The sequence below is a fragment of the Chlorocebus sabaeus genome, chromosome 13 (assembly GCF_047675955.1).
Source record: "Chlorocebus sabaeus isolate Y175 chromosome 13, mChlSab1.0.hap1, whole genome shotgun sequence".
NCBI lineage: Eukaryota > Metazoa > Chordata > Mammalia > Primates > Cercopithecidae > Chlorocebus > Chlorocebus sabaeus.
This window is the reverse complement of record NC_132916.1, coordinates 31224903-31296378: the sequence shown is the minus strand read 5'-3', so window position 1 is coordinate 31296378 and position 71476 is coordinate 31224903. Positions and strand designations below refer to the sequence as shown.

At 45.8% G+C, this 71476-nt stretch overlaps 2 protein-coding genes across 3 annotated transcripts in view; one reads left to right on the top strand and one right to left on the bottom strand.

Moving 5' to 3' along the window:
* MTRES1 (mitochondrial transcription rescue factor 1) overlaps positions 1-16076 on the bottom strand; it is a 20420-nt gene extending 4344 nt beyond the window's left edge. The window contains exons 1-3 of one of the 2 annotated variants that reach the window (XM_008007445.3): positions 16004-16076; positions 4417-4898; positions 1-49 (exon numbers count right to left, since the gene is read on the bottom strand). The exon at positions 1-49 is cut by the window's left edge and continues 24 nt beyond it. In XM_008007445.3, the coding sequence (XP_008005636.1) occupies positions 1-49; positions 4417-4886 (519 nt within the window). In that variant the 5' untranslated portion in view covers positions 4887-4898; positions 16004-16076. Of the gene's footprint in view, positions 50-4416; positions 4899-15471; positions 15812-16003 lie in introns of those variants that run through there. The other variant, XM_008007446.3, reaches the window with a different exon arrangement.
* Positions 16077-61417: 45341 nt separating this feature from the next.
* CD24 (CD24 molecule) lies at positions 61418-67049 on the top strand. The gene is made up of 3 exons (XM_008007449.3): positions 61418-61751; positions 62128-62301; positions 65051-67049. Exons 2-3 carry the CDS (start codon positions 62233-62235, stop codon positions 65216-65218), a joined length of 237 nt encoding a protein of 78 aa, XP_008005640.1. The 5' UTR covers positions 61418-61751; positions 62128-62232; the 3' UTR covers positions 65219-67049.
* The last annotated feature ends 4427 nt before the right edge of the window (positions 67050-71476 follow it).

Here is a 71476-nt window from a genome sequence, read left to right as displayed (position 1 = left end):
TTCCTCATTCAGTCTGAGTTGACCTTTGTAGAATGCATCTTCCACTTTGCTACAAAAGAAAAAAAAAAAGCAACAATGAACACAATTTGGGTGATGGGTAAAGCCCAGACTTCATCACCATGCAATATATCCATGTAACAAAATGGCACTTGTACTCTCAAATCTAATTTTTTGTTGTTTTTTGAGACAAAGTCTCACTTTGTTGCCCAAGCTGGAATGCGGTGGTGTGATGTTGGCTCACTGCAACCTCCACCTCCCCGTTTCAAGTGATTCTCCTGCCTCAGCCTCCCAGTAGCTGGGACTACAGGCACACGCCAACATGCCTGACTAACTTTTGTATTTTTAGGAGAGACGGGGTTTCACTGTTGGCCAGGCTGGTCTTGAACTCCTGACCTTGTGATCCACCCACCTTGGCCTCCCAAAGTGCTATGATTATAGGCATGAAACACTGCGCCCTGCCTTGTATCTTTTTTTTTTTTTTTTTTTTTAAGGTAAAGTGCTTTAAAATATAGAAATATACTCAAAACAATCGCAGTTGACCCTTGGCCAGCACGGGCCCAAACTGTGCAGATCCACTTATATGTGGATTTCCTTTAGCCTCTGCCACCCCTGAGGGCAAGTCCACACCTCCTCTTCCTCCTCCTCCTCAGCCAGGATGAAGACCTTCATGATGATCCACTTCCACTTAATAAATAGTATATATATTTTCACTTTCTTATGCTTTTCTTAGTAACATTTTCTTTTCTCGAGCTTACTTTATTGTAACTGTGTATCAGTAAGGCCTTTGGTCAACAGTAGGCTATATCAGTAGTTAAGTTTTCGGAGTGTCAAAATATTACGAGTTAAGTGTCAAAAGTTGTATGTGGCATTTCAACCGCATGGGGGTTGGCACCCCTAACCCCCACACTGTTCAAGCATCAACTATATACAAGTTTGAGAGAAACACTTGCCATTTTTATTATTAGTATTATTTTTTGAGACAGATTCTCACTCCATTGCCTAGGCTGGAGTGCAGTGGTGCGGTCTTGGCTCACTGCAAGCTCTGCCTAACAAGTTCACGCCATTCTCCTGCCTCAGCCTCCCAAGTAGCTGGGAATATAGGCGCCTGCCACCACGACAGGCTAATTTTTTTTTTTTTTGTATTTTTAGTAGAGACGGGGTTTCACCGTGTTAGTCAGGATGGTCTCGATCTCCTGACCTCGTGATCCGCCCGCCTCGGCCTCCCAAAGTGCTAGGATTACAGGTGTGAGCCACCACGCCCAGCCCTCCATTAATGTTTACTCTGACAGTGATTCTCCACAGTCTCCATTTTGAGTCCTGGGAAACTGAAAGTCACCTGCTCTGGTGTGTATCTAAAACAGGGAGACCAAAGGGCATTTCTAAATAGATGTCGAACTGCTGCAAAGATTTGGGCAGTTAATTGGATGGAGCCTTAAGAGAGGTTTTAGCATACATGTCAAGCTCCATTCTGGACAGGGGCCTGAGGTACTCCACCTGACTCCCAGTGCAGAGATTACACGGCCAGGCTGCAGCTCTGGTGATTCACGACAGCCAAAGTGAGTGGGCACTGCCTTTCCCTCAGATACCTGCTCTGTACACTGAGAGAAAAACCAGGCACCACGTGTATGGCAAGGCTATTAAGAAACCCTCTGCCAGTTATTCCAATCTGACAGCTGCTGTTCTCTCTGAACTTAAGTCACTGGGGCAACAAGACTAGGGGAGGAAGCAGCCAAAAATCAGTACACCCTTTCTTTTTGATGATCTGATTCCAGGTGACTGACATGTGGAGCTCGGCTTAATAATAACAGCAGCAGTTTCTACTCTGGGAGAGGAGAGGCCTCCTTATTAGTTTGCCAGAGTTTACAGAGTTTAGAGAACATTCTCTAATGGCACCCTAATCAGAATGCCAAGGGCAGGGCCTGTGGGCTGGCTCATTTTTATTAATCTCTTTTTTTTTTTTTTCTGAGACGAAGTCTCGCTCTGTCACCCAGGCTGGAGTGCAGTGGCGCGATCTTGGCTCCCTGCAAGCTCCGCCTCCCAGATTCACGTCATTCTCCTGCCTCAGCCTCCTGATTAGCTGGAACTACAGGCGCCGCCACCACGCCCAGCCAATTTTTTCTATTTTTAGTAGAGACGGGGTTTCACTGTGTTAGCCAGGATGGTATGGATCACCTGACCTCGTGATCCACCTGTCTCGGCCTCTCAAAATGCTGGGATTACAGGCGTCAGCCACCATGCCCAGCCCTTTTTATGAATCTCTTAAGCTTCAAGGATTAAAAAATTAAACTATGACATTACATTAGGTCATAAAGGAACTACCTACACAAGACATTTTTCTGCATTTATTCATATCACAATTCTTACATTGTATACAATATGCATGCAATCATTCCTAAGGGAATAAATGAACAATGAAGGCCACCTTTTTTTTTTTTTTTTTTTTTTTTTTTTGAGACAGAGTCTTGCTCTGTCACCCAGGCTGGAGCGCAATGGCCAGATCTCGGCTCACTGCAAGCTCCGCCTCCCGGGTTCACGCCATTCTCCTGCCTCAGCCTCCCGAGTAGCTGGGACTACAGGCACCCGCCACCTCGCCCGGCTAGTTTTTTGTATTTTTTAGTAGAGACGGGGTTTCACCGTGTTAGCCAGGATGGTCTCGATCTCCTGACCTCGTGATCCACCCGTCTCGGCCTCCCAAAGTGCTGGGATTACAGGCTTGAGCCACCACGCCCGGCCTAAAGTCCACTATTCTTACATAATTAATCTAGCAGAGAGGGAATCAGAATACTAAAGAAATCTTTGCTGGGCGTAGTGGCTCACGCCTGTAATCCCAGCACTTTGGGAGGTCGAGATGGGCGGATCATGAGGTCACAAAATTGAGACGATCCTGGCTGGCACAGTGAAACCCTGTCTCTACGAAAAAAAATACAAAAAAATTAGCTGGGCGTGGTGGCAGGCACCTGTAGTCCCAACTACTTGGGAGGCTGAGGCAGAAGAATGGCGTGAACCCAGGAGGTGGAGCTTGCAGTGAGCCGAGATCGCGCCACTGCACTCCAGCCTGGGGCCAGAGAGCGAGACTCCGTCTCAAAAAAAAAAAAAAAAAAAAGAAATCTGAAAAGTTAGACTCAATACCTCTATTATACATGAACATACGTAGTATTTTCTTCAAAACAGCCTGCATATATTGAGTACCTACTATGTGCCAGACACTGTTATAAGTGCTTGAGATAGATATATATGCACTCAATCCTAGCAACCACTCTCTAAACTAGGTTCTATCATCTTCATTTTACAGATGAGAAAACTGAGGCTCAGAAAGTTTAAGTAACTAACCCAAGGTCACACAGAACCAGGACTGAAACCGCAGTAATCTGGCTCCAAAGCCCACATTCTGGTTGTTTTTTTTTTTTTTTTTTGAGATGGAGTCTCGCTCTGTCGCCCAGGCTGGAGTGTAGTGGCGCCATCTCAGCTCACTGCAAGCTCTACCTCCAGGTTCATGCCATTCTCCTGTCTCAGCCTCCTGAGCAGCTGGGAGTACAGGTGCCTGTCACCACGCCTAGCTAATTTTTTGTATTTTTAGTAGAGACTGGGTTTCACCATACTAGCCAGAATGGTCTTGATCTCCTGACCTTGTGATCTGCCTGCCTCAGCCTCCCAAAGTGCTGGGATTACAGGCATGAACCACCACGCCTGGCCAAAGCCTGCATTCTTAACCATCATCTTATTATACATCATGCTGTTAATTCTAAGAGATACCTTTTTTTTTTTTCCAGATGGAGTCTTGCTCTGTTGCCCAGGCTGGAGTGCAGTGGCGCAACCTCGGCTCACTGCAACCTCTGCCTCCCAGGTTCAAGCAATTCTCCTGCCTCAGCCTCCCAAGTAGCTGGGACTACAGGCGCCTGCCACCTCGCCTGGCTAATTTTTGTATTTTCAGTAGAGACAGAGTTTCACCGTATTGGCCAGGCTGTCTTGAACTCTTGACCTTGTGATCCACGCAGCTCGGCCTCCCAAAGTGCTGGGATTACAGGCATGAGCCACCGTGCCCAGCCGAGGTACCGTTTCACATTATAGCATTTGTGAAATATCCCGGTGCATTTTATGCTTGCTACATACATCTAATATGGTGATTGATTCATTTTCTCCTCAAGAAGCTGTTATTAAATCAATGGTTCATCTTACAGTCAACTGTGTCTTAGATTCAAATTTTCTAATATGGCACATGGGATTTGCAGGCAGTCACTTGTCTTCTTTGGAAATCAGTTTGCTCATCTATAAAATGAAATAATTGAAACAGGTTACCTATAAAGGTCCTTTTATTGTGGTTATTCGTCACCATAATATGGGCCAAGTGATTTGGAATGCTACATTAAAATAACATGACTACGAGTGAGTTTATAATGAAACGTGTATCATACTCACTTTCTCCCAATATCTAGCCCCGTCTTCAAGACAACATCATACCGAAAAGACTGCACTGCTTTTTCCAGGTCTTTATAGTCTTTGACTACAGTAGGGTCATCCTCAAGCTCCTCTTCCTGCTCACTCATCTCGTCATGATCACTTTCTTCATCAGAATCCTCTTCATCTACTTTATGCAGAGACTTTTTAGTAGATTTTGTAGAGCTTATATTACTTTTGAGTCTTATGGAAAAAGGAAAAATATATTCTGGAGATAGTAAAAGTCCTGGGAGTCTCAGTGAGAAAATATTATAAAAAAGTGTTTTATAATTTGGTGCACGTAACTTGGTACTAGAAAAATACAAGTATCGATTCCAGGAAGTACAGAGTTTGTATGACGCAGGTGTCCCTCGGAGAACACCCCAGAGTCCAATCCAGGCATCTGGCTTTCTTAAAACACCAGCAAGCAATTTAACACTAGCCATAGCCATGGCGCTTATAATCTGAAACAGATAATAAATCAGTTTTATCTCACAAGTGCAGTGTCATGACGTTCTTACAACATAAACCATATGCACTATGAACACTTTGTCTAGTACTATACGTATGCGCCCCTAAAAAGTCCTATTGGGCCTGGCGCGGTGGCTCACGCCTGTAATCTCAGCATTTTGGGAGGCTGAGGTGGGCAGATCACCTGAGGTCAGGAGTACAAGACCAGCCTGGCCAACATGGCCAAAGCCCATCTCTACTAAAAATACAAAAATTAGCCAGGCATGGTGGCAGGCACCTGTAATCCCAGCTACTCAGGAGGCTGAGGCAGGAGAATCACTTGAACCTAGGAGGCAGAGGTTGCAGTGAGCCGAGATCACGCCATTACACTCCAGCCCAGGCAACAAGAAACCACATCTCAAAATTAAAAAAAAAAAAAAAAAAAGTCGTATCAATCTGCATGTACCAGGGGCCATATATCACAGCATAGTGAATCTTCTAGCTGCAACTAATGTGATTAGCTCATAGGATTGTCAGAAAGGTCCAATGTGATACTAGTATGTGTGAAAGCACTGGTTCTACTCTTCTCCCTCCCCCAAATTAGCTTTGGGTACTGACTGCTTCTAAAAAAATACTAACAATAGTTCTCAATGATTTTTGGTTTTTTTAATTTTCAATTTTTTTTTTCTTTTTTGAGATGGACTTTCGCTCTTGTTGCCCAGGCTGGAGTGCAATGGCACCATCTCGGCTCACCACAACCTCTGCTTCCCAGGTTCAAGCTATTCTCCTGCCTCAGCCTCCCCAGTAGCTGGAATTACAGGCATGCATCACCATGCCCGGCTAATTTTGTATTTTTAGTAGAAACAGGGTTTCTCCATGGTGGTCAAGGTGGTCTCAAACTCCCGACCTCAGGTGATCTGCCTGACTTGGCCTCCCAAAATGCTGGGATTATAGGCGTGAGCCACTGTGCCTGGCCGGTTTTTTTTTTTTTTTTTCTTAAGGAAAATTTGGAGAGAAAGACTGCTGACTGACACACATTACATCCTTACAACACTGACTTTGCCAAGGAAGGACACCAGATCATGACTTCATGAAATCGAGAGTGAATCTCTAAACCTTATTTCAACCTCCAGCCCTAGCAAATCAGAGGTAAGGGTGAGCAAACTGGACAGACCTGCATTTGAACTCCTTTTACATCTCCTTCCCAATGTTTAACAGAGGCATTAGCTAGCAGACAAGGAAGGGGTCTAGAGACCCACAAACTAGGGAATTGTGACAAGTGCTTGTGACATGTCAGAGGGCAATCAATTCCTACAGTTACTTCAAATGAAGGACAAACCATCTTATGATGGTGGCAGAGTCACACCCACCCCCTCCCCTGCAAGTATATCAAGAAGGTTTTAGAGACCATGATTTGGTAATGAGGGAAGCGTTTCCATATGATCAACATCCTTGTACTGTGAGTCTGCAAATGACTTTCCTTTGTGCCCTGACTGTACCTTAAGATTGATACCTCTGATTATGGCCCACTCAAAAACATGGAGCTAGCTACTTCCAAATTGTATTTAACATTTTGGGCCTTATTTTCCTGGCAGGGATGAGCATACAACAAAATCTCAACTCTATTAATCCACCACTCTTGGGACTCCAATCTAAGTCTTGAAAGAGAAATAAAGCAGACTGAATGTAAAGACTCTATTTCAACATAACTATAATTTGGAACAATTTTAAAATGCTAGGGTGGGCATGGTGGTTCACACCTGTAATCCCAGCACTTTGGGAGGCTGAGGCGGGTGGATCTCCTGAGGTCAGGAGTTCAAGACCAGCCTGGCCAACATGGTGAAACCCTATCTCTAATAAAATTACAAAAATTAGCCGGGCGTGGTGGCGTGCACCTATAATCCCAGCTACTTGGGAAGCTAAGGCAGGAGAATCGCTAGACCCTGGGAGGTAAAGGTTGCAGTGCGCTGAGATCGCACCACTGCACTCCAGCCTGGGCAATAGAGTGAGACTCTGTCTCAAAAATAAAATAAAATAAATAAAATGCTATATAATCCAGAGTACTCTAAAATAATGACTAGAAACTACCTGAAATACGTTCAAAAGAAATGTTGCCAATAATTACTTTTACACATATTCTAATATAATAAAGAATGAATAATACCCATTAATAGGAATGTCTTTAAATTTTTTAGATTTAATTTATTTAGTAGAGATGAGGTCTCGCTAATTTTAAATTTTACATAATCAGGCTGGGTACGGTGGCTCACGTCTGTAATCCAACCACTTTGGAGTCTAAGGAGGGAGGATCACTTGAGGTGAGGAGTTCAAGACCAACCTGGCCAACATGGCGAAACCCCATCTCTACTTTTAGTACAAAAATTAGCTGGAGCCGGGCATGGTGGCTCCGGCTGGTAATCTCAACACTTTGGGAGGCTGAGGCGGGCAGATCACTTGAGGTCAGGAGCTTGACACCATCCTGGCCAACACGGTGAAACCCCACCTCTACTAAAAATACAAAAAAATTAGCCGGGTGTGGTGGTGGGTGCTTGAACCTGGGAGGCAGAGGTTGCAGTGAGCCGAGATCGTGTCACAGTACTCCAGTCTGGGCAAGAGAGCGAGCCTCCATCTCAAAAAAAGAAAATAAATAAAATTTTACATAATCAGAAATAAAGGAAGAAAACACCAGATTTCAGCATTTCCCAGACTGTTTATTTCATTGATTAGTACAATTAAAAATTTTTTTAAAGGTAACTAGGCTAGGAGCAGTGGCTTACACCTGTATCCCAGCACTTTGGGAAGCTGAGGCAGGAGGACTGCTTGAGCCCAGGAGTTTGAGACCAGCCTGGGCAACAGTGAGATTCCATCTCTACAGAAAAAAACAAAATTGAGAAAGATACCTCATGGTGGACTCCAAGAAAGATTTCATGCCAGAAGAGTAGGAAGGACATCATCTCAGAATTATACATTTTTTGAGATGGCGTTTTGCTCTTGTTGCCCAGGTTGGAGTTAAATGGCTCGATCTCAGTTCACGGCAACCTCTGCCTCCTGGGTTCAAGCACTTCTCCTGCCTCAGCCTCCTGGGCAGCTGCAATTACAGGCATGCGCTACCACGCCCAGCTAATTTTGTATTTTTATTACAGACAGGGTTTCTCCATGTTGGTCAGGCTGGTCTCGAACTCCTGACCTCAGGTGATCTGCCCACCTCAGCCTCCCAAAGTGCTGGGATTATAGACGTGAGCCACAGCACCCGGCCCGAATTAAACTTCTTTAAGATGAATACATTCAGCATTATAAGAAATCAACTGTTGTCATTTATTTTTCTCACTGTGGGTCTAGGAAAACTTTGGCACAGGTTTGTATGGCCAGTGGCCCAGTGTTGGCAACAGCAGTATATTTGTTTTTTTTTTTTTTTTTTGAGGCGGAGTCTCGCTCTGTCGCCCAGGCTGGAGTGCAGTGGCCGGATCTCAGCTCACTGCAAGCTCCGCCTCCCGGGTTCCCGCCATTCTCCTGCCTCAGCCTCCCCAGTAGCTGGGACTACAGGCGCCCGCCACCTCGCCCGGCTAGATTTTTGTACTTTTTTTTTTTTAGTAGAGACGGGGTTTCACCGTGTTAGCCAGGATGGTCTTGATCTCCTGACCTCGTGATCCGCCCGTCTCGGCCTCCCAAAGTGCTGGGATTACAGGCTTGAGCCACCGCGCCCGGCAACAGCAGTATATTTGAATATCAGGGGCATTAACTTAAATTAGATGCCCCCCAATAGTCATAACTAGAAAAGGCTGAGTATACCCCCTATATGCAATAATTTTTTTTCATAAAATTTCTGATTATATGTATATAAAATAAATTTTCATGTAGAAAATTTGAAAAAATACGAGGAAAATTGGCCGGATGTGGTGGTTCACTACCTGTAATCCCAGCACTTTGGGAGGCCAAGGCTGGCAGATCACCTGAGGTCAGGAGTTTGAGACCAGCCTGGCCAACATGGTGAAACCCTGTCTCTACTAAGAATACAAAAATTAGCCAGGCATGGTGGTGGGCGCCTGTGATCTCAGCTACTTGGCAGGCTGAGGCAGGAGAATCGCTTGAACCCAGGAGGTGGAGGGTGCAGTGAGCCAAGACTGTGCCATTGCACTCCAGCCTAGGCGACAAGAGTGAAACTCCATCTCAAAAAAAGGAAATTAAAACCAGCCCTAGTCCAATCCATGTTAACCACTGTTAACAAGATTTTAGCATAGATCCTTCAAAATGGAAAATCTGAAGAAAAATAATTAACTCATAAGCACAGCCTCTCACACTCTCCCAACCACCCAAAACACACAGGAAGGTTTAGCCATAGGTGGCCAGAGCTCTCTAACATCATCCCCAGGAAGTCTGTGTTGGTCCTAAGTCCTAGAGTCATTAGTAAAAGTTTTACTTTGGCGGCTCATGCCTGTAATCCCAGCACTCTGGGAGGCCGAGGTGGGCGGATCACCTGAGTTTGGGAGTTTGAGACCAGCCTGGCTAATATGGAGAAACCCGGTCTCTACCAAAAATAAAAGATTAGCCAGGTATGGTGGCACATGCCTGTAATCCCAGCAATTTGGGAGGCTGCGGCAGGAGAACTGCTTGAACCTGGAAGGTGGAGGTTGTGGTGAGCCGAGACTGCGCCATTGCACTCCAGCTTGGGCAACAAGAGTGAAACTCCGTCTCAAAAACAAGAAAAAAAAAAAAAAAAGCAGCCTCTGAAGGATGACTTTGTGCTGTTCCCTCATTTTGCAGATGAGTACAAACAAAAGCTGAAGCAATTTAAGAATAAGCTAAGTGGCACAGCTAGTAAATGAGATGGAGTCTTACTCTGTTACCCAGGCTGGAGTGCAGAGGTTCAATCTTGGCTCACTGCAGCCTCCGCCTCCTGGGTTGAAGTGATTCTCGTGTCTCAGCCTCCCATGTAGCTGCAATTACAGGTATGTGCTGCTGTGCCTGGCTCATTTTTGTATTTTCGTAGTGACAGGGTTTCACCATGTGGCCCAGGGTGGTCTTGAACTCCTGACCTCAGGTGATCACCTGCCTCGGCCTCCCGAAGTGCTAGGATTACAGGCGTGAGCCACCACGCCTGGCTGGTCAAGTCTTCTTAAGGCTCATTGTTTTTACTGTGGGCCAGGCATTGCTCTACACATTAACTCATTTATTCCTTGCAACAAGCCCATCTCAGCTATAGGGTCACATAGACACTATTCAAATCTAGGCATCCAAGCTCCAAAGCCTAGACTCATTACTACCAAGCTGAACTGTCCATCAGTCTTCCAACTCCAAGTTAAGTGCTCTTTCTTCCACACCCTGACATCTATTTTCTTATTTTTTTTTTTCTGGAATAAAAACTCACCAACTAGTGCAATACCTGAAAGAACAGATAGTTTTCAGGGACAGAAGAGTGGGAGGAACTGTTGCCCCAACTTAGAAGAAATTCTAAGAGGAGACACCTAGGGGAGGGAAGTACCCATGGCTAGGGGTAGAAGTCCTGTTTCTGTGTCAGACCCTGGGTGCCCACATTCCCCATCTGTAAGTCCTATTTTTATTTTTATTTATTTTTAGTATCTTTTTTACACTCTTCCTGCCTTTGAAAAAAGTCCTAGTTTTTACCATACCATTGTTTACTTTGAGGAATGCCTAGATATGATGTGGTTCTCTGCTGGCGTCACAAGTAGAGTTACAACTACCTGCATTAGGAAACCTTTCCTAGCAGAAAATAACCATTTAGAATCAGATGCACCTGTAAACTCAACAAACATACCAAAATGTCAAGCCACGAATTCCCTTGTGTTTATTAGCTACTCACTACCTCTCACTGTGATCAGCTTAACTTTCTAGCAGGCAAACATTGGCAGATGATGGAAGCTTAGATAAAATTCATTAAAAACATAAAATTGAGGAAACATATTAACCTAATTCTTGCTGGAGATGACGACTATTTGTAGTTGTCAGCAGTGGGCACTCAGGGTCACAAGGGAGGACCCAGATTCTGCCTCAGAACTTTGTTACTATTTTTTTGAGACGGAGTCTCATTCTGTCGCCCAGGCTGGAGTGCAGTGGCGCAATCTCGGCTCACTGCAAGCTCCACCTCCCAGGTTCATGCCATTCTCCTGCCTCAGCTACCCAAGTAGCTGGAACTACAGGCACCCGCTACCACGCCGGGCTAATTTTTTGTATCTTTAGTAGAGACGGGGTTTCATCGTGTTAGTCAAGATGGTCTTGATCTCCTGACCTCGTGATCCACCCACCTTGGTTGCTCAAAGTGCTAGGATTACAGGCATGAGCCACCGCACCCGGCCCTGCCTCAGGACTTTGAAACTGTTCAAGGGAGCCCTGAGTTGGAAGTAGGGGTACCAGAGAAGAGAACTAAACAGGCACCCAGCTCCTCTCCAACCGAAGCAGCACTGGAGAATACCGGGTTCCTTACAGCTCATTTGGAAAAAAAAATATATCTACTACTGAAAAGTTCCTGTCCTTTTGTCATGGTCTTCTCTTCCTCCACACTCCACACAAGCCACATCCTCCTCTACCAAGCCATGCTCCACATGCCCTTTTCCATACTCTGGTTGCACCAATGCTATCCATCTTTTTGTTACTTTCAAATTAAGTCACAAATTATCTCCCAAACTCTAAGGGTAGTGATAGGGCCTACACAGTGCCCTGTTCTTCACTCCTCTGCTCAGGACATACCAAACCCAGTGAATGGTGGCAGATTCAATTTCTAGAAATGAAATGAGCATCCTGCCCATTACTACAGCCACCCCCACAATCACTTGTTTGCTCACATGTGCCAAGTGCCTGGGTAGGCCTTGGTATAAAACACACAGTCCTTGTCATCAGGGAACTGCTGTTTAAGTGGAATGTGGGCAAGTAAACTGCCTGCCATGGCACACATGTGAAAGCAGGTCCAGGGGAGGCTGAATCCTGCACCAGCTGGAGCGCAGAGCAAGGATGCCTACAGAGTTCTGTGAGCAAAGGGCAAAGGGGGCCTGAAACTGAGCCATGGGAAAACATCACGTTACAACAGTAATTTTTTTGCTTGATAATGGACTATTCCATTGGCATGCTGTTATTTTTCTCTCATTCAAGGATGAATGAGGATGAGCATTCAAGGATATTCAGGGTTTTTTTTTTTTTTTTTTGAGATAGAGTCTTGCACTGTCGTCTGGGCTGGAGTTCAGTGGCGTGATCTCAGCTCACTGCAACCTCTGCCTACTGTGTTCAAGCGATTCTCCTGCCTCAGCCTTCCCAGTAGCTGGGACTACAGGCACGGGCCACCATGCCCAGCTAATTTTTGTATATTTAGTAGAGATGGGTTTCACAATGTTGGCCAGCCTGGTCTTGAACTCCTAACCTTGTGATCTGCCTGCCTCAGTCTCCCAAAGTGCTGGAATTACAGGCATGATCCACCACACCCAGCTCAGGCATTCTTGCTCTGAGCTCCAGCTGGTGCAGGGTTCAGCCTCCCCTGGACCTACTTTCACATGTGTGCCCTGGCAGGCAGTTTACTTGCCCACATTCCACTTAAATGGCAGTTCCCTGACGACAAGGACTGCGTGTTTTATACCAGGGCCTAGCCAGGCACTTGGCATATGTGAGAAAATGAGTCAATGTGGGGGTGGCTATAGTAAAGGACAGGATGCTGTTACTTTTCTCTCATTCAAAAGCAATCAATTACACAAACCTCTTGCCTCCACACTCCCCAGCTACCAACTCTTTTCTTGCCCCTCTTTACCATAAAACTCCTCAAAATGGTTGTCTAACTCTCCTCAACTCCACTCCTTTCATTTTCTAAATCCAAAAGGTCATGTCAGTCCTCATCTTAATTGACTTCTCAGCAGCACTTGAAAAAACTGATTACGCCTCTCTTCTTCACTTGGTCTCCAAGACACCTCACTCCTGGTTTCCTTCCTATCTCTCCTGTGGCTTCTGCTTCTCAAGACTCCTTTGCTGGCCGGGCATGGTGGCTCACGCCTGTAATCCCAGCACTTTGGGAGGCCAAGGCGAGTGGATCACCTTAGGTTGGGAGTTCGAGATCAGCCTGACCAACATGGAGAAACCCTGTCTCTACGACTAATACAAAAATTAGCTGAGCGTGGTGGCACATGCCTGTAATGCCAGCTACTAAGGAGGATGAGGCACGAGAATCGCTTGAACCCGGGAGGGGGAGGTTGCAGTGAGCCAAGATTGCGCCACTGCACTCCAGCCTGGGCAACAAGAGAGAGACAATGTCTAAAAAAAAAAAAAAATTAGCCAGGCATGATGGTGGGCACCTGTAATCCCAGCTACTCAGGAGGTTGAGGCAAGAGAATCATTTGAATCTGGGAGGCGGAGGCTGCAGTGAGCCGAGGCCATTGCACTCCAGACTGGGCAACAAGTGCGAAACTCTATCTCCCCCCCCCCAAAAAAGGAGACTCCTTTGCTGCGTCCTTCTCTTCTCCCTGACATCTTTCTTTTCTTTTTGAGACAGGGTCTTCCTCTGTTGTCCAGGCTGGAGTGCAGTGGCGCGATCTTGGCTCACTGCAACCTCTGCCTCCTGGGTTCAGGCCATATTCTCCCACCTCAGCCTCCAAAGTAGCTGGGATTACGGGCACCTACCACCACACCGGGCTAATTTTTATATTTTTAGTAGAGACAGGGTTTCACCACGTTGGCCAGGCTGGTTTGGAAATCCTGACCTCAAGTGACCCGCCCACCTCAGCCTCCCAAAGTGCTAGGATTACAGGCCTGAGCCACTGTGCCTGGCCTTCCCTGATATCTTAAAGTAGGAGGGGCCCAGGGCTCTATCTTTGGTCCTCTTCTCTTATACGTTCACTTTATCCGGCTCACCTCTTAAATGTACCCAATTAATTCTTACAAATGCATTATCAAGACACCAATCATTTCTATGGCTTTAAATACCACCTATATGCCAACCACACCCTAATCTATATTCCCATTCCAGGACTTTCTCCCAAATTCCAGACTCGTACATCTGTGCAGAAAAGAATATAACAGGCCTGAGATTGCTATCCTTAGAATGCCTGCTTGCATAGCTGGCCCATGGCTAGTGTCTGGGAACTTGAACTTCATGACAGTTCCCAGAATTCCCACCTGGATAACAGCGGCTCACTGTGCTGAAACTGTACGATGTGATTCTGAACACCTGCGTTTTTCTGGGGTGGCTGAAATTTTGGCACACTTTAGGCAGACAGTGCCTATGTGACTTTTTATTGGAAAAATGAGCTCTATGAGCTTTCCTGATAGAGATCTCTCACGTCTTGTCATAATTTGATGCTGCAAGAATTAAGCATACCCCATGTGACTCCACTAGGAGAGGACTCAGAAGACTGCACCTGGTTTCCTCCAGACTTTGTCCCATGCATCTTTTCCCTTTGCTTATTTTGCTTTGTATCCTTTTGCTATAATAAATCACAGCTGTGAGTATGACTATGTGCTGAGTCTTTTGAGTCCTCTTAGTGAATCAATGAACCTGGGGACCTGCAACACAATATCTAACTGCCTATTTGACACCTCCATGTGGGTACATAATAAAGTCATTCATACGATGTCACTCCTTTCCTCAAATCCCTACAAAAGCACTCAGAGAAAAGCAAAGTCTCTACCATGGTCTAAAGGCTCTACAGGATCTGGTGCTCCCTCAGCCCCCATTTCCTCTCCAACCTCATCTGCAATCTGACTCTTGCAAATTCAGCTTCAGCAACACTGGCCTCCTTCCCTTAATTAAGCACTCACCATGTGCCACGCACTAATTTGGGCACTAGAAATTCAGCAGAGGAAAAACATATGGATGAAGATTCCTATTCTTGTAGAGTTTATACTCTAGTAGGGGAAACAGGTACACATACACAAAAAAAACACCGTGTAAATTACATGATAGCTAGTGGTTAATGCTCTAGGGGAAGAAAGTGGAGCAGGGTAGGGGGATTGAGAGGGCAAATGAGGTCAGGCAGGTGGCTCACGCCTATAATCCCAGCACTTTGGGAGGCCAAGGCAGGAGCATCGCTTGCGTCCAAGAGCTTGAGATCAGCCTGGGCAACACAGTGAGATCTAAAATAAAAATAGGCCAGACGCAGTGGCTCACGCCTGTAATTCCAGCACTTTGGGAGGCCGAGGCGGGCGGATCACTTGAGGCCAGGAGTTCGAGACCAGCTGGGCCAACATGGTGAAACCTCGTCTCTACTAAAAACACAAAAATTAGCCAGGCGTGGTGGTGCACACCTGTAGTCACAGCTACTCGGGAGGCTGAGGCGGAAGAATCGCTTGAACCTGGGAGGGGGAGGCTGCAATGAGCAGAGTTCACAGCACTGTATTCTAGGCTTGGCCACAGAGCTAGTGTCTTAAAAAACGACAAAACAACACCCCCCTGTGGAATAAAAATTGATCAGAACGGGTGCATTCGAATGAATCAGGAAAAGAACACGCAATGATGGGCCCTGGGAATTGACCTGATAGAAGTTCATTTTAAAAGATCTCTTTGGCTTTGGCGTAGGGTGAGTGGAAGAATGATCACGGCAGAAGCTCATAGGAGGTTCTGGGTGATATCTTCAGGAGAGGTATACAATCTGAACTAACCGAAGACTGGAAGAAAAGCAGTGTCTGTAAGAAAAGCAGCGCTGACTTTGACCCGCTTGACGCCAGGAAACGCTCCACATTCCTGAGCCCGTTCACCGCTCCGTAAGATGGAGAAACTGGTCTAAACGCTTTGAAGTCTAATACAGCTAAAGATCCTTCCCTTTACTTGGGGACCTCGGAGGCTGCAGGCTAATACAGGGTCGGGTTCCTCTAGCTCCCTCCCCGCCCCTGCGGGCAGTGCACCTTCCTGGGTCCCCAAGGTCAAAGGAAATGGACAACTGCGTTCCCGGGTTCGCAATCTGCATTCGGAGCCAGCAGGAGCGATCGGACGCAGAAACGGAAGTCCTCGCCGCGCTCAATTACCGCAGCCCCTGCGCAGCCCTGGGCTCGCGGGGCGTCCCGAGGCTGGCAGAGGCGTCCCGAGGGACACTCATGGGGAGACCCGGCTGGAGCGTGGGCGGGGCGGCAGGGCGAAGTGACAGGGGGCGCGGGCAGGGGGCCCGGCGCGGCGCACCAGCAGAGGCGCACTCACCTGTACGTCAGGCCCTCTCGTCCCTCCCCGTGGCCGCGCGGACTGCAGGCCTCCAGGCCACCCCTACCTGCGCCCCGCCCCTTCCGCCGGCGCCGGCGCCGGCGCGGTGAGAGCGGGTCGAGCGGGGCGCGAGACCTGGGCAGCAGCGAAGCAGCGACTCCTGCTGGAAGCCGCGTCTCGGAGGACTGAGCGGGAAGTAGGCTCGGGGCACAACCGCAGGCGAGCCCAGCGAAGAAGCCAGTGCCGCCTGATTCCATCTGACCGAAGAGAGCTCATCTTAATTCTTTTTTATTTTTCTTTTTTCCTTTTTTCTTTTCTTTTTTTTTGGTTGAAACCGAGACTCACTCTGTTGCCCAGGCTGGAGTGCGGTGGCGTAATCTCAGCTCACTGCAACCTCTGCCTCCTGGGTTCAAGCGATTCTCGTTCCTCTGTCTCACGAGTAGCTGGGACTACAGGCGTGAGCCACCACGACCGGTTAACCATCTTAGTTATTAATGAAGTGATCCTTTCTCTGGGGCCACTAACCCCTTTGAAAAAAAAAATTTTTTTTAGACGGGGTCTCACTCTGTTGCCTGGAGTGCAATGGTGCGATCTCGGCTCACTGCAACCTCTGCTACCCAGGCTCAAGCTATTCTCCCCACCTGAGTCTCCCCGGTAGATGGGACTCCAGGTGTGCGCCACCACGGCCTGCTAATTTTTGTTTTGTTTTGTTTGTAGAGATGGTGTTTCGCCATGTTGCCCAGGCTGGGACTCAAGTGAAGCGATCTTCCGGCCTCAGCCTCCTAAAGTGCTGGAATTACAGGTGTGAGCCACTGAGCCTGCCCCCTTTTAACATCTCCGAGAGATATAGGCATTGTTTCCAGAAAAATGTGCAAATACGTCAGAACTTGCAGTTTCAGGGAACATCTTTTCTTTTTTTTTTTTTTTTTTTTTTTTGAGAGGGAGTCTCGCGCTTTCGCCCAGGCTGGAGTGCAGTGGCCGGATCACAGCTCACTGCAAGCTCCGTCTCCCGGGTTTGTGCCATTCTCCTGCCTCAGCCTCCCTATAGCTGGGACTACAGGCGCCCGCCACCTCACCCGGCTATTTTTTTGTATTTTTTAGTAGAGACGGGGTTTCACTGTATTAGCCAGGATGGTCTCGATCTCCTGACCTCGTGATCCGCCCGTCTCGGCCTCCCAAAGTGCTGGGATTACAGGCTTGAGCCACCGCGCCCGGCCATCTTTTCAAGAATAATGCAATTTACACGCGAGCCAATTCCCCTTTCCTTCCCAACCAACCATCCATCCATCCATCCATCCATCCATCCATCCATCCATCCATCTATCCATCCCTCTCTTATTGGGTCTGTCTCTGGAGAACTCTGACTCATACAACAAACAAGACGTCACCCTGCAACATTCTAACAAAACTTCTAGTCAAAGTCACAGATGACCTCCACAATGTAAATCCAAAGGTCTGGTCTCATTCCTCAACTTACTTGAGTTATAGGATACCACATTGGTTTCACCTACCTCACTTGCCACTTAATCTTCTTCCCTGTTTTTACTTTTTTTGGTTTTGTTTTGTTTTGTTTTTGAGAATGAGTCTCGCTCTGGCCCCCAGGCTGGAGTGCAATGGCATGGTCTCTGCTCCCTGCAACCTCCACTCCCAGGTTCAAGTGATTCTCCTGCCTCAGCCTCCTTAGTAGTTGGGACTACAGGTACGCACCACCATGCCCGGCTAATTTTTTTTTTTTTTGAGACGGAGTCTCGCTCTGTCGCCCAGGCTGGAGTGCAGTGGCGTGATCTCGGCTCACTGCAAGCTCTGCCTCCCGGGTTCACACTGTTCTCCTGCCTCAGCCTCCCAAGTAGCTGGGACTACAGGCGCCGGCCACCACGCCTGGCTAAATTTTTTTTTTTTGTATTTTAGTAAAGACGGGGTTTCACCATATTGGCCAGGCTTGTCTCAAACTCCTGACCTTAAGTGATCCACTCGCCTCAAAGTGCTGGGATTACAGGTGTGAGCCACCGCTCCCAGCCTGCTGTTTTTTCATTACATCCTTAGAATGCCAAAGAGCAAGTGCCCCAGGCTTAGGCCTCTAATCTTTTTCCTTTTTATCTATCCTAGCTCCCCAGTTGATCTCCAACAATTTCGTGGCTTTACATATTATCTATATGTGGACAATCCTCAAATTTGTATTGCCAGCCGAGATCATTCTCTTGCATTCAAGACTCCAACTGCCTACTTAACATCTTCACTTGCATATCTAATGGAAATCTCAAACTTGATAGGACCAAAACCCAGATCCCAGTCTCATCACCACACCCAAATGCGTTCCTCCCACAGCATTCCTTATTTCAGTTAAGGAAATAACTGTTAAGGAAATTCCACCCTTCCTATTACTTAGGTCAGATATCTTAGAGATACCCTCAATTTCTCCCTTTCTGTCTCACCTGGGATTAGAAGTGCGCACTACCACACCTGGCTAATTTTTGTATTTTTAGTAGAGATGGGGTTTTACCATGTTGGTCAGGCTGGTCTTGAACTCCTGACGTCAGGTCATCCACCCGCCTCAGCCTCCCAAAGTTCTGGGATTACAGGTGTGAGCCACCACACCTGACCGCTTACCTTTCTTCAGGCTATCCTCAGGACAATAACCAGAGTGATCCTATTACATCACAAATCAAATCCTATCATTACTCTACTTAAAACCCTCCTGGGCTGGGCGCAGTGGCTCACACCTGTAACCCCAGCAACTTGGGAGGTTGAGGTGGGCAGATCATCAGGTCATGAGTTTGAGACCAGCCTGACTAACATAGCGAAACCCTATCTCTACTAAAAATACAAAAATTAGCCAGGCATGGTGGTGTGTGCCTGTAATCCCAGCTACTCAGGAGGCTGAGGCAGAAGAATAACTTGAACCTTGGAGGCGGAGGTTGCATTGAGCCGAGATAGTGCCTCTGCACTCCAGCCTGGCTGACAGAGTGAGACTCCGTCTCAGAAAAAACAAAAACAAAAAACAAAACCCAAAACCCTCCCAGGCTACCTACCTTATGTTACAGTTAAAGCCAAAATCCTTTCAATGACCTGTGAGGCCTTCTGCATCTGACCTCATCTACATTGCTGACCTCAGCTACACTGCTGACCTCATCTCCCACCACCTTCCTCCTCCCTCTCTGGGTCCAGCCATACTTGCCTCCTTGCCTTTCCTGAATGAGGTCCCTGGAAATCTCAGATGATGTCTTGCCTTAGGGCTTTTGCACACCTTCCTCCCTCCATCTGGAATCCTCTTCCCTCAGCTGACCACATAATTTGTTTCCATACTTCCTTCAGGTTTTCACACAAATGTCACTTTCTCAGTGAGGCATTCTCTTAATTATACTATTTTAAATTAACCCCCTACGTGATGGTATGTGCCTCTAGTCCCCGCTACTCAGAACTCTGAGGCAGGAGGATTGCTTGAACCCAGGAGTTTGAGACCAGACTGGGCAAGAGAATATTTTAGATCCAGCCTTAAAAAAATTATTAAATTAAATGTCCTAAAATGTTTCAATTTTTCTTCACAACACTAATCACCATCTAATATATTTTCCACGTATTTAACTCTTCTGTCTACTCCCACTAGAATGTGAGCCCTGTCAGGGTAAAAATCATGTTTAATGTACTGCTGTATCCAGTGCCTAGAACTGTGACTAGCACATAGGAGGTTCTGAATAAATAAGAGTTGAGAATAGAATAAATCTACATATACAGAGATATTCACTGCAGCTTTATTTGTATGATACTAAAAAATGAAAACAACCTGATTTTCCATCAGTGTAATTATTTATTTAATTATTTTTTTGAGACAGGGTCTCGCTCTCTCACCCAGGCTGGAATACAGTGGCGCTATCTTGGCTTACTGTAGCCTTGAAATCCCTGGCTTAAGCAATCCTCCCACCTCAGCCCTCTAATTGTTGTATTTTTTGTAGAGACGGGGTTTCACCATGTTAGCCAGGATGATCTCAAACTCCCACCCTCAGGTGATCCGCCCACCTTGACCTCCCAAAGTGCTGGAATTACAGGCATGAGCCACCAGACCTGGCCCCATCAATGTTCTTATTTATATTAGTTTCATTTTATTTTACTTTTTGAGATGGAGTCTCGCCCTGTTGCCAAGGCTGGAGTGTAGTGGCCCAATCTCAGCTCATTGCAACCTCTGCCTCCTAGGTTCAAGCAATTCTTCTGCCTCAGCCTCCTGAGTAGCTGGGATTACAGGTGCCCGCCACCATGTCCAGCTAATTTTTGTGTTTTTGGTAGAGACAGGGTTTCACCACGTTGGCCAGGCTATTCTCCAGTTTCTGACTTCAGGTGATCCGCCTGCCTCAGCTTCCCAAAGTGCTGGGATTACAGGCATGAGCCACCATGCCTGGCACCTATCAATGTTTTTTTTTTTTTTTTTTTTTTTTGAGACAGAGTCTCGCTCTGTCGCCCAGGCTGGAGTGCAGTGGCCAGATCTCAGCTCACTGCAAGCTCCGCCTCCCAGGTTTACGCCATTCTCCTGCCTCAGCCTCCCGAGTAGCTGGGACTACAGGTGCCCGCCACCTCGCCTGGCTAGTTTTTTATGTATTTTTAGTAGAGACGGGGTTTCACCGTGTTAGCCAGGATGGTCTCGATCTCCTGACCTCGTGATCCACCCGTCTCGGCCTCCCAAAGTGCTGGGATTACAGGCTTGAGCCACCGCGCCCGGCCACCTATCAATGTTTTAAAAATCTACAAAGTAATAATGATGTTTAACATTTCTTAGAACAGAAGAGCTGGGTATGGTGGCTCATACCTGTAGTTCCAGTACTTTAGGAGGCTGACGTAGGTAGGAGGATCACTTGAGCCCAGGAGTTTGAGACCAGTCTGAACATAGTGAGACCCTGTCTCTAAAAAAAAATAATAAAGTTAACCAGGCATGGTGGCATGCATCTGTAGTCCCAGCTACTTGGGAGGCTGAGGCAGGAGGATTGCTTGAGCCCAGGACGTCAAGGCTTCAGTGAGCTGTATGCAAGATCCTCCATTACAAAAAAAAGAAACGAGAAAACTATTTAAAGGATTGATTGAGCCACATCTGTTTGTCCAGCCTACCTGCATGCAATAGGTGATTAGATGGGGAAAAAACCAAAACCGAAACCAAAAAAGACCCGTGAAAGTAGCCCTTACAGTAGATCTGTGGAAACAGCCCTTTTGAGAAATAATAAAATGAACCAGACACTAAAGAAAGAATTTCCAACCAGGCACGGTGGCTTACGCCTGTAATCCCAGCACTTTGGGAGGCCGAGGTGGGCAGATCACTAAGTCAGGAGTTCGAGAACAGCCTGACCAACATGGTGAAACCCTGTCTCTACTAAAAATTCAAAAATCAGCCAGGCGTGGTGGCTCACACATGTAATCCCAGCACTTTGGGAGGCCGAGGCGGGTAGATCGCCTGAGGTCAGGAGTTCAAGACCAGCCTGGCCAACATAGTGAAACCCCCGTCTTTACTAAAAATACAAATATTAGCTGGGTGTAGTGACGGGCGCCTATAATCCCAGCTACTTGGGAGGCCGAGGCAGGAGAATCGCTTGAACCTGGGAGGTAAAGGTTTCAGTGAGTCAAGATGGCGCCATTGCACTCCAGCCTGGGCAACAAGAGGGAAAATACGTCTTTAAAAAAAAAAATGCTAAATATGGTGGCTCACGCCTGTAATCCCAGCACTTTGGGAGGCTGAGGCGGGCGGATCACGAGGTCAGGAGATCGAGACCATCCTGGCTAACACGGTGAGACCCTGTCTCTACTAAAAATACAAAAAAATTAGCCAGACTTGGTGGTGGATGCTTGTAGTCCCAGCTACTCAGGAGGCTGAGGCAGGAGAATGGCATGAACCCGGAAGGTGGAGGTTGCAGTGAGCCGAGATCGTGCCACTGCACTCCAACTTGGGCAACAGAGCAAGACTCTGTCTCAAAAAAAACAAACAAAAAAAACAAGTAAAAGAAAAAAAATTTCCAGGGGACAAACTTTCATAAAGTTTTATTCATGTTCACATTAATGTTCATGGGAATATATGCTGTATTAATTTAGAAATAAGGCCCAGTGCAGTGGCTCATGTCTGTAATTCCAGCTGTTTGGGAGGCCGAGGTGAGTGGATTACCTGAGATCAGGAGTTCGAGACCAGCCTGGCCAACATGGCAAAACCCCATCTCTACTAAAAATACAAAAATTAGCCAGGCATGGTGGTGCACACCTGTAGTCCCAGCTACTCTGGAGGCTGAGGCAGGAGAATCGCTTGAACCTGGGAGGCAGAGGTTTCAGTGAGCCGAGATTGTGCCAGTGCATTTCAGCCTGGGTGACAGAGCAAGACTCCATCTGATAATAAATAAATAAATAAATAAAAATAAACCCTCTGTGTATCCAGAGGAAAGGAACATCCTTATTTCTGAAGACACAGGGATACAGAGAAGATGCTGAACAAAGAGGCCTTGTGGCTGGGCTCAGTGGCTCTTGCCTGTAATTCCAGCCCTTTGGAAGGCCAAGGTGGATGGATCACTTGAGGTCAGGAGTTCAAGACCAGCCTGGCCAACATGGTGAAACCCTATCTCTACTAAAAATATATATATAAAAAATTAGCTGGGCATGGTGGCATGTGTCTGTAATCCCAGCTACTCTGGAGACTGAGGCAGGAGAACTGCTCAAACTTGGGAGGGAGAAGTTGCAGTGAGCTGAGAGCATGCCACTGCACTCTAGCCTGGGTGACAGAAGACTCCATCTTAAAAAAAACAAAAAACAAAAAACCACCACCACCAACAACCAAAAAAGAGGCCTTGCTAAATTTCCCCCCAGCATATTACCAGTATATCACACCCCCTTAGTCTATTCATTATGGTCGATTTCTTTATCAAATCTAGCATATAACCTACAGAGGTTGACTCGGCATGGGGGCTCATGCCTGTAATCTCAGCCCTTTGGGAGACCAAGGTGGGAGGGTCACTTGAGCCCAGGAGTTTGAGATCAGCCCGGGCAACCTAGCAAGACCCCGTCTCTATAAAAAGTTTAAAAATTAGTCAGGTCTGGTGGCACGTGCCTGTAGTCCCAGCTATTAGGGAAGCTAAGGCAGGAGGATTGTTTGAGCCCTGGAGGTCAAAGCTGTGGTGAGTTGAGATTGTGCCACTGCACTCCAGCCTATGTGGCAGAGTGAGACCCTGTCTCAAAAAACAATAATAACAACAAGAACAACAAAACCAAAAAAATAAAAAGTACACGGGTTTACCCTTTCCTTTTTTTTTTTTTTTTTGAGATGGAGTCTCGCTCTGTTGCCCAGGCTGGAGTGCAGTGGCAGGATCTCGGCTCACTGCAAGCTCTGCCTCCCGGGTTCACGCCATTCTCCTGCTTCAGCCTCCTGAGTAGCTGGGACTACAGGTGCCTGCCACCACGCCTGGCTAATTTTTTGTATTTTTAGTAGAGACTGGGTTTCACCGTGTTAGCCAGGATGGTCTCGATCTTGTGACCTCGTGATCCGCCCGCCTCGGCCTCCCAAAGTGCTGGGATTATAGGCATGATCCACCTTGCCCTGCGATTACCCTTTTCTTTTCTTCAGGTCTTAATTTTTTTTGTTTGTTTGTTTTGAGATGGAGCACTCTGTCGCCCAGGCTGGAGTGCAATGGCACGGATCTCAACTCACTGCAACCTCTGCCTCCCAGGTTCAAGGGATTCTCCTGCCTCAGCCTGCTGAGTAGCTGGAATTACAGGTGCCTGCCACCATGCCCGGCTAATTTTGTATTTTAGTAGAGATAGGGTTTCACTCTGTTGGCTAGGATGGTCTTAAAGTCCTGACTTCAAGTGATCTGCCTGCCTTGGCCTCCCAAAGTGCTGGGATTGCAGGTGTGAGCCACTGCGCTGGGCTAAGGTCTTAATTTTTTAATGAAGTCTCCTATGGGATGTAAAACTTATATTAAAGAAATCTGTGGCCAGGTGCAGATTTTTATATATATATAGTCAATATGAGGCTGCACGCAGATTGTAGTCATGAGCCACCACACCCAGCCTCTCATTTTACTGTCATTCAGTTTATTTTGTTGTGCTTTTCTAATTTCTTTAGCTGGATGCTGAGTTGATCAATTTTCTTATTTGTAATTTTTAAAATATATATTTTTATAAACAGAGTCATGCTCTGTCACCCAGGCGGGAGTGCAGTGGCTTGATTAAAAAAAAAAAAAAAAAAAAAAAAAAATATATATATATATATATAGACAAGGTTTTACTTTGTCACCCAGGCTGGAGTACAGTAGCACAATCTTGACTCACTGCAGCTTCAAGCTCCTGGGCTCAAACCATCCTCCCACCTCAGCTCCCCAAGTAGCAGGAACTACAGGTGAGTGCCACCATACCCAGCTAAATTTTTTTTGTATTTTTTGTAGAGACAGGTTCTTGCCATGTTGCCCAGGCTGGTCTCAAACTCCTGGGATCAAGCAATCCTCCTGCCTCGACCTCCCAAATTGCTAGGATTACAGGCATGAGCCACTGTGCCCGGCCTTGATTATATTTTTTATTAAAACATTTTGTTGTTTTTCTAAAGACGGGGTTTTGCCATATTGCCCAGGCTTGTCTCAAACTCCTGGCCTCAAGTGATCCTCCTGCCTCAGCCTTCCTAGTAGCTGGTATTATAGGCATGAGCCACAGCACCTGGCCTTATTTTTAATTTTTCAATACAAACACTGAAGACTAAATATTTCCCTCTAAGGACCGCTTAAACTGTACCTCACAAGTGTTTCCAATACTATTGTTTAGACCACAGTTGAGATTGCTGGTGTATATTGGTTTATGGCAAGTAAACTAAATTTGTTAGCACTTACTAACTATATGTGACTATGATAATCACTTTAGGAAGTGAAGAACCTGCAGGAGATGCTGCTCACATCCTTCCTCCTACCCATTAGGTAAAGTAAACCTATTGCATATTTTAGTTGTGGCTCATTTCCTCAAAGTTGTACAAACCTAATAATGTTCCCTGTTATAAGGATCTTAGAATCAATAAGGATAAGACAATGCCAATAATAAGTAGTGAAGCAAGTGACCCAAAACACGAACAATGAAGATAAACAGTCCCAGCTCCAAGATATTTACTTAAGTAGCAAGGAGTGTATCAAGGAAAACGGCAGTTTTCTTCATAAACGTACTTTTAACTTGTTCTCTACCCTCCCTTGAAGGATGAACTAAAAATTATAGCTTACTAGTAAAATGAGAAGGAAGAGCTCTTTGGCCAGAAGTATTTTTGGCTCTTTGAGCCATGTGATTTGGAATGTTGTCAAGGGCAGCTTTTCATGTTTTGTGCAATTATAGTCAAGGCTGGAATCTATAATTTGTTCTAATTTTCCATGAGTATTGCCCTTGCCACCATTCACTCTCTGCTATTCCACAATTTCTAAGATCCATATTTGGGTGTATATAGTACAGGTAACTAGGCAACTTGGGAGATTTTTCTTTTTGTCTGTTAGTGTTATGAAGATCCAGAAGAATGAGGAAGGATTGCATTCATTTATATATCATGTGTATTTATACTAGGTTGAACCACATGAAATTGCTGATCTTTGACCATTTTTATTTCACTGTATTATTTTATTTTTTATTTATGTATTTATTTTTGAGACAGTTTCACTTTGTTGCCCAGGCTGGAGTGCAATGGTGCAATCTCAGCTCACTGCAACCTCTGCCTCCTGGGTTCAAACAATTCTCCTGCCTCAGCCTCCTGAGTAGCTGGGATTACAGGTGTGTACCACCATGCCTGGCTAATTTTTGTATTTTTAGTCGATATGGGGTTTCACTATGTTGGTCAGGCTGGTCTCGAACTCCTGACCTCAAATGATCCACCCACCTCAGCCTCCCAAAGTGCTGGGATTACAGGCGTGAGCCACCGCACCTGGCTTATTTTATTTTTTTGTGACAGGGTCTGGCTCTGTCACCCAGGCTGGAGTGCAGTAGCAAGACCACGGCTCTCCACAGCATTGACATCCTGGACTCAAGTGATCCTCCCACCTCAGCCTCCCAAGTAGATGGAACTACAGGTGTGACCCCACCATGCCTGGTTAATTTTAAAAAGTTTTTTTGTAGAGATGAGGTTTCATCATTTTGCCCAGGCTAGTTTTGAACTCCTGAGCTCAAGTCATCTGCCCGCCTCTGCCTCCCAAGGTGCTGGGATTACAGGCGTGAGGCACTGCACCAGCCTTCAACCAGGTTTTTACTTCTTTATTTTTGAGACATGGTCTCCCTCTGTTGCCCAGGCTAGAGTGCAGTGGTGCAATCATGGCTCACTGTAGCCTCTACCTTCTGGGCACAATTGATCCTCCTGCCTCAGTCTCCCGAGTAGCTGGGATTACAAGTGTGCCACCACACCTGGCTAATTTTAACCTATGACTCAACCTTGTATAATTAGAAGCAAATCCTAGGTCATGGTCATGAAAACTCCCTTTTCTGATAAGAGAAAGAAAAAAATGGAGAAAATTAAAGTAGTTGTGTCTTATGTTGATAACTTAAAATTCAAGGCTATTAACTTTTTTCCAGTCTTCCCTTTCCCTTTCCCTTCCTTCCTTCTTCCTTTCTTTTTTTTTTTTAAAGCCTCTGAGGGCAGTCAGAATGTTCAACTTTTGACCGGGCACAGTGGCTCACGCCTGTAATCCCAGCACATTGGGATCTCTCGTCAGGAGATCGAGACCATCCTGGCTAACACGGTGAAACCCCGTCTTTACTAAAAATACAGAAAAGAAAAAAAGAAAAAAAAAATTAGGCAGGCGTCTTCGCGGGTGCCTGTAGTCCCAGCTACTAGGGAGGCTGAGGCAGGAGAATGACGTGAACCCGGGAGGCAGAGCTTGCAGTGAGCCGAGATCCTGCCACTGCACTCCAGCCTGGGCGACAGAGCGAGACTCCGTCTAAAAAAAAATAATAATAAATAAAATAAATTAGCCGAGCATGGTGGCACGCGCAAAAACAAAACAAACAAACAAAAAGAATGTTGAACTTTTGATAAGCAGGTTAAGTCTTAGCAGGAAATAAGCCTTTTTTTTTTTTTTGAAACAGAGTCTTGCTCCAGTTGTGCAGGTTGGAGTATAGCGGCGTGATCTCAGCTCATGGCAACCTCTACCTCCCAGGTTCAAGCGATTCTCCTTCCTCAGCCTCCTGAGTAGCTGGGATTACGGGTGTGCACCACCATGCCCGGCTAATTTTTGTATTTTTGGTAGAGATGGAGTTTCTCCCTATTGGCCAGTCTGGTCTCGAACTCCTGACCTCATGATCCACCCACCTTGGCCTCCCAAAGTGTTGGGATTACAGGCGTGAGCAACCGTACCTGGCCAGATTTTCTTCTTTCTTGACAGGAAATGATGATGCTATTTAGCAGAATAGCCTTTGAGAAGTTTTGGTAGCAAAGTGAGTGTCCTGCCAGGGGGCTGTGAGGCTCTGAGGAAAAAGCTGTCCCTCTGTGCACAGGCATGCTCTTGGCTGGCACACTCTCCACCAGGGTCCCTGGCCAGGTAACCGGAATCAGTTGAAAGACTTTAGATATTTGCCCTGGATCATGTTGCTGGCAGCAGCCACTGCTCACCACGCTGCCCTTGCTGCACTTCTGTGCGGGGTGAAGTGGGGTGGCAATGAGAAAACACATCAACACGTCTATATAACACAGGAGTCCCCAATCCCTGGGCCATAGACATGTACTGCTCTGTGGCCTGTTAGGAACCGAGCTGCACAGCAGGAGGTGAGCAGTGGGTAAGTGAGGATTACTTCCTGAGCTCTGCTTCCTGTCAGATCAGCGGAGGCATGAGATTCTCATGGGAGTGCAAACTATCGTGAACTGCGCATGCGAGGGATCTAGGTTAGCGCTCCTTATGAGAATCTCAATAATGCCTGATGATCTGAGGTCGAACAGTTTCATCCCAAAATGATCCCCAACCCTGTGGAGAAATTGTCTTTCAGGAAACTGGTCCCTGGTGCCAAAAAGGTTGGGGACTGCTGATATAACATATAACTGTGTATGTATATGTATGCATATAGATGTGTGTGTGTGTGTATATATAAGCATATAGCATGTAGGTGCAAAAGTAATTGTGCGCACGCGCACAAACACACACACACACACACACACACACACACATATATGTATTTTGAGACGGAGTCTCTCTGTGTCGCCCGAGCTAGAGTGCAGTGACACAATCTCAGCTCCTTCTGCCTTGACTTCCCAAAGTGCTGGGATTTTGGGCATGAGCCACGACGCCTGGCCTTCCTTTTGAAAAGGGCATCTTTTATTTCTGAATGATTGGAGAGGTTTCAGTTGTGAGTAACTCTGTCAGACAGATATTGCTTTTAATTCTGATGGATTAATAACAGGCATCTAATTCATTCTAGGTCACTAATATTTAGGGCAAGCATAAAAATGGAGGCACATTCCAAGTATGTAAATGCTATAAATCAAGTTAACAGCTGTTAAAATATAATTTGTCTTTGTAAATTGATAAATATAACTTTATAATGGGCCAGGCATGGTGGCTCATGCCTGCAATCCCAGCACTTTGGGAGGCTGAGATGGGTGGATCACTTGAGGTCAGGAGTTTGAGACCAGCCTGGCCAACAACGTGAAACCCTGTTTCTACTAAAAATACAAAAATTGGCTGGGCATGCTAGTGTGCACCTGTAATCCTAGCTACTCGGGTGGCTGAGGCACAAGAATTGCTTAAACCAGAGAGACGGAAGTTGCAGTGAGCAGAGTGTAGTGGAGCCACTGCACTCCAGCCTGGCTGATAGAGTGAGACTGTCTCAAAATTTAAAAAAACACTCCCTCCCAAACCAAACCAAACAAAAAAGCTTTTAAAAGCCACTTTATAATAACAAAATAGAATGTGTTAACTTTTTTTTTTAAGAGAGAGGGTCTGGCTGTGTCACCCAGGTTGGGGTGCAGTGCATGATCACAGCTCACTGCAGCCTCTAACTCCTGGGCTCAAGTGATTCTCCTGCCTCAGCCTCCTGAGTAGCTGGAATTACAGACACACTCCACCATGCCTGGCTTATTTTAAAATTTTTTGTAGAGACAGGATTTTGCTGTGTTGTCCAGGCTGGTCTTAACCTCCTGGCCTCAAGTGATTCTCTCTTTTGAGCCTCCTAAAGTGTTGGGATTACAGGTGTGAGCCACAGCACCAGGCCTAAAATGTGTTTAAAACGATGGCTTTGGCTGGGCGCAGCGGCTCATGCCTGTAGTCCCAGCACATTGGGAGACCCAGGTGGGCGGATCACTTGAGGTCAGGAGTTTGAGACCACCCTGGCCAGCATGGCAAAATGCCGTTTCTATTAAAAATACAAAAATTAGCTGGGTGAGGTGGTGTGCGCCTGTAATCTCGGCTACTTGGGAGGCTAAGGCAGGAGAATAGCTTAAACTTGGGGGAGCAGAAGTTGCACTGAGCTGAGATGGCGCCACTGCACTCCAGCCTGGGCAACAGAGCAAGACTCTGTCTCTAAATAAATAAATAAATAAATAAATAAAATGATGGCTTTTTTTTATTGACAGAAATTTGCTGAACTATCTGATATTATTAAATCTAATTATTATTGCCTATATGTCTGAGCATTCTGTTAATGGGCTATTGATGTCTGGATGAAACAAAAAGACATACATAGCTCATATATGTTTTTGTAATTTTTTTTTTGAGACAGAGTTTCACTCTTGGTGCCCAGGCTGGAATGCAGTGGTGCCATCTCAGTTCACTGCAACCTCTGCCTCCCGGGTTCAAGCGATTCTCCTCCCTCAGCCTCCTGAGTAGCTGGGATTACAGGCACCCGCCACCACGCCTGGCTAATTTTCTGTATTTTTAGTAGAGACAGGGCTTCACCATTTTGGCCAGGCTGGTCTCAAACTCCTGACCTCAGGTGATCCACCTGCCTCGGCCTCCCAAAGTGCTGGGATTATAGGCCGGAGTCACTGCGCCCAGCCTGTTTTCATAAATTTATTTTTCTTACCTTCACTTCTGCAGAATCATTATGTTGTTACAATCAATATTTTTGGCAATGACCTAAAGAAACAAAAGAAACAAGGAACATGCGGGGCACGGTGGTTCACGCCTGTAATCCCAGCACTACGAGAGGCCAAGGCAGGCAGATCATGAGGTCAGGAGTTCAAGACCAGCCTGATTAATATGGTGAAACCTCATCTCTACTAAAAACACAAAAATTAGCCAGGCGTGGTGGCGTACCTGTAATCCCAGCTACTCGGGAGGCTGAGGCAGGAGAATCGCTTGAACCCTGGAAGCAGAGGTTGCAGTTAGCTGAGGTTGTGCCTCTGGGCGACAGAGCAAAACTCCATCTCAAGAAAACAAACAAACAAACAAAAAAAAAACAAACAAAGAACATATACTTGTATCCAAATATTAGTTGGGTAGGTTTTCTTTTACTTTTTTTTTTTTGAGACAGGGTCTTGCTTCATTGCCCAGGCTGAAGTGCAGCGGCACAATGTCAACTCAACCTCCGCTTCTTGGGCTCAGGCTAAATAGGTTTTCATTTAAAATATATATTAAAATAAGCAATATAAAAAGTAAATTTATTTTTATTTATTTAGGTTTTTGAGACAGGGTCTTACTCTGTCACCCAGCCTGGAGTGCAGTAGTAAAACTATGGCTCACTGCAGCCTTGAACTCCCAGGCTCAAGTGATTCTCCCATCTCAGACTCCCAAGTAGCTGGGACTACAAGTGCCACTACCAAGCCCGGGTAATTTTTTTTTTTTTTTTTTTTTTTGAGACAGAGTCTCGCTGTGTTGCCTAGGCTGGAGTGAAGTGGAGCAATCTTGGCTCACTGCAACCTCCGCCTCCCGGGTTCAAGTGATTCCTGTGCCTCAGCCTCTTGAGTAGCTGGGATTACAGGTGTGTGCCATCATGACCAGCTAATTTTTGTAGTTTTAGTAGAGATGGGGTTTCACCTTGTTGGCCAGGCTGGTCTAGAACTCCTGAGCTCAACTGATCTGCCAACCTCGGTCTCCCAAAGTACTGTGATTACAGGCCTGAGCCACCATGCCTGGCCCCCAGTTAATTTTTTTTTTTTTTTTGAGACAGAGTTTCTCTCTTGTTGCCCAGGCTGGAGTGCAATGGCGTGATCTCAGCTCACTGCAACCTCTGCCTCCTGGGTTCAAGCGATTCTCCTGCTTCAGCCTCCCAAGTAACTGGGATTACAGGTGTGCGCCACCACACCCAGCTAATTTTTGTATTTTTAGTAGAGACAGGGTTTTACCATATTGGTCAGGCTGGTCTCGAACTCCTGACCTCATGATCTGCCCACCGCAGCCTCCCAAAATGCTGGGATTATATGCATAAGCCACCGCGACTGGCCCACAGGAGTATACTTTACTCAATTGTTAAAAGCTGTAAATAGCTGAAAAGTTTCCTTGACTCTGAAAAAACAAAGGATCAGCAACGAGGTCAGGAGATCGAGACCATCCTGGCTAACACGGTGAAATCCCGTCTCTACTAAAAAATACAAAAAAAACTAGCCGGGTGAGATGGCGGGCGCCTGTAGTCCCAGCTACTCGGGAGGCTGAGGCAGGAGAATGGCATAAGCCCGGGAGGCGGAGCTTGCAGTGAGCTGAGATCCGGCCACTGCACTCCAGCCTGGGCGACAGAGCAAGACTCCGTCTCAAAAAAAAAAAAAAAAAAAAAAAAAAAAAAATTACTTTTGACTTCTTCAGTTTAGTTCATGCAGTTAAATTCTGATTGATATTCATGAACATTTCAGCTCTCCATGAGTCTTGGAAGTTTTTTCCTCTATTCTAATGTTACAATTTCCAAAGTTATCAGAAACTTGCATTTAAGAATATCTGTCAGCTGGGCTCAGTGGCTCACGCTTGTAATCCCAGCACTTTGGGAGGCCCAGGTGGGCGGACCATCTGAGGTCGGGAGTTCGAGACCAGCCTGACCAACATGGAGAAACCCCGTGTCTACTGAATACAAAATTAGCCGGGTGTGGTGGTGTATGCCTGTAATCCCAGCCACTCGGGAGGCTGAGGCAGGAGAATTGCTTGAACCCAGGGAGCGGAGGTTGTGGTGAGTTGAGATCGTGCCACTGCACTCCAGCCTGGGCAACAAGAGTGAAACTCCATCTCAAATTAGAAAAAAAAAAAAAAAAGAATATCTGTCAAAGTCCTGTAGTTTATTATAAACCACCTTCTAAAGGGGATTAAAACAAGACAACAATTGACTGTGGATGACAAAAAGTCCTAGGACAGCCACTATTACAGTCACAAGTTACTGAGAAATTGTGGTCACTTCTGTGGTATACAACAATTTCACATAACAATTATAATTATTAATAACATATACTAAGTCATATTGGAATTATAGGAGCCTTTTTTTTATAATTTTGCAACACATACTAATAACACATTTAGACAAATACAGCCCCAAGTAAGCAAAACACCATTTCATATTTGATAATGCTTCCTGTATGATTTTTATACCAAATAAGCCAAATGTCACTGTTGCATTAATGCATTATTGATGTAAAACGCAATTCTTGATAAAACCTTATAGATAAATGTAGCCAATTTTATTTAGTTTGACCACAAGGTAAGATTTTTCATAGCCTTTTATAACCCTTTACAACTTTTATTAAAGAGCAGATCATAGGCAGGTTTTGCCTAAGAAAAATCTGTTGTGCTTTTATTCCAATGTTTAATTTACAGCAAAACTGAATACCCTTTAATTTTAGCCAATATGTTCACACACAAAACTTTTTTACAATTAATTTTTTTCACGAATCTTCCATAACTTGTTTAAACCTTTAGATTTTTCCTATCTTGCTCAAAACAATTCTTTAACCCTTTAATCTAGGCAAAAAAAGGGAAAAAAAAAAATTCAACATTCATTTCACTTTTTTTTTTTTTTTTTTTTGAGATGGAGTTTCGCTCTTGTTGCCCAGGCTGGAGTGCAGTGGCCAGATCTCAGCTCACCGCAACCTCTGCCTCCCAGGTTCAAGCAGTTCTCCAGGTTCAAGCCTCCTGAGTAGCTGAGATTACAGGCATGCACCACCACGCCTGGCTAATTTTGTATTTTTATTAGAGATTGGGATTCTCCATGTTGAGGCTGGTCTTGAACTCCTGAACTCAGGGGATCCACCCGCCTTGGCCTCCCAAAGTGCTGGGTTTACAGGCGTGAGCCACCGTGCTGGCCACATTTCACTTTTTTTACACATTTTGCACGTATAACTGTTTTTTTAGTAGTCCCAAATATATGTTACACTGTTAACTCTTAGCAACTTTTACTTTTGGTGAAAACCTTGGCAAGTTCAGAATTTTTTTTTTTAGGCAGAGTCTCGCTTCGTTGCCAGGCTGGAGTGCAGTGGCTCAATCTCAGCTCACTGCAACCTCAGCCTCCTGGGTTCGAGCACTTCTCCTGCCTCAGTCTCCCGAGTAGCTAGGACTACAGGTGCGCACCATCATGCCCAGCTAATTTTTGTGTTTTTAGTAGAGACAGGGTTTCACCATGTTGGCCAGGATGGTCTCGATCTCTTGACCTCGTGATCCACCTGCCTCAGACTCCCAAAGTGCTGGGATTACAGGAGTGAGCCACCGAGCCAGTCGAATTCAGAATTTTAATTATGTGCTAGGTATGGAGCCTATGACAGCAGACAGAAGTGCAGATAAGGTCTGACTCTTTTCATTGTCTAACTTCATGTGTCCCAGGCTTTATCTGGCTATAAAGCAGGAAAGTTGTACAGTTAAGAGTCCTAATGGCATTTTATGATGCATTTAGGAGACCCAGGAACATTTAAATTATACATTTCTTGCATAAATTCCCTTTTTTTTTTTTTTTTTAAAAGCAACCGGTCATTTTACTTTAGGACAAGTATTTACCATACAACCTCCTTTCTTATATAAAATCTCTTCTTTTTTTTTTTTTTCTTTTTTTTTTTTGAGACAGAGCCTCACTCTATCGCCCAGGCTGGAGTGCAGTGGCCCGACCTTGGCTCACTACAACCTCTACCTCCCAGGTTCAAGCGATTCTCCTGCCTCAGCCTCCTGAGTAGCTGAGATTACAGGTGCCCAACACCACTCCCGGCTCATTTTTGCATTTTTAGTAGAGATGGGGTTTTGCCATGTTGGCCAGTTAATCTAAAACTCCTGACCTCAAGTAATCCACCCTCCTTGGCTTCCCAAAGTACTGGGATTATGAGTGTGAGCCACCACACCTGGCCTTAAAATCTCTTTTCTTTATAACCTTCTTTGCATAGCTAGGGGACATGGCTAATTCCACATATCCCAGTCTTTATCTAGAATCTAATACTCCAAAGTAGGTAAATTGAACAATTTTCAAAAGACAAAGAAGCACTTTATGACCTTAAAGCATTTAGTAAACTTAATATCTGACTTGCATAATTTAGACCAAATGCTTACTTTTTTTTTTTTTTTGGAGATGGAGTCTTGCTTTGTCACCCAGGCTGGAGTACAGTGGCGCGATCTCGGCTCACTGCAACCTCTGCCTTCCAGGTTCAAGCAAGTCTCCTGCCTCAGCCTCCTGAGTAGGTTGGATTACAGGCGCCTGCCACCATGCCCAGCTAATTTTTGTATTTTTAGTAGAGACGGGGTATCACCATGTTGGCCAGGCTGGTCTTGAACTCCTGACCTCAGCTGATTCACCTGCCTCGCCCTCCCAAAGTGCTGAAATTATAGGTGTGAGCCACTGTGCCTGGCTGATATTTTTATTTTATCAATAATATTTAAAACTCTCTTTATTTCCCAAAGATTATTTAAGTCACATGAACTAAAAGACATTACACTTTTTACTTTTCTGACAAAATATTTGATTTAAGCTCTTATTATTTTAAAATCAGTTAAGTTCTTTCATATATAAACATCACACACATAATACATATAAATACACAGACAGAAGATAAATGACTCATCCCCTAAGCTGGGAATTGAACCCTGAACCCAGGCCGCCATTGTGAAAAGAGAAAGTGTGGCCATATGGCTAGAGGGTCAAGCTCCCAAGGACATACAAGACAAGAAGGAAATCTCACCCATTTTTTGGGGGGAACCTGCAGCAACCTTTGTAACTGACCAGTGTGCTAGGCCATCTTGAAAAGTAGGCTTACAGGTATCCTAAAAGCCTGTATTCTATCCTAAGGTACCCCTCGTTATGACAGAACAATATAGAAAGACACACGAAGCACACTAGATTCACTACAGCTTAAGACTAGCTTCACAAATGTTTTTTTCTGATTAATTAAAACTTTACAGGAGATAGGCCGGGTATGGTGGCTCACGCCTGTAATCCCAGCACTTTGGGAGGCCAAGGTGGGCAGATCACCTGAGGTCAGGGCTTCAAGACCAGCCTGGCCAACATGGTGAAAGCCTGTTTCTACTAAAAATACAAAAATTAGCCTGGAGTGGAGGCATGCGCCTGTAATCACAGCTACTCTGGAGGCTGAGACAGGAGAATTGCTTGAGCCCAGGAAGCGGAGGTTGTGGTAAGCCAAGATTGCACCACTGCACTCCAGCCTGGGTGACAGAGCGAGACTGTGTCTCAAAATAAAAAAGCAAACAAAAAACTTTTTTTTTTTTTTTTTTGACAGAGTCTTCCTCTGTCGCCCAGGCTGGAGTGCAGCGGTGCGATCTCTGCTCACCACAACCTCTGCCGCCTGGGTTCAAGTGATTCTCCTGCCTCAGCCTCCCAGGTAGCTGGATTACAGTGGGCACCACTGGGCCCGGCTAAGTTTTGTGTTTTTAGTAGAGATGGAGTTTTGCCATGTTGGCCAGGCTGGTCTCAAGCTCCTGACCTCAGGTGATTGGCCCACCTCGGCCTCCCAAAGTGCTGGGATTACAGGTGTGAGCCACCGCGTCCGACCTACAAACAAAAAACTTTACAGACTGGGTGTGGTGAAACTCCGTCTAAAACCACCCCCCCCAAAAAAAACCCTAAAAAAACAACTTTACAGGAGATAAAACAGTGATTTTTGTATCATTATTCAATCAGTTTGCACAGAGACAGAAAGAGGAAAGCATTGCCTGAGGTCGAATGGGGAAGGCGAGACACTCAGTGAGGCCAGAGAAAGACCTATCCCTTGCAGTGACACTGAAAAGTTCAGGCGGCCACTTGTTGGCTGTGAAGGGATCTTTTCCAGCAGTCTCATCAGCTCTCAAGTTTCTCCTTTTAGGAAGGAAAAAGCTCCCCATGTCCCACGATCCTGTACATGCCTAATCCTGTCACCCACAGCCATCATCAAAAAGGCAAGACAAATTAATTCAAAGAGAAGGCAGTTAACATCCCATAGTGCCAAACCCGTTCTTAGCCGAAAGGGACTTTACCGAGAGGTGCTTTACTGAGAGGGACTTTTAACTCCCTAAATCTTAGAAGGGATTCTAACTTTCCTAAGTCGGGCCTCTAACCCAAGGTTGGTCAAGCGTCCTTGCCTATTATTATTATTATTATTATTATTATTATTATTTTGAGACAGAGTCTCGCCCTGTTGCCTAGGCTGGAGTGCAGTGGCGCGATCTCGGCTCACTGCAACCCCCACCTCCCAGGTTCAAGCAAGTCTCCTGCCTCAGCCTTCCGAGTAGCTGGGATTACAGGAATGTGCCACCAACGCCCAGCTCATTTTTTTGTATTTTTAGTAGAGATGCGGTTTCACCATGTTGGCCAGACTGGTCTTGAACCCCTGACCTCAAATGATCTGCCCGCCTTGGCCTCCAAAAGTGCTGGGATTACAGGCGTGAGCCACTGCGCCTGGCCAGTGTTTTGTGCTGACCTGTATTTTGTGCTGACCTCCTCTCTTATCCTGTAAGTCAGAATGCCTAACCCTTTGTGAATGCAGCCAAGTAGGTCATAGCCTTATTTTACCCAGCTCTATTTCAAAATGGAGTTGCTCTGGTTTAAATGCCTCTGACAGGTGCATTGGCTCTCTAGTGGCACAGGTGTGAAAGCTCAGAGAAAGGCCCTACTTGGGTGGGTCTAAAGCAGCGTGGATTTGCCTATACTATGGGTCTGGAATTTGGTTTATTATAAACGTATTGCCCAAGTTCCAGGTGATAAATAAAATCTTAGTTTCTTAGAATTATTCGGTAAAAGGTGAGTACTCAGTGGGGGCAGAGTGATGGTGTCATGCCATCATGATACTCTTTGTATTACACAATTTTAAAGATCATGTGTCTCTACTGCAAGAATTTAATGATATTTTACTTTTTTAAAATTTATTTTTATTTTTATTTTTTGAAATAGAGTCTCGCTCTGTCACCCAGGCTGGAGTGCAATGGCATAGTCTTGGTTCACTGCAACTTCCGCCTCCTGGGTTGAAGCGATTCTCCTGCCTCAGCCTCCTGAGTAGCTGGGATTACAGGTGCGTGCCACCACGTCCGGCTATTTTTTATATTTTTGTAGAGATGTGATTTCACCATGCTGGGCAGACTGGTCTTGAACTCCTGACCTCAGGTGATCCGCCTGCCTTGGCCTCCCAAAGTGCTGGGATTACAGGTGTCAGCCACCGCACCCAGCCATTTAATGACATTTTTATTATGAGCAAAGACATTTTTGTAACTACACTATCCTTCCCATTACCTTGTTATCATATAGAATCAAATTAGGCACTATCATTTCTTCACCTTGGTTCAAATAATATTATTTTGCTTATTTATTTATTTGTTTGTTTATTTTAGAGACAGTCTTGCCATGTTGCCCAGGCTGGTCTCCAACTTGTAGGCCCAAACAATCCTCCTGCCTTGGCCTCCCAAACTGTTGGGATTAAAGTTGTGAGCCACCACACTCAGCCAAGTTTCAAAGAATATTTTGTCAATCTTATATTTCATCTGACTGTTGTTCACCGATTAAGATTTAGGCAATGGGTTTCTTTTTTTGAGATGGAGTCTCGCTCTGTCACCAGGCTGGAGTGCAGTGACAAGATCTCAGCTCATTGCAACCTCCACCTCCCGGTTCAAGTGATTCCCCTGCCTCAGCCTCCTGGGTAGATGGGACTACAGGTGTGTGCCACCACACCCAGCTAATTTTTGTATTTTTAGTACAGACGGGATTTCACCATGTTGGCTAGAATGGTCTTGATTTCTTGACTTTATAATCTGCCTGCCTCAGCCTCCCAAAGTGCTGGGATTACAGGCGTCCAAAGTGCTGGGATTACAGGCGTCCAAAGTGCTGGGATTACAGGCGTGAGGCACTGCGCCTGGCCAGGAGTTTCTTTATTCCATTTCAGCAGGGCCAGAAATGTCCATGCAGGTCTTGGTGTGTGATGGGACAGACAGTTGTCTAAGGGCTGCACTGAGGCACAATGAATGCAAGTGGGAAACAGTAGGGGACAACAACTTTCATAAATGTATACGCTTATGTACACTGAATTTATATGATTATGTACATATATAATTATGTACGTATTTGATTATGTACACTGAGAAGATTAAGCCAACTCTTTCAAACTCGTGGGGTTTACTTCTTAAAATTGAAAGGCCTCAGAGAGAAGCCTCAGAATCAAAGTCCCTCTGACTTTTCCCAGCCTTTCTGTCTCTTTGATCCTCTTTCTTTCCCAGGAACTCTCTCTGGAATTTCCTTATCTGACTAACAAAGCTTCTTTCCAAAATAAATGCAGTTGTCTTAAGACACCTCTCCCTAGGAATCTCATCAGATAACCAGGAATGATAAACCACCAAAGAAGAGAAGAGAAGAGACTGGGAGTCACCCAGATAGACTTTTCATCTATTTTTATTTTATTATGCAAATTTTAAATTATTACTAATTTTTTCTTTTTTTTGAGATGGAGACTTGCTCTGTTGCCCAGGCTAGAGTATGCAGTGGCACAATCTCAGCTCACTGCAACCTCTGCCTCCTGGGTTGAAGCGATTCTCCTGCCTCAGCCTCCCGAGTAGCTGGGATTACACGTGCCTGGCTCATTTTTGTATTTTTAGTAGAGACGGGGTTTCACCATCTTGGCCAGGCTGGTCTCAAACTCCTGACCTTGTGATCCACCAGCCTTGGCCTCTCAAAGTGCTGGGATTACAGGTGTGAGCCACCGTGCCCAGTCAAAAAATTTTCTTTTGAGACAGTAGCTCACTCTGTCACCCAGTCTGGAGTGCAGTAGTGAGATTACAGCTCACTGCAGCCTCTACTTCCCAGGGTCAAGCAATCCTCCTACCTCAGCCTCTACCACCTCAGCCTCCAGAGTAGCTGGGACTACAGCTGTGTGCCTGGCTTCTGTGTTTGTGTGTGTGTGTGTGTGTGTGTGTGTGTGTGTGTGTAGACACAGGGTTTTGCCATGTTGCCCAGGTTGGTCTTGAACTACTGGGCTGAAAGGGCCCTCCTACCTCAGCCTCCCAAAGTGCTGGGTTAAAGGTGTGAGCCACTGTACTCAGCCTTCAACTATTCTTCTTTTTTTTTGGGATGGAGTCTCCCTCTGTCACCTGGGTTGGAGTGAAGTGGCTTGATCCTGGCGTACTGCAACCTCCTCCTCCTGGGTTCAAGCGACTATCCTGCCTCAGCCTCCCCAGTAGCTGGGATTACAGGCGCCTGCCTCCACACTGGCTAATTTTTGTATTTTTAGTAGAGATGGGGTTTCCCCATGTTGGCCAGGCTGGTCTCAAACTCCTGACCTCAGGTGATCCTCCCACCTCAGCCTCCAAAAGTGCTGGGATTGCAGGGGTGAGGCACCGAACAAGGTGTGGCTTTTAACTATTCTTCTGACAGCAGCCCTGAGAGATTACCTGGGAGACTTTATCGGCGTAATAAGACAATATTGACAGCCCATGCGGTGGTTCACGTGTGCGCGTAATCCCAGCACTTTGGGAGGCTGATGCAGGTGGATCACCTGAGGTCAGGAGTTCGAGACCAGCCTGGCCAACATGGTGAAACCCTGTCTTTACTAAAAATACAAACATTAGCCGGGCATTGTGGAGCTTACCTGTAGTCCTTGCTACTGGGGAGGCTGAGGCAGGAGAATGGTGTGAACCCGGGAGGTGGAAGTTGCAGTGAGCCGAGATCATGCCACTGCACTCCAGCCTGGATGACAGGGTGAGAGTGTCTCAAAAAAAAAAAAAAAAGGACAACGCTTGTTCACAGTGATAGTCCACCCCTCACCTTCCTGCCGCCTTCCCCAGTCCTCAAAGGAACTTTGTCCCCAGCCATTGTTCTTTGGCTCATTCATTTCCTCTGGAAATCATTTACTCCTGCAACCCCTGTCTCTTTTTCCTCACGGAGAAGAATATAAGCAGGTGGGCCTCATCGGGTTACTGGGTAATCACAGTCCTGTGAGTTTCTTCCATGCACGTTAAGTAAATTTCGTATGCCTTTTTCTCCTGTTTATCTGTGTTTCGTCAGTTTATGTTATGCAAACCTTCAGTGGGCAGAGAGGAAGATTTCCCTCTGCCCCCAGTGTGGCAACAGCCCTGACTGGGGCAATGTTGCTGCCTTGCTTTTGACGCCCCCCACACACCCCCGACTCCCCCTTTCTGCTCTGTGGAACGCCTTCAGCCCCTGCTAAGGCTGACTTGCCCATGGCAGAATGTCACCTTAGGTTGGGGGCCTTTCAAAATGCAACCCCAGACAGCTCTCCTGGGAGCCCATGTCTGGAACGTAGAGCTGAGCGTCTCTGGCTGACGCTGGAGGATGGGCAGGCTGCCCATGATGCAGCCCCTTTCCTGCTCTGCCACAGCCTTGACCTTTAAATTTCTCATTCTCTTTTCTTCTTCCACTAAGCTCTAAGAGATAAGTGTTTGTCTCTCCCGGTGTTCCCCTAAAAGCACCTCTCACTGGACTGGGGTGAGGAGAAAGCGCCTTCGTTCTGCAGTTCCTGCAGGGGGCGCTTGGCACCTCACTTTGGAACCGGAGAACTTGTTTTGTTGAAGGTCTTTGAGCTTCCGTTGAAATGGAGACAGAAAGGACTTCCATGTTCACATCCTATTACAGACTCCAGCATAAATATGATCATTTTCATTTTACAAGAGGCTCAGAAAGGCAAGTCTGTGGTGGAAGTGGTTGAGCTGAAATCTGAGCTCAGGTTTGCTTGGTCCTGTGGGTTATAGGAGAGACAGAAATGATATGCCCTGTTGTACCCAGGATGGCCACATCTGAGGCTCTAAGACAAATAAAAAATTACCACCATAGTGGAAAGATTAAATTCCCATATACAACCAAATCAAAGTCTTCATATACAGTTAGAATCAAACACAAATTTCAGAAAAATGACCCACATACATTTCAGTTTATTAGTGAGTGAAGATGTGTTTTAGAAACTGGTTATATAAATTAAAAAAACCACCATCCAAGGGCTCTAAGATTAGCCAGGAGGTTTAATAGTATCCTAATTTAAGAGTTACTTGCAGATATTTTCTAAGATTGCTGTTTCTGTTGAGATGTAAAATGGCTCTTAGCCTAGGATGTTAAATTCAAGGTAAAGTGAATAGGCAGAGTTAGAGTAAAAGGAGGCCTTCGTCTCATTGTGCTTGGATTCTGGTGGTTCCTGTGTAGAAATTCATTTGCTGAGTACTTATTATTAACTAGGGACTTTACTAGGCACTGGGGAAAGGAAGATGAACATGATGTGGTTCCCTTCTTTAAGGAGCTCAGCTGGTGAGGAAAAAGCTGCAATCCCTGTTACATGTACAATGACAGAGGAAAGCTTGGGGACTTGGGGGATGCAAGGGCGGACACTTCAGGATGGCCCTAACCAAGGCTGAAGGTAAGGGATGGCTTTCCAAGGATATGACACTAATCTGGGTCCTGAGAAATGCATAGGAGTCATCCAAGCAAAGAAAGATCTTGGCTTGTGTTCTTCCTTGTGTTGTGCTGGGCCCTCAAATGGGCAAACTGGGAAGGCACAGTCACCGAGAGACTGAAGAAAAGACCTGGAGACAGTGCATAAGACATAGAGTTTAGGCCGGATGCGGTGGCTTACGCCTGTAATCCCAGCACTTTGGGATGCTGAGAGGGGAAGATCACCTGAGATCGGGAGTTTGAGACCAGCCTGATCAACATGGAGAAACCCCGTCAACCCCGTCTCTATTAAACATACAAAATTGGCCGGGCGTGGTGGCTCAAGCCTGTAATCCCAGCATTTTGGGAGGCCGAGATGGGCGGATCATGAGGTCAGGAGATCGAGACCATCCAGCTAACACAGTGAAACCCCGTCTCTACTAAAAAATACAAAAAACTAGCCGGGCGAGGTGGCGGGCGCCTGCAGTCCCAGCTACTCGGGAGGCTGAGGCAGGAGAATGGCATGAACCCGGGAGGCAGAGCTTGCAGTAAGCCAAGATAGCGCCATTGCACTCCAGCCTGGGCGACAGAACAAGACTCCGTCTCAAAAAAAAAAAAAAAAAAAAAAGACAAGGTAGTCTTGTTCATTCGGAATATATTGTTTTTACGTTTGTTTGTTTTGCTTTGTTTTATTGTTATTGTTTTGAGACAGGTTGTTCTTTCCCCCGGGCTGAAGTACAGTGGCACAATCAGAGCTCACTGCAGCCTTGATCTCCTGAGCTCAAGCAGTCCTCGCATCTCAGTCTCCCAAGTAGCTGGGACTACAGGCATGAGCCACCATGTCTGGTCGAGGTCTCATTATGTTGCCCAGGCTGGCCTTGAACTAATGGATTCAAGCGATCTTCCTGCCTTGACCTCCCAAAGTGGTAGAATTACAGGCGGGAGCCACCATGCCTGGCCAGAACATATGTTTTTAAAAGGAGGAATGAGAGGTTGCAAGACATGTTAGGAAGCAACTGCAGAAGTATTCAAATAAGCCTGGCTGAGCTGGCTCATGCCTATAATCTCAGCATTTCAGGAAGCTGAGATGGGAGGAATACTTGAGTCCAGGAGTTTAAGACTAGCCTGGGCAACATAGGAGACCCTATCTCTGCAGGAAAAAAAAAAAAAAAAAAAAAAAAAAAAATTAACCAGGCATAGTGGCACATGCCTGTGGTCCCAGCTACTTGGGAGGCTCAGATGGGAGGATTGCTTGTGCCTGGGGAGTTGAGGCTGCAGTGAGCTGTGATCATGCCACTGCACTCTAGCCTTTGTGACAGAGCAAGACCCTGTCTCAAAAAAAAAAAAAAAAAAAAATTAAAATATGATAGAATAATAATTGAAGCCTAAGACAACAGAAAAGAACTATTTAAAAAATGATTGCAGTGAGGTGCGGTGGCTCACGTCTGTAATCCCAACACTTTGGGAGGCTGAGGTGGGTGGATCATGAGGTCAGGAGATCGAGACCATCCTGACTAACACGGTGAAACCCCGTCTCTACTAAAAATACAAAAAATTAGCTGGGCGTGGTGGTGGGCGCCTGTAGTCCCAGCTACTTGGGAGGCTGAGGCAGGAGAATGGCATGAACCCAGGAGGTGGAGTTTGCAGTGAGCAGAGATTGCGCCACTGCACTCCAACCTGGGCGACAGAGCGAGACGCCGTCTAAAAAAAAAAAAAAATGATTGCAGGGCTGGGTGTGGTGGCTCACACCTGTAATCCTAGCACTTTGGGAGGCCGAGGTGGGCAGATCACCTGAGGTCAAGAGTTTGAGATCAGCCTGGCCAACATGGTGAAACCATATCTCTACTAAAAATACAAAAATTAGCTGGACCTGGTGGTGCTCACCTGTAATCCCAGCTACTTGGGAGGCTGAGATAGGAGAATCGGTTGAACCCAGGAGGTGGAGGTTGCAGTGAGCCAAGATTGCGCCACCGCACTCCAGCCTGGGTGACAGAGCGAGACTTTGTCTCAAAAAGAAAAGAAAAAAGACCGCAAATGGAAGCAAAGATGCAGGAGGATGAAGACACTGCAACATTCAATGTTTGAACAACTAAAATAGGAGAAGCAGCATGTTTATGAAAGGGAAGGGGACACCTGCTGTTAGAGAATGTTGAGCTGAGGATGAAAGGGGAATATCAGCAAGAAACATCCAGGAGGCAGGTGGTGACGTGGAGCTGGAAATTCCAATGAGAAGCTGGCACAGGTTTTTGGGCTGTCCTTAGACAGGTGACAGGAGAAAGCATGAGAAGAGAGACATGAATATGTCATGTGGACAATGGAAGCAGGTGCAGACCTGTATATGTAATTAATACTTGCTTTTTTTTATTTTAAATTTTTATTTTTATTTATTTATTCTTTTTAAATAGAGATGGAGTTTTGCCATGTTGCCCAGGCTGGTTTTGAACTCCTGGGCTTAAGCAATCTGCCCGCCTTAGCCTCCTAAAGTGTTGGGATTATAGGCGTGAGCCACTGCACCCAGCCAATACTTGAATTGAGTTTGGGGTGGTACAGGAAGAGCTGGGAAGAACTGGAGTGAGCCACTGGCTTCGGGGGGATGCTCAGGTTTTAGTGAGGAATGAGTCCATCTGCAGACTCCTCTTCAGACTGCCAGTCATGCTCAGGGGGCAGATCCTCCCTCCACAGGGGTTTCTCACATAATCAGTCAAGTGGGAAACTGGAGAATTGCTTGGAAAATATCCCCATCTGTGTCCCTGCTCTGAGCCTCCTGTTACTGGTAAAATGGCATGCAGGGAAAAGGATCAATTCTTTCTGTTGACTGGCCTAGAGTGGTCCTGCTATGAGTCAAAAGCAAAGGTGTAAGAGTATTTACCAAGATTTCTTCCTGGGAGCCCTCTGATGTTACAGTCACCCGACCTTTCTGTAAATGACCTTTATTTAACTATTTCTCTCAGCCTACAGGACTTGCCCATTAAGTCAGGGAAAGCATAAAGTAGAATTGTGAAAATAAATGCAAAGTCTATTTTCCAGGCTCTGCTTGGATCCAGATTTAAAATAATACTGGCCAGGTGTGGTGGCTCATGCCTGTAATCCTAGCACCTTGGCAGGCCAAGGTGGATACATCACCTGAGGTTGGGAGTTTGAGATCAACCTGGCCAACATGGTGAAACCCTGTGTCTACTAAAAATACAAAAATTAGCCGGGTGTAGTTGTGCATGTCTGTAATCCCAGCTACTCGGGAGCCTGAAGAATGAGAATCGCTTTAATCCGGGAGGTGGAGGTTGCAGTGAGCCAAGACTGTGCCACTGCACTCCAGCCTGCGTGACGGGAGTGAGACTCAGTCTCAAAAATAAATAAAAATAAAATAATACCAATACATTATTTAGCTATTAGAGATGACAAGGCTTGGTATGGTGGCTCACATCTGTAATTTTAGCACTTTGGGATGCCCAAACAGGTGGATCTCTTGAGCCCAGGAGTTCAAGACAAGCCTAAGAAACATAGAGAGACTCCGTCTCTGCAAAAAATACAAAAATTCACCAGGTATGGTGGTACATGTCTGTAGTTCTAGCTACTTGGGAGGCTGAGGAGGGAGGATCACTTAAACCTGGGAGGTGGAGGTTGCAGTGAGCCAAGATCGTGCCACTGCACTCCAACCTGGCTGACAGAGGGATACGCTGTTTCAAAAATAAAACAAACAATAGGCTGGGCACGGTGGCTCACGCCTGTAATCCCAGCACTTTGGGAGGCCGAGGTGGGCGGATCACCAGGTCAGGAGATCGAGACCATCCTGGCTAACACGGTGAAACCCCGTCTCTTCTAAAAATACAAAAAATTAGCAGGGCGAGGTGGCGGGCGCCTGTAGTCTCAGCTCCTCGGGAGGCTGAGGCAGGAGAATGGCGTGAACCCAGGAGGTGGAGCTTGCAGTGAGCCGAGATCGCGCCACTGTACTCCAGCCTGGGCAACAGAGCAAGACTCCGTCTCAAAAAAACAAACAAACAAAACCAAACAATAACAACAACAAAAAGAAATAATAAAATGTTCTTAACCTACCATACCTTTATGCTTCTAGTTCTTTTGAGATTGAATTCTTTATAGAGACACATGATTGCTAACACCAGTGTTTGGTGTCTGTAATTCCCCAGATCTCTGGGTTTGGTTGATACAGAGTAACACTGTTCAATATGGCAGCCACTAGCCAGTGGCTATTGAGTGCTTGAAATGGGGCTGCTCTGACTTGAGATATGTTGTAAATGGAGAACACACAGAACTGTAGATCTCAAAGATTAATATGTGTATTAGACAGACTCTAAAATGACTCCCAGTAATTCCTGCCTTCCGGTATTCACACCTCTGTGGAATCTCCGTCCCGAGTGTGGGCAGGAATGGCGATTTGCTTCTAATCAGTAGAATACGACAAAGATGATGGGATGTCACTTTCATGATTATGTTACATATGATTGTAGCTTCCATCTTGTTAGAAAAAATGATTATGTTACATGACTGTAGCTTCCATCTTGTTAGAAAACTTTCTCGTTTTAAAAAACATTTTTAAAAAATGTTTATATTTTATTTTTATTTATTCTTTTTTTTTTTTTTTTTTGAGATGGGATCTCATTCTGTCACCCAGGCTGGAGTGCAGTGGTGCGATCTCGGCTCACTGCAACCTCCGCCTCCCGGGTTCAAGTGATTCTCCTGCCTCAGCCTCCTGAGTAGCTGGGATTACAGGTGCCCACCAGTATACCCAGCTAATTTTTTGTATTTTTAGTAGAGATGGGGTTTCACTATGTTGGCCAGGCTGGTCTCGAACTCCTGACCTTGTGATTTGCCCCCCCCCCCTTGGCCTCCCAAACTATTGGGATTACAGGTGTGAGCCACTGTGCTTAGTCTTTTTTTTTTTTTTGAGACAGGTTCTCACTCTGTCCCCCAGACTGGAGTACAGTAGCATGATCTCAGTTCATTGCAACCTCTGCCTCCTGGGTTGAAGTGATCTTCCCATATCAGCCCCCGGCACATGCTCCCATGCCTGGCTAATTTTTTTTTTTTTTTTTTTTTTTGAGACAGAGTTTCAAAACTCTGTTTTGAAGAGTCTCACTTTGTCACCCAGGCTGGAGTGCTGTGGTGCAATCACAGCTCACTGTAGCCTTGAATTCGTGGGCTCAATCGATCATCCCACCTCAGCCTCCTGAGTACCTGGGACTACAGGAGTGTGCCACTGTGCCCACTTTTTAAATAATTTGTAGAAACAAGCTCTCCCTATGTTACCCAGGCTGGTCTCAAACTGCTGGGCTCAAGTGATCCTCCCGCTTTGGCCTTCCAAAGTGTTGGGATTACAGGTGTGAGCCACCATGCCCAGTGCAGACTCTATTGATTTATCCCTTGCTGGCTTCCATGAGCTAATTCACCACATAGAAAGGCCCACATGGAGGAGAACTGAGAGTGGCTTCCAGCTGACAGTCACCAGGGAAACTGAATCCTGCCGACAACCATGCAAACTTGGAAGTGGATCCTTCTCTAGTTAAGCCTCAGATGAGACCTCAGCCCTGGCTGACACCTTGATTGCAGCCTTTTGAGAGACTCTTACACAGAGGACTGAGCTAAGCTCTATCCTGATTCCTGACCCACAGAAACTGTGAGATAAGCTGCTAAGTTTGTATTAATTTATTATATACTGCAATAGCTAACTAATGTTGTACCAAAAAAGAATGTAAACTATCTCATCAATAATTAATATTGACTTGTTGAAATAATATTTTTAATATTTGAGTTAAATACAATATTTTATCAGACTTAATTTTATCTATTTCTTTTTACTTTTTTATATGGCTACTAGAAAATTTAAAATTTACTTATTTATTTATTTTTGAGACAGAATCTTGCTCTGTTGCCCAGGTTGGAGTGCAATGGCACGATCTCGGCTCACTGCAACCTCCACCACCCTGGTTTAAGCAATTCTCCTGTCTCAGCCTCCTCAGTAGATGGGATTACAGGCACCCACCACCAAGCCTGGCTAATTTTTAAATTTTTAATTTTTTTTTGTAGAGATGGGGTTTCACCATGTTGCCCAGGCTGGTCTGGGACACCTGAGCTCAGGTGATTTGCCCACCTCGGCCTCCCAAAGTGGTGGGATTACAGGCATGAGGCCCGGCGCCCGGCTGAAAATTTAAAATGTAAAATCTGCGGTTTGCATTGTATTTCTATTGGCAACACTGGTCTAGATCTCCAAGGAGACAAGAATTTCATGTAGCTTATGTAGCCCAGCATACTAAAGGGAGTTGGCAATCGCATCCTTAGCATCACCTCTCACTTACTAGGGCATGCTATGCAAACAGAAAATACTCTACCACTTCTGGAAAAGAATGTTTCACTCCTTTTTAAGTTGGGTGAAGCTGTTGTTTAATCTTTTGCCCAAAGGTGAAATCTGCAGTCTTCTTACTTTTGAATACCACCTTCAGGGTTTAATTTGTTTCAGATTAACAGCAGGTGGCAGATGCAATAAAAGGGGAAAAAAAATCGCAAATTGAGCATGATATTTTGAATTTCCTTATTTGCTACAGCAGCTACACATTCAAGGAATAAATGCTAATTATTTTGAATTATTTGTTTATGCATTGTCATATGTGTGCCTTTTACTGATTAATACTCCACAACTTACATTAAATCCTTTGTGGCTAATTAATAAAGTTGTCGTAGTATGACTAGTGACTCTGAACTCTAGAGGACTCTTTCGCACAGGACCCCACTACCCCAATCCCCTGGGAATTGCTGCTGACCAAAGCAACTGATGCTAATGTAGGTTGCTACAAGCCTCCAGTGTTTTAGGACAGAAAAAAAGTGTTGAGAATAACTTTAACTGAGATATTTGGGTGCTCAGGGAAGGGTAACTAGTTGTTGCGCCTTTAAATTTAAACCAGCATTTAAAAATATTTGTATCTTTCATTATTTATTTATTTATTTATTTATCTTTTTGAGATGGAGTCTCACTCTATCACCCAGACTGAAGTGCAATGGTGCAATCTCGGCTCACTGCAACCTTCGCCTTCTGGGTTCAAGCAATTCTCCTGCCTCAGCCTTCAGAGTAGCTGGGATTACAGGTGCACACCACCAAGCCTGGCTGATTTTTCTATTTTTAGTAGAGACAGAGTTTCACCATGTTGACTAGGCTGTTCTGGAACTCCTGACCTCAGGTAATCTGCCCACCTCAGCCTCCCAAAGTGCTAGGATTGCAGGCATGAGCCACCACGCCTCACCTGTACCTTTCTTTAGAGGAGAGTTTAAGAAGTTTAGGGAAGAGTAAGGAACTTCCAGCAGCAATGCCACTCAGTATCTTCTCTATTGTCTCAAGCAGTTTAGCCAGCAAAACAAAACAAGTATCCACAAAACAATACTGTTTGATATTACTTCATCCAAGTACTTTCCCAAGTGTGTATCAAACATTCCTTCACACTACATATAGAATTCTCAAGAAAGAAGAATTTTAAAGAAAATATTGTCTTCATATTATTTCTAGTGGTGCTTTCGGGCCCCTTGGAGATTGGCACACTGGGCACTGTTTGGTAGTCTTCACCCTTAATTTGACTCTGGACAAGACAGAATTTTGCTCTTGTTGCCCAGGCTGGAGTGCAATGGCACAATCTCGGCTCACTGCAACCTCCACTTCCGAGGTTTAGGCAATTTTCCTGCCTCAGCCTTCCAAATAGCTGGGATTATAGGCACGTGCCAATGCACCTGGCTAATTTTGTATATTTAATAGAGGTGGGATTTCGCCATGTTGGCCAGGCTGGTTTTGAACTCCTGACCTCAGGTGATCTACCTGCCTTGGCCTCCCAAAGTACTAGGATTACAGGCGTGAGCCACTGTGCCTGTCCACATGTTTTCTTTGTTTGTTTTCTTTTTATTTACTTATTTTTATCCTTTTCTTTTTTACCTCCTAGCCAGTGGATTTCAAACATTTTTTTTCTTTTCTATTTTAAGATTAGGTTCAGGGGATAGGTGGGCAGGTTTGTTAAATTGGGTAAACTGCTTGTTGCTGAGGATTGGCATACAAATTATCCTGTCACCAAGGTAGTGAGCCTATTATCCCATAGGTAGCTTTAGCCCCCACCCCTCCTTCTCCTCCTCCCTCAAGCCATCCCCAGTGTCCACTCACATGGGTTTTTGTTTTGTTCTGTTGTGTTTTGTTTTTTGAGACAGAGTCTCGCTCTGTTGCTGAGGTTGGAGTGCAGTTGCCCAATCATGGCTCACTGCAGCCTTGACCTCCTGGGTGCCAGTGATCCTCCCACATCAGCCTCTCAAGTAGCTGGGACTACAAGCACACTCTCCCACACTTGGGTAATTTTTTTTTTTTTTGGGGACGGAGTTTTGCTCTGTCGCCCAGGCTGGAGTGCAGTGGTGCGATCTCAACTCACTGCTACCTCCATCTCCTGGGTTCAAGCGATTCCACTGCCTCAGCCTCTCAAGTAGCTGGGACTACAGGCATACACCACCACGCCTGGCTAATATTTTGCATTTTAGTTAAGGCAGGGTTTCACCATGTTGGCCAGGATGGTCTTGATCTCCTGATCTCATGACCCACCTGCCTCGGCTTCCCAAAGTGCTGGGATTACAGGTGTGAGCCACCGCGCCTGGCCTTGGCTAATTAAAAATTTTTTTTTAACTTTCATTTTTAGTAGAAAAGAGGTTTTGCTGTCTTTTCCAAGCTAGTCTCAAACTTCTAAGCTCAAGCAATCATCCAACCTTGGCTCACCAAAGTACTGGGATTACAGGCATGAGCCACGGACCCAGCTCTGACAAACATATTTCTTGAAGGTAATTAAAGGCCAGGCGCCCGTGGCTCACACATGGGGTCTCAGCACTTCGGGAGGCTGGGGTGGGTGGATCCGTTGAGCTCAGGAGTTTGAGACCAGCCTGGCCAACATAGTGAAACTCCATCTTTACAAAAAATACAAAAATCAGCCCTGTGTAGTGGCGCGTGCCTGTGATCAGCTACTCGGGAGGCTGAGGTGGGAGGATCACTTGAGCCCAGGAGGCGGAGGTTGCAGTGAGCCATGCCTGGGCTACTGCACTCCAGCCTGGGTGACAAAGTTAGACTTTGTCTCAAAAAATAAAATGGAAACAAAAAACAAAAAACCCCAGAATACAGCATTAAAAAAAAAAAAAAAAAAGTGGTTAAGAGGACTGAGTTCATGTTTCAGGGTACCATATTCTGTGGTCACACTGTGTATTATAAAATTTCAAAACTGAAGGGGTGTTCCTGGCCCAGCCAAGTTCCAGTATATATTTAGAGGAGTTTACATGCAGAACAGTTTTAGCCTATGTACGTAAGACTGGTTATAGAGAGACCAACAGACCTCTAGATCTTCTGATCTCACCTTCATGCATGTAGATTTTATCATCTGCCCAGTGAAAATTTCAGGACCTGGAAATGTGTTCTGACTCTCCTGGAAAAGACTGCATCTCTGTCTGCTTTGCAGCCTGACTGCAGTGACTTGATTCTACATCCTTCAGATGATTAGGCTCTATTGATCTAACCAAGAGACACCTGGGTCTAGTTTCTCCTCACCCTGAGTGCACTCTGACATGTGTCACTCCTACAGATGGGCAAAATGTATAAAGAACAATTTAATTCATAAAAGGAGAATTCAAATGGCAAATAAATATCTGGAAAAAAGGTTAAGCTCATTGATAGTAAAAATACAATTAAAAATGAAATCTTTATCACGCCACTGCACTCCAGCCTGGGTGACAAAACGAGACCCGTCACAAAATAAATAAATATAAAAATGAAATCTTTTTCTCCCATGAAATTAAAAAAATATATTTTGCATTATAATTCTCATAATTAGCAAAGGTTTGTGAATTAGACAATCTTCCACACTGCTGTTGTGAGTGTACATTTCTGGAGGACAATCTGGCAGTTTACATCAAGACCCACACTTTCAATGCACATGACATTTTCTAATTTATGTATTATTATTATTTTTATTCAATTAATTTTTTTTTTGAGACAAAGTCTCACTCTATTGCCCAGGCTGGAGTGCAGTGGTGCAGTCTCAGCTCACTGAAACCTCTGCCTCTCAGGTTCAAGCTATTCTCCTGCCTCAGCCTCCTGAGTAGCTGGGATTACAGGCACATGCCATCACGCTGAGCTGATTTTTGTATTTTTAGTAGAGATGGGGTTTCACAATGTTGGCCAGGCTGGTCTTGAACTTCTGACCTTAGGGGATCCGCCTGCGTAGCCCTCCCAAAGTGCTAGGATTACAGGTGTGAGCCACTGTGTCTGCCCTATTCATTTTTATTTTACTTTTTTGAGACAGGATTTTTTGAGACAGGATTTTTATTTTACGTTTTTGAGACAGGCTGAAGCACAGTAGTGCGATCTGGCCTCACTGCAGCCTCGACCTTAGAAATGTATTCTAAGAAAATAACCAGAAACAAAAGCAAAACATGTGTATAACAGTGTTTCTTATGAGATTATTTACAATAAGAGCAACTGTCCAAATAGCAAGAATATTGTATAGTCATTATAAAGTGTTTTTAGAAAACATGTAATGACCAATAAAAATACAGTAAAACCTGGCAAAAACTTTTCCCTAAGATAATGCAAATTCAGATTGGCTACCATCCTTACCAGATCCCCTTCTCTAATGAGATGCACTAAAGAAAACTCTTATCTTCTAGGATGTGGGGAATGCAGAAAGAGGACAAGGCGAGTTGGGGAAAACAGAAATCCCTTCTCAAAAGCAAGGAAGCAGGGAGTTCTGCCCCAGGGTTCTCCTAGCTCCAAGAGATTCCAAGCCTTGCCACTGCAGTCCTGAAGGTCCTGTCAACCCTGAACCCAGAATCACCTCCACTGATATGTGGTGCAGATAAATGCCACCAGGGGCCTCAAACTGAAGCCAGGATCTGGTTGGATCTGGATATTGCAGAAATCCTGGCTGACCACCTGCATAAGTCATCCCAGATATTTCGTTAACTTTGTAGGAATGTGACTACTAATTTTGTGATTAATTTTTTAAATGTTTTTTTGGTTTTTGTTTTTTTTTTTTTTTTTTTTGAGACAGAGTCTGGCTCTGTCGCCCAGGCTGGAGTGCAGTGGCCGGATCTCAGCTCACTGCAAGCTCCGCCTCCCGGGTTTATGCCATTCTTCTGCCTCAGCCTCCCAAGTAGCTGGGACTACAGGCGCCCGCCACCTCGCCCGGCTAGTTTTTTTGTATTTTTTAGTAGAGACGGGGTTTCACCGTGTTAGCCAGGATGGTCTCGATCTCCTGACCTCGTGATCCACCCGTCTCGGCCTCCCAAAGTGCTGGGATTACAGGCTTGAGCCACCGAGCCCGGCCTTAAATGTTTTCTATTATGTAAAAAAAAAAAAAAAAGCAAGATAGAAAACTTTATGGGCCTGGCTCGGTGGCTCATGCCTATAAACTCAGTACTTTGGGAGGCCAAGGCAGGCAGATTGCCCAGATCGCCTGAACTCAAGAGTTCAAGACCAGCCTGAGCAACATGGTGAAACCCTGTCTCTACAAAAAAAAAAAAAAAAAAAAAAAAAAAAAAAAAATTAGCTGGGTGTGGTAGTGCACACCTATAGTCCCAGCTACTTGGGGGGCTGAGGCAGGAGGATAGCTTGAACCCAGGAGGTTGAGGCTGCAGTGAGCTGAGATCACACCACTGTACTTCAGCCTGGGTGACAAAGTGAGACCCTGTCTCAAAAAAATAAAATAAAATAACAAATAAATAAATACATAAAAAAACTTCACGTACACTTGCTCCTACTTCAGCAAAACAAACAAGCAAACTCTATATATATGTGAAAAGAATATATTTTAAAATGTTATTAGTGATTGCCTCTGATTAGTGGGCTATGGTCATTTTATTTTTTAAAAATTTATCCTTACTTATTTATTTATTTTACTCCAGATAGGGGTCTTGCTATGTTGCCCAGGCTGGTCTTGAACTCCTGGGCTTAAACAATCCTCCCACTTCGGCATCCCAAAGTGTTAGAATTACAGGCATAAGCTACCATCCCAGACCTGGCTATGGGTAATTTTAATATTTTTATTATGCTTTTCTGCATTTTCCAATTTTTTTTTTTCTTTTTTTCCTTTTTCTTTTGAGACAAGGTCTCACTTTGTCACCCAGGCTGGAGTGCTGTGGCACGATCACTGCTCACTGCAGCCTCGACGTCCTGTGCTCAAGTGATCTTCCTGTCTCAGCCTCCCAACTACAGGCATGTGGGACCAACCCAGCTATTTAAAATTTTTTTTCATAGAGATAGGGCCTCCTTATGTTACCCAGGTTGGTATTGAACTCCCAGGCTCAAGGAGTCCTCCTGTATTGGCCCCCCAAAGTGCTTGGATTACAGGTGTAAGCCATTACACCCAGACCAAATTTTTCTATACTGCGTGTGTATTACTTTTATAATATGAACAATAAAAAATATACAAAAGAACACTGAAGGCCGGGCATGGTGGTTCACGCTTGTAATCCCAGCACTTTAGGAGGCTGAGGTGGGTGGACCACCTGAGGTCAAGAGTTCAAGACCAGCCTGGCCAACATGGCGAAACCCTGTCTCTACTAAAAATACAAAAAAATCAGTCGGGTGTGGTGGCAGGTGCCTGTAACCCCAGCTACTCAGGAGGCTGAGGCAGGAGAATTGCTTTAGCCTGGGAGGCGGAGGTTGCAATGAGCCAAGATGGTGCCATTGCACTCCAGCCTGGGAGACAGAGGGAGACACCTCAAAAAAAAACAAACAACAAACAAACAAACAAACAAAAATACATATAAAAGTTTTTCTTTTATAAAAGTGGAGACAGGGTCTTGCTATGTTCCCAAGGCTGGTCTCAAACTCCTGGCCTCCAGTGCTCCTCCTTGCCTTGGCCTCCCAAAGTACTGGGATTAGAGGCGTGAGTCACCATGCCTGGCCAAGTTTTTTCTTTTTTAACTCTGAGATCTACATACAAATATGTGGTTCACAACAGAGAAGTCCTTATTCAACCTAGCTAATTAAATTCATGTGCTCTCCTTTTATTGGCTGACTATTACAGAATGCTTTTTCCTCAGAGTGACATCTTAAAACTATATTGAATAAGATGTCAGCCAGCATCTGCTTTAGATATTATTGAGTGGAATCTTGGACCAAGTATGTTAACAGATTTAGAAAGGATTTCACGAAGTCTGAAAATGTGATCCCTGTTTCAAGTTCAATGTAACATTTCATTAAGTATACCATTGTGAGGCCTGGCACGGTGGCTCACGTCTGTAATCCCGGCACTTTGGGAGGCTGAGGCGGGTGGATCATGAGGTCAGCAGTTCGAGACCATCCTGGCTAACACGATGAAACCCCATCCCTAGTAAAAATACAAAAAAAAATTAGCTGGGTGTGAGCCGGGCGTGGTGGTGGCATGCGCCGGTAGTCCCAGCTACTCAGGAGGCGGAGGCAGGAGAACTGCTTGAACCTGGGAGGCGAAGGTTGCAGTGACCCGAGATCGAGCCACTGCTCTCCAGCCTGGACGACAGAGTGAGACTCCATCTCAAAAAAAAAAAAAAAAAAGTATATGGGTATAAAATATACATATACTTTCCCACTCTTCCAATTTCATTATTTCCCAGCAAAGAATCATTCAGGGTCTGCCTGCAAATGGCAAATGATGTAGCACTTCTGTGGTCTGAAGACTCTTTTCTAGGAGGTAGAAGTGGGATTTCACTTCTGCTAGAACTTAATTACCCCAATTAGGCCTGGACTCTGCCTCCTGCACAGGGGTGGAAGGGGGGGTCTTAGAAAGGTCCTTTTTATGGGATGAGCCCACCCAGCTCAGGCCATTCTCTGAGGCAAACTCTGCCCACCAGAAGCTTTCTTCCCCCATAGACTTTATAACTTGGGGCTCCGGAAGGAAGAACAAAATGTGGAAACTGATGCGATGCCAAATGATTTATCATGATTTTTTCTGCAGCTGGGTTCTTCATTTTTCTTCACTTCTACTGAAAGATTTTTTGTGTGTGCCATCTGGACTGAGAGAATTTGGTCTCACAGTTGTCATAGGATGGATGAATTGAGGCAAACTCAAATTTCTGCTGGAGAACTCGCCAGTGATGGAAGGAGGGCTCCTGGTGAGGAGGGCGATTCTGAGGCCCCGGGGGCTAGAGAGAGTTCCTTTCCACCTATTTGCTTTGTGGGAGTTGGGAAGGTAAAGGCCACAGAATATATTGACTTATTAACTTATTTAAATTACTTTATTTGTGAATGAGTGATGGTACAAGCTAACGTAATGAAAAACGCATCTCATTATCTTCTGCCCTGGCCACACAGTTTCTCTCCTCAGTGGCCAAGACAATTTCTTGTGTATCTCTTTGGAAATATTTTCTCTGTCAGGCTTCTGTTTTTGTTTTTTATTCTTAAAATTTAATATTTATTTATTTTTTGAGACAAGATCTTGTTCTGTGCCCAGGCCAGAGTGCAGTGGTACCACCTTAGGTCACTGCCGCCTCAGACTCCTGAGCTCTAGCAATCCTCTTGTCTCAGCCTCCTAAAGTGCTGGGATTACAGGTGTGAGCCACCCCCGGCCAGTTTTGGTTTTTTAAACACAAAGTACCGTACTGTACACACTGCTATGTATCTTGCTTTTTTCACTAAAGAATTTATCTTGGATTTCCCCTCTAGTATAGATTATGTTCCTTTATTTTTAATGACTTCATAACATTTCATGATATAACTGTGCTGCAACAAATCCCTGAACATACGTTATTCTGCATTTGTAGAAGTTTATCTGTAGGTTAAATTCTTTTTTTTTTTTTTTTTGAGATGGAGTCTCATCTCTGTCACCCAGGCTGGAGTGTAGTGGCACGATCTTGGCCCACTGCAACCTCTGCCTCTTGGGTTCAAGCAATTCTCCTGTCTCAGTCTCTCAAGTAGCTGGGATTACAGGCATCTGCCACCATGCCTGGCTAATTTTTGTATTTTTAGTAGAGACAGGGTTTCACCACGTTGGCCAGGCTGGTCTCGAACTCCTGACCTCAGGTGATCTGCCCGCCTCGCCCTCCCAAACTGCTAGGATTACAGGCATGAGCCACTGTGCTCGGCCAGGTTAAATCGTTAAAATAAGGAGAATGTGCATTTTTAATACTGAGATATGTTAAATTCCTTTCCATAATCCCATCAGCATCGATGAGAAAGATTTTTCTTACATCCTTGCCAACACAAGGGAGACACCGAATTTAAATTCTGACCAAAGAGATTAAGAGTTGCTTCTTTATTTTATTTCAAACACCACAGGATGCTTAGAGGTAAGCATCCTATTATTCAATTTGCATCTGAATACAGTCACAATTCTTTGTCTTTACACTGGTTTTCTGGTCTCAATGAGGCTTAAGATAATTTGAGTGACTCTACAGGGGGAAAAAGGAACTAATAGTCAAAGAAAATAATCGTGGTTTATTAGCTTTATAAGGATTCCAAAACGCAGGGCTTTTTACATTTGGCACAAGAGTTGTTTTTGTCTTCCTGACAGTGAGCCCGTAGGGTCCCAGTGGCCAGCAGGGGGCAGCACGTACACACAGAGAGTCCGGCTGGGACGCCACCAGCTGATTCAACATGCTGCAGCTACTGGACCTAGGACCTCACCAGTCAGAAATGCAAACTCACTTTGTTACCTTTACTGCCTGCTCATGGTTGGCAGTGAAGCACAAAGCTCGACTAAAAGACCAGGATAAATGGAAATATTCAGTGCCAACCAAGTGCAGGGTGGCACAGAATTAAGAGGGAGTAAGAGGGCTGGGTGCAGTGGCTCACGCCCAAATCCCAGCACTTTGGAGTCCGAGGCGGGCAGATTACTAAGTCAGGCGTTCCAGACCAGCCTGACCAACATGGTGGAACTCCCTCTACTAAAGATACAAAAATTAGCCGGTGTGGTGGCGTGCGCCTGTAGTCCCAGCTACTCAGGAGGCTGAGGCAGGAGAATCACTTGAACTCGGAAGGCAAAGGTTGCAGTGAGCCCAGATCACACCACTGCACTACAGCCTGGGCAACAGAGCGAGACTCCGTCTCAAAAAAAAAAAAAAAAAAAGAGTATTATGAACACAACTAAGAATAGCATCATGTTGTAGAACAGAATTTAAATTAAATATTTGGTTATTCCAGCCCCTATTTGTGCTATAAAGCACAGAAGGAACATCTTTATTGGATTCACATTATATTTCATACCTATTTTGCCAAAAAGTGCTAAAAATGTCAACTAGTTAACCCCTGCATCTTCTGTTCCTCTAGAAACAGGATTTATTATTTTATCTTAAAAAGCAAATGAACCTGTTTCCTTAATATTAGTCCATTCAACCAGCAAATACTGACTGCATGCCAGGTGCGGTGGGTATTGGGTAGACAAGACATAGCCTTTTGGGAGGCTAAAGCAGGAGAATGGCTTGAACCAGGGAGGTGAAGGTTGCAGTGAGCCACTGCACTCCATCCTGGGTAACGGAGTGAGACCCTGTCTAAAAAAAAAAAAAAAAGAGAAAGTGGTGGTGCAGGATTCAAATCCAGGTCTGACCCCAGAATCTACCATGTGCTGTGCCAGTCTGGTCTGAGGTCTGCACTTAGAAATTGTAGGCATTGTCCGGGCATGGTGGCTCACGCATGTAATCCCAGCACTTTGGGAGGCTGAGGCAGGCGGATCACCTGAGGCCAGGAGTTCGAGACCACCCTGGCCAACATGGTGAAACTCTGTCTCTACTAAAAAAATACAAAAATTAGCCAGGCGTGGTGGCGGGTGCCTGTAATCCCAGCTACTCAGGAGGCTGAGGCAGGAGAATCGCTTGAACCCAGGAGACAGAGGCTGCAGTGAGCCAAGTTTGTGCCACTGCACTCCAGCCTGGGAAACAAGAGCGAGACTTCGTCTCCAAAAAAAAAAAAAAAAAAAATTGTAAGCATTGCTCCTCCCTCTGTATTCCTCAGAAGAGAACCAGCATCAAATGAGGGAGTTTTTCATACTATCTCATGAAAGCTATGAAAACTGAAAGTTATAACTTTCCACACATACATCAATTTATGCAATCAATCTGTTTCAAAATCATTTTAGGCCACACTTTCTCTACAAAATGGAAATTGGCCATGTGTCTCAACAAAAAGTTCAGCATAACTGGTAAGAGTCTCAATTTGGTTTAGCGGCATGAGTTATTACTGGCTAAGTTTTTTTGTTTGTTTGTTTTTTTGTTTTTTTTTTTTTGAGACAGAGTCTCTCTCTGTCGCCCAGGCTAGAGTACAGTGGCGCAATCTTGGCTCACCGTAACCTCCACCTCCTGGGTTCAAGCGATTCTCCTGCCTCTCCGCCTCCTGAGTAACTGGGACTATAGGCATGTGCCACCATACCCAGCTAATTTTTTTTGTATTTTTAGTAGAGACAGGGTTTCATCATGTTAGCTAGGATGGTCTCGATCTCCTGACCATGTGATCTGCCCGCCTCGGCCTCCCAAAGTGCTGGGATTATAGGCGTGAGCCACCGCACCCAGCCATGGCTCAGTTTTTATTAGCAAAAAAAACTACGAAAAACCAGGAGAAGTGGAGGAATAATAGGAAGAAAGAATCACAAACCAAAAGAACTGCAAAGGAAAAATCAGGCAGTTTTCTTGAGTTTCTAGCTGTACAGGAAACAGGGTAGGGTGGAGACCTGTAGAGAAGTTTCTTACCTGGGTTGGGCCTCCAGTTGTCAAAGACTTGGGCAACACCTCCAGTAGGATGCCCAGGGGGAGCTCCTGGGCAGAGGTGAAGGGCTTTGCTCTGTGAATTCTCCAGTCTCATTAGCTGGTGATGAAATGGTTCACAAAGCACAGATCCCAAGTGCCTTGCCAGTTTTGGGAATTATTTGGAGACTGATATTCTTTCACGTATTACACAGAGGCAGAGAAGGTAATTACCTTCTGGTTCCTGGCACCTTCAGTGGAAGAGTAAATATTAAGCGAGAGCTACTACTCTGAGGCAGGCAGTATTCTAATACTTACATATACAATAACTCTTTAATAACTAATTACTAATGATGTTATTATCTCCATTTTATAGATGAAGGAACTGAGGCTTTTTGTCTCCAGCAAAATTAGCAGAGCCACGGTTTGAACTCTGGCAGTCTGTCTTTAGAGGCTGTCTTATTCTAGGAATACCACCAGTTAGTTCAACAAGCAGCTTGTGGAGGACATACTACGCCCCCTGCCTTGGAACCCGGCACTCCTGAGTCACAAACAGTCCATATTTTCACCCGGAAAAGGAATGGAGAAGCTGGACCAGAGTATTTATTCTTTCTTTCTTCCTTTTCTTTTTCTTCCTTTCCTCCCCTCTCTCCCTCCTTCCCTCCCTCCCTTCCTCTCTCTCTCTTTCTTTCATTCATTCAGAGTTTTGCTCTTGTTGCCCAGGCTGGAGTGCAATGGCCTGATCTTTGCTCACTGCAACCTCCACCTCTCAGGTTCAAGCTATTCTCCTGCCTCAGCCTGCCAAGTAGCTGGGATTACAAGGTATGAGCAACCATGCATGGCTAATTTTGTATTTTTAGTAGAGACAGGGTTTCACCATGTTGGTCAGGTTTGTCTCGAACTCCTGACCTCAGGTGATCCGCCAGCCTCAACCTCCTAAACTGCTGGAATTACAGGCGTGAGCCACCACACCTGGCCAAAGTATTTCTATATAACGTGGTACACTGTTAAACAGGAAAGTCCACTTGTGCTTGACAGAAATTCTTGTGTTCCCAAGCACATCTTAAACGTGCTTGGAAAGTTACTGAGCTAAAGTGACTGACCTTCAAGGCACAAACCGATTCAGTCACTATTCAGTCAACAGATCCATTGCAGATTTCATTGTCGCTTTGCTTCCCTGAAACTTAGTTTTAATGAGACTGTTCTGAAAAAGTGAAATTTAAACAAATTTAGAATCTTCCTACTCTGTGGTTTGCTTTAAAGACTGAAAAATGCTTGGGCTAAACCTTAAATAAAAAGATCAAGTCTTGCAATGAAAAATTGAACCAAAAATACTAACGAGAGTGTTCTGCAACAGTGAAATTTAAACAAATTTTCAACCATACTAGGTTTGGTCTCTGCTGTTTGCTTTAAAGATTGAAAAACACTTGGGCTAAACCTTCAATAAAAAGATTAAGTCTTGCAATTAAAATTTAAACTCAAAATACTCCACCAGTAAAATTACTTCAACTTTTATTGTGTACTTGAAAGTTTTCACAAGATGGATAGGAAAAAGGTTTCCACCAAAATCTAAAGAGTGATGACGAATCTCCTCTTTGTGCCAGTTCATTAAATTGCCTAATGGCAACTACGGATAAGTAAATGCCTTTAACCCGAACGGTTTTGCTCTTTAAACGAATGACGGGCAACAGAGACCGAAAAAGTGTATCCCCAGGAATTCGAGAGGGACAGTGAATTGTAGTGGTACCGCCAGGAGGGAGCCTCCTGCCCCTTGAGTAGAACCAGGGAGCAGAGCCGCTCGGGGTGGGCGGTGGGGGCTTCAGGGCCGCGGAGGGGATCCCCTCAGGGTGGGCCGTCTCCTCCTCGCCCGCCGCAGGCAGGAGCCGGGCGGGGGCCGAAACCCTGTAGTTTGCGGCGTCCGGCAGCGGGTCCGCGTCCAGCGAGAGGCTCCCCAGCTCCCAGGAGGATGCGGACCCGGGACGCCCCCGTGAGCTCGCTGCGCCTGGCTGACACGAGGCGCTCACAAAACAAAGCAAGGGCTTCGGGGAGGGCGCGGCCGCGGGGCCGAGCGCGCAGATCGCTCCGGACCCGGGCACCGCCTGCGAGCCGCGCCGACCAGCAGGGAAGGGTTCGCGCTAGGCGGCGCCCGGGTCCAGTCGGCCAGGGTGAGCGTCCGGCCCGCGTCCCCGCCACGCCCGCTGCGTTCCCCTTTCCTCTGCGGCGGGCCGAGAGATAATCCCGCCCGAGGAGCCCCGGCGCCCGCCCCCCACGCGGGTCGCACTGGAATTCGCAGCCCCTCTCGGGTCTCCGGGGCACATTTTGCAGTCTGGGTGGCAACGCACTTGCTCCAGCACCAGCTGCTGCCCCGCCGCGGCGGACGCGCGGACTTTTCTTTTGGGGGGTAAGATGGCAGGTCCCGGGAAACAAAGGAAACTTGGGCCCGGCCCCCAGCGCGGCGTGTGTGGCTCGCGTGTGTGCCCCGGGTCCTGTGTGGAGTCGCTGGGCACCTGTGCCAGCCTGCCCGCTGCCCGCAGCCGGCGCGGGGAAACCAGCCGGGTAACAGCAGCCGGCGGCGCCCGCCCACCTGCGGCCGCGCCCGCCCGGAGGTCTCCCTCGCGGCCCGGACCGGCGGTGGCGGTGGCGGCGGCGGGGGAGGGGGCGCTGGGGAGCCCAGAGCAGGGCGGGGAAGGCTGGGAGGCGGCGGGCGGCGGCGGTGGGGAGCCGGGGTGGGCGGGCGGCGCCACGTCACGGCTATTGTGGCTGTCCTGGTATATAAGGTCCCGCCGGCTCGCCGCGCTCCCCACCTTGCCTGCGCCCGCCCGGAGCCAGAGGTTCTTCAGGCACCCGGCATCCAGCGAGACGCGCGCACCGACGGAGGGGACATGGGCAGAGCAATGGTGGCCAGACTCGGGCTGGGGCTGCTGCTTCTGGCACTGCTCCTACCCACGCAGGTGAGGCCCTGGCGCCCGGCGGGGCTCGAGGGCCGTGCCCGGGGTGGGGGCGGGGGAGATGGACCAGGTCCCGGGGGACCGTCCTGCGCCCCTACTTCGGGCCACGGACAGGGACTGGGAGGGAATCTTGCTTAGCTGACCAGGGGAGAGGGCCATGTGGACCCCATTTTTCCACTCCCTTGCGTGCTGCCCCCTCCCCTCCCACGGCCCTGGGAACAATGCAGCTCCGCGCGCGGGCTGAGAGGACTCTGCCCCACCCCAGGTTCCACGCTGTCCCTTCCCAGGCGGCCAGGTGCCTGCTTCCCACTTTCACCCAGAGGCCCGAGGTGCCCTCAGGGATTAGCGCCTGGAGAGCTCAGGCTCCCGGGCGACGTCGTCCCTGGGTCCCCTGAGGACCCGCTTCCCCCTACGAGTGTCTTCGCGCTCCCCGAGCTCTACACAAAGAGAGGCGACCGTCCCTTTCAGGGAGGGCGGCTCACGCCCATCCTCCACCCTCGGAGTTGGACTGGGGATCCCGGAGAAGCTACGGCTATCCGGCTCTTTTTAAATCCCAGTCCCGGGAGGTTCGGCGCTGGAGCCGAGGCGGGGACCCTCTCCTGACGCTGCGCTCTCTGCAAGGCAATCTTTCACGTCCATTGCTTGTCATCTTAGGATCCCCATGTTATTTTAGCCCAGATTGGCTAGTTCTGGGGAGGCAGCATGGTGGGACGATTCTGTCCCGAGTCCCCGCCAGGCTTTGTCCGGGTCGCCGCTACCAGCGCCTTCTCCCTAGACCCTCTATCCGGGGAATCTCGCCCCGGGTGCGGGTACCGGGGACCGCGCAGCGCTGCCTCGAGGGTGGATGGATGCACGGTGCCGGCGAGGGAGACCGGGGGCTGGGCCTGGGAGACCCTAGCGGGGGCGGGGGCTAAGAAGGTACGTTTGTCCGGGAGAGTTCGGGTTTGGGGGATGGGAGTGACGGCTCTCCAGCGCCTTCGGTTGGGGTTAATAGAGGACTGTCTCCGGGGCTTCTCCCCCAAAAGTTGGGCGCGCTGGGCCCTCCGTCCCCAGACATCGAACGTCTGGGCTCACCTGGGAGTGCAGCCTGAAAATGTGGAGCGCTCTTCCCCACCGCGGGCCGGGTAACCGTACCCTATTGTCTTCCTCCCAGTCCGCTGCGCTCCCGAGCCCTCCTCAATTCTTTGATGGGGGAGGGGCGCGGCCGCGAGAAACCGGCCCCCTCTACTCCCCGCCCCATCTTCTCTCCGACGAGATTTTTTCCTCCAACGTTGTAAGTGAGAAGTTTTAATAATGCGAATAAATCTAGCTTGGGAGAGAAAATTTTGTTTAGTGTCAGTTTAATAAACATAAATTTTTGTTGGTATAGAGGATCTTTAGATCCTCAGATTGATACACCGGGTTTTAAAAAGAAAATATCACCTGCTGCACTAAAACTAATTGTATGAATAAAGAACAGGTTACTTTCAGGGATCCCAAACAAGGTGTCCAAAACAGGCACCCTGTTTTAAGTAAATTACCATATTAATGCTTTTCTTTATTGGGAGTGCCGTTTCCTGATGGGACACACTAAATCTTGCACACAGTAGGTGCCCAATAAATAAATTGGACTTGATACAGATTTTTTTGTTGTTGTCACTAATCTATTTTGGATAGAATTTGTACATTTCTTTAGTCAATATTTGTTTAATGACTTTATGGATTTTACAACAAAAGGAGCTGGTGCTGATGTAGGAGGGCTTTATCTTTGGATTAATAGGCAGCCAAATGTACATGGGGCCCAGACTCTTGCCTGGTGCCACGTCCTCCCTCCCGCCTGTAATCAGAAGCCCTTGTAAACCCTCCCTTGCAGTGAGGGCTGAAAACTCCGATCTGCCTTTGTTCCATGACAAAGGAGAGATTATCACGTGCCCTACTGGACTGTGCATTTCGTGGCTTGAAAAATCAGTGGTGAATGATGCCACTCAGACGCTGGGACACTGGGAGAACCTTGGTTCTTGGCCACAGCACTGAGCTTAGTGACCAGTGAGGCTGCTGCTGGTGAAACTTAACACCATACCCTCTCGTTGTCTTTTGTGAAATCCTTCCGACCTCATGGTGTTTTCTTGAAGTCATTCTGCCTTAAAGAAAGACTCATTTTCTCTTTCAATTTAACACAAATATTATGGCCATTTTTTAGAAGAATTATTTCAAATTTCAAGGGAGAAGATAAGACTGCAGTTCCCCCTTAAGGAAAAGGCTAAGTTTCCAAGGCTGTATTAAATGAGTATGTGAAAGTTACCTAGCAAATCCAGGATAGACACTGACCCAATTAATTCTAGTTCCGTGAGTCTCAGTTACAATATTTAAAAATCCCCATTTTTTTGTGCAACTTTAAAATCTCTCCCTTTCTGGGAAAATCGACCGTATTGCAATGCCATTAAGTCAATGTAATCTCGGAAACCGAATTAGTTAACTTGGTCCTTTTTTTCCTTTGCAAAGAAATAAAAGCAGGAGTTACAGTTATTGAATAGCTTTTTTGTTCTTGTTGCCACTTGGCACTTTTGAGGCATCTCTAGGTAGTTTGTTTTGAAATTAAAGAGAATGACCTTGGTGGACTGAGCAAGAATTGAGAATTTAATGATGTTGGGTAAGAGAACAATGGTAAGAGAGCAATCTAAGAATATATATCACCTACTTTAATTTTATATTAGAGTATGCGGAGGTAGCTGTGATGTGGAAATTTATCCATGTAACTTTTTATATATTTTAGATGTATTCCACTGCAACGACTTCTACACCACTTTCAAGTACCTCCTCCCCGAATACTTCGACTACCCCAAATCCAGCTAATACCACCACCAAGGCGGTTGGTGGTGCCCTGCAGTCAACAGCCAGTCTCTTCGTGGTCTCACTCTCTCTTCTACATCTCTACTGTTAAGAGACTCAGGCCAAGAAACATCTTCTCAACTTCCCCATCTTCTAAACCCAATCCAAATGGCGTCTTGGCGAGGAAAAACAGGTCTTCATTGAATCTACTAATTCCACACCTTTTATTGACGCAGAAAATGTTGAGAATCCCAAATTTGATCTGCTTGAAGAACATGTGAGAGGTTTGACTAGATGATAGATGCCAATGTTAAATCTGCTGGTGTTTCATGTACAAGATGAAGGAGAGGCAACATCCAAAATAGCTTAAGACATGATTTCCTTGAATGTGGTTTAAGAAATGTGGACACTTAATCCTACCTTGAAAATAAGAATAGTAATAAAGGATGTGATTGTGGAATGGAGATTCAGTTTTCATTTGGTTCATTAATTCTATAAGGCCATAAAACAGGTAATATAAAAAGCTTCCATGATTCTATTTATATGTACATTAGAAGGAACTTCCAGGTGTTACTGTAATTCCTCAATGTATTGTTTCGACAGCACTAATTTAATGCTGATATACTCTAGATGAAGTTTTTACATTGTTGAGCTATCGCTGTTCTCTTGGGAACTGAACTCACTTTCCTCTTGAGGCTTTGGATTTGACATTGCATTTGACTTTTTACGTAGTAATTGACATGTGCCAGGGCAATGATGAATGAGAATCTACCCCCAGGTCCAAGCATTCTGAGCAACTCTTGATTATCCATATAGAGTCAGATGGTAGGCATTTCCTATCATCTATTTCCATTCAACAAGAGCACTACATTCATTTAGCTAAACAGATTCCAAAGAGTAGAATTCTATTGACCGCGATTAATTTCAAAATACTTATTATTATTATTATTTTTTAGATGGAGTCTCACTTTGTTGCCCAGGCTGGAGTGCAGTGACGTGATCTCAGCTCAGTGCACCCTCTGCCTCCTGGGCTCAAGCGATTCTCCTGCCTCAGCCTCCCAAGTAGCTGGGATTACAGGCACCTGCCACCATGCCCGGCTAATTTTTGTAATTTTACTAGAGACAGGGTTTCACCATGTTACCCAGGCTGGTTTCGAACTCCTGACCTCAGGTGATCCACCTGGCTTGGTCTCCCAAAGTGCTGGGATTATAGGCTTGAGCCCCCGCACCCAGCTGTCAAAATGCTTTTTATATCTGCATATGTTGAATACTTTTTACAATTTAAAAAAATGATCTGTTTTGACGGCAAAATTGCAAATCTTGAAATTAAAAAGGCAAAAATGTAAAGGAATCAAAACTGTAAATGAAGTATTTGGGAAGTGAAGACTGGAAGCTAATTTGCATTAAATTCACAAAAACTTTTATACTCTTTCTGTATATACTTTTTTTTCTTTAAACAGTTATGGATCAGAATAGCCACATTTGGAACACTTTTTGTTATCAGTCAATATTTTTAGATAGTTAGAACCTGGTCCTAAGCCTAAAAGTGGGCTTGATTCTGCAGTAAATATTTTACAACTGCCTCGACACACAGAAACCTTTTTAAAAATAGACACTCCCCGAAGTCTTTTGTTCGCATGGTCACACACTGATGCTTAGATGTTCCAGGAATCTAATATGGCCACAGTAGTCTTGATGACCAAAGTCATTTTTTTCCATCTTTAGAAAACTACATGGAAACAAACAGATTGAACACATCTGAAGCTACTGTGTGTGTGAATGAACACTCTTCTGCTTTATTCCAGAATGCTGTACATCTATTTTGGATTGTATATTGTGTTTGTGTATTTATGCTTTGATTCATAGTAAATTCTTATGTTATGGAATTGATTTGCATTGAACACAAACTGTAAATAAAAAGAAAGAAATGGCTGAAAGAGCAATCTTGCATTTTAAGTTTTTCCAGTATGAGGAATATTTTGTGGGTAATCATGGTTCTATGAGCCTGTTAAAAATTTTAAAAATAATTAACAAATTTTTTGGGTTTTTTTTTTTTTTTTTTTTTTGGAGATACAGGGTTTCACCATGTTGTCCAGGCTGGTCGCGAACTCCTGGGCTCTAGTGATCTTCCTGCCTTGTCCTCCCAAAGTGTTGGGATTACAGGCATGAGCCACCACTCCTGGCCCCAAGTCTGTTAATTTAAACCATAGGGATATACCTCAGTATTTTTCTTTCTCTTTCTTTCCTTTTTTTTTTTTTTTTGAGACAGAGTTTTACCGTGTCGCCCAGGCTGGAGTGCAGTGGTGTGATCTTGGACATTTAAACTGAGATCCAAATGACAAGACAATTGTAGGAGGATCTGAGGAAAATTCCCTGGTAGAAGGAACAGCATGTGCCAAGTCCACGAGCCTGCAGCAATTTTTCCCCTATCTATAGGTCCACAGATCCTTTTGGTTATCTACCTACCTACCTACCTACCTACTTACCTACATATCTATCATCTGTCTGTCTAATTTATGAGATGGGTCTTACTATGTTGTCCAGGCTGGTCTTGGACTTCTGGGCTCAAGTGATCCTCCTGCGTTGGCCTCCCAAAGTACTGGGATCACAGGCCTCCCAAAGTGCTGGGATTACAAGCCACCATGCTTGGCCCTCTTTGGTCATCTAAATTGTCACTTCCATATGCTCCTTTCACGCCCCTGAGTTCCTCTGAGGCCCTTCAAGTGTGTTCCGAGGTGACTGAGGGACAACCTGGAAAGGCAGGCTGGAACTTGGGAGTATGTGGAAGTTGTAGTCTACAAGTTTCCTTCCTTCTTTCCTCCCTCCCTTCTTCCTTCCCTCCCTCCCTTCTTTCCTTCTTTCCCTTTCTTTCCCCTCCCCTCCCGTCCCCTCCCCTCCCCTTTCCTCTCCTCTCCTCTCCTTTCCTTTCCTTCTTTTTTGAAACAGAGTTTCGCTTTTGTTGCCCAGGTTGGAGTGCAATGGCACCATCTTGGCTTACTGCAACCTCTGCCTCCTGGGATCAAGCGATTCTCCTGCCTCAGCCTCCCGAGTAGCTGGGATTACAGGCACGCGCCACCACATCTGACTAATTTTGTAGTTTTAGTAGAGACGGGGTTTCTCCATATTGGTCAGGCTGGTCTCGAACTCCCGACCTCAGGTGATCCACCTGCCTTGGCCTCCCGAAGTGCTGGAATTACAGACATGAGTCACCGCGCCTGGTCTTGCAAGTACACTTTCTTCAACGAACTTCAGTTCTGCTTTTAGGGTCTTTCAGTTGATGGAATAAGACCCCCTTTGATGATCTAGGTATCTATCTATCTAACTATCTATCAATCAATCATCTATGTGTACCTATATATACACACACACACAAACATGAGGAAGAAATATAACTATTATAATTCTCATTTCTACAATGGGTCATGTGGCTGTAGCTGGTTTTGCAGTTACCTTCTTCCATTATCAATTCCGTATTAACTTGGCTGTCAGTAAACATCTCAGCTGGTCATGCTTCTAAGCCTGGCAGGGTGAACCAAATCTTTGCTTGAATTTTATTGTGGTTTCCCATTGATTGTATTTTATTTTATTTTTGGAGACAGAGTCTTGCTTTGTCGCCCAGGCTGGAGTGAAGTGGCATGATCTCAGCTCACTGCAACCTCCACCTTTTGGGTTAAAGCAATTCTCGTGCCTCAGCCTCCCAAGTAGCTGGGACTACAGGCACGCACCACCATGCTCAGCTAAGAGACAGGGTTTTACCATGTAGGCCAGGCTGGTCTCAAACTCCTGACTTCAAGTAATCTCCGTGCCTCAGCCTCCCAAAGTGCTAGGATTACAGGCGTGAGCCACTGTGCCCGACCTCCCACTGACTTTAGTGACAGGACATAGTAGTACTAAGAGATGCCCTAAGGCATCTGTATTTCAAACATACTTTTCCTTAACTTCCACTGTATAGTAGCAACCCAATTTCCCCATGGTAATCAGAATTAATCACTTCAATAGTACAGTAACTCCCTTCTTTGCCTTTTTTTTTTTTGAAACGGAGTTTCACTCTTGTTGCCCAGGCTGGAGTGCAATGGCGCAATCTCGGTTCACCGCAACCTCCGCCTACAGAGTTCAAGCCATTCTCCTGCCTCAGCCTCATGAGTAGCTGGGATTACAGGCATGTGCCACCATGCCAGGCTAATTTTGTATTTTTAGTAGAGACAGGGTTTCTCTGTGTTGATTGGGCTGGTCTCGAACTCCCAACCTCAGGTGATCCACCCGCCTCGGCCTCCCAAAGTGCTGGGACTACAGGCGTCAGCCACCTTGCCCAGCCCTTCTTTGCCTTTTGATGCAGAGGCTTGAGGAGCCCAAAGTGATTGGATGGCAGTCTTAACTTCCAGTTCAGTGGGATCATTGCTGTGTTTCCAGATTGGAAGCATTCTTCCATTGGAACTACAACCTCTAGACCAGCAGAGGTTAAAGTAGTGACAATTTTGCTAGTGAATCACTAGGGGTAATGGTGAGTGGTGTCACTAAATTTCCACTCCTTGATTCTTGGGCCTGCAAACCTGGCTATGGGAGAAACGGCACCATATTTAGACCATATATAGCTTCCTGGAGGACACTGCCCCAGTTACAGTTGGTCCTGTAACTTGTTTCCAAAATGCCATTCCTCTGTTCTGTCACATCAGTGGCTTTATGAGGGACACACTATGCTAAGATCAGTACATTCCATCACCATGGGCCCATCGCCACATGTCATTGGCTATGAGGTGAGTTCTCTGGTCAGAAGCAGTGCTGTGTGGATTACCATGATGGTGGCAACCATTCTATAAGTCCACGAATGGTAGTTTTGGCAGAAGCACTGTATGCAAGAAAGGCAAATTCATATTCCGAATAAGTGTCTATTTTACTAAGAACAAATGCGCCCTTTCCATGATGGAAGAAGTCCAATGTAATCAACCTTCCACCACACAGCTGGCTGATTACCCTGGGGAGTGGTGCCACAGGGGAGACTCAGTGTTGGTCTCTGCAGCAGCAGGTTGGGCACTCCCCAGTGGTTGTAGCCAGGTTGGCCGTGGTGAATGGAAGTCTATGCTGCTGGGCTTCTGCCACCATGAGCCCACTGGATAATGACAAGAATGGCTGGAGAAAGAGGTTGATTGATATCCACAGAATGAGTCCTCCGATCCCCTTGATTATTAAAATCCTCTACTGAGGTCACCCTTTAATGAGCATTCACATGAGACACAAATATCTTCACGTTGTTTGCCTGTATACCTCTATCCTTGCATCTCTTCCCTATATCTTCTTGTTACAAACTTTCCAGTTATGTCTCTTCCAGTTCCATTCAGCTAACTCATAGGTCATAGCCTGAATGCCAGATTCATATCTCTGGCCATTTCTCCTTTCAAGCAAAATGAACAACCAAGTGCACTGCTTGTAATTCTGTCCACTGGGGGTATTTCTCTTCACCACTGTCCTTCAGGGATGTCCTTGAGCGGTTTGTAGAGCTGCAGCTCTTCACTTTTAGGTAGATCCTGTGTATTGTGCAGTACTTTCTACAAAGCAGACCCAAATTTTTTCTATAAATCAGACTCAAGTTTTGTCTTTCTCAATCAACTGATCATAAGGAACTCTCCATGAGGAAAGAGGTACAGGCTGGGAGAGAGAAGGTCACATAGAAGGAGTAGCAACCATGGGCATCTGGCCCCCTTCCTCATACAATTTACTCTTGTCTTTAGGGCCTACTTGAGCCAGTCTTGTATATATCACTTTCATTTGACAATGAGTGCCGCTGTGCACACCCAACTTTATGGTCTGGTGGGTTAGACATCATTTTGTCTAACCCACCAGATCATGATGGGCAGCTCAGGTCCCATGGTAGCCCATGGTTAAGGAGTCAGTCTCACTAAAGCACAGTAGCAAGCCAGAAACTGTTTCTCCAATAAAAGGCGTTGTCTACAGATAATTGGCAAGGCTTTGCTTTGAAATCCTAAAAGTCACCATCATGCCAACGCTGGATCATTATCATATAAGCAACAAAAAATTTGGGTGAATATCTTACAAAGTAATGATCGGCACGGTGGGCTGGTTCATGCCTGTAATCCCAGCACTTTGTGAGGCTGAGGTGGGTGGATCACCTGGGGTCAGGAGTTCGAGACCAGCCTGGCCAATATGATGAAACCCCATCTCTACTAAAAATACAAAAATTAGTTGGGCATGGTAGTGGGTGCCTGTAATCGCAGCTACTAGGGAGGCTGAGACAGGAGAATCACTTGAATCCAGGAGGCAGAGGTTGCAGTGAGCCGAGATGGCACCGAGATGCACTCCAGCCTGAACGATATGAGTGAAACTCCATCTCAAAACAAACAAAATAATGATCAGT

Excerpts from the sequence above, each read along its gene's own strand:
- CD24 (XM_008007449.3), top strand. The coding sequence starts at position 62,233 with ATGGGCAGAGCAATGGTGGCCAGACTCGGGCTGGGGCTGCTGCTTCTG. Across the intron at positions 62,302-65,050 it reads CACTGCTCCTACCCACGCAG|ATGTATTCCACTGCAACGAC; the intron begins GTGAGGCCCTGG and ends TATATATTTTAG.